The 72,089-nt window shown below is 35.2% G+C and overlaps 2 protein-coding genes across 7 annotated transcripts; both read right to left on the bottom strand.

The window, feature by feature from the left end:
* Positions 1-14,289: 14,289 nt before the first annotated feature.
* On the bottom strand, positions 14,290-30,352 carry LOC141725006 (protein PHYLLO, chloroplastic). 6 transcript variants are annotated; one of them, XM_074527353.1, is made up of 28 exons: positions 30,125-30,352; positions 29,838-30,029; positions 29,441-29,658; positions 28,215-28,320; positions 27,974-28,090; positions 27,171-27,272; positions 26,334-26,393; positions 26,121-26,186; positions 25,439-25,549; positions 25,175-25,369; positions 24,960-25,058; positions 23,100-23,666; positions 22,474-22,698; positions 21,406-21,705; positions 21,233-21,300; positions 20,548-20,706; positions 19,847-19,972; positions 19,632-19,763; positions 19,414-19,531; positions 19,160-19,315; positions 18,825-19,070; positions 18,521-18,688; positions 18,158-18,301; positions 15,872-16,333; positions 15,192-15,491; positions 14,944-15,101; positions 14,743-14,850; positions 14,290-14,628 (listed from the first exon to the last, which is right to left on the bottom strand). In XM_074527353.1, exons 1-28 carry the CDS (start codon positions 30,293-30,295, stop codon positions 14,379-14,381), a joined length of 5,124 nt encoding a protein of 1,707 aa, XP_074383454.1. In that variant the 5' UTR covers positions 30,296-30,352; the 3' UTR covers positions 14,290-14,378. The 6 variants fall into 6 exon arrangements, with proteins under 6 accessions (XP_074383454.1, XP_074383457.1, XP_074383456.1 ...); XM_074527356.1 differs by lacking the exons at positions 29,441-29,658; positions 29,838-30,029; positions 30,125-30,352 and having other exon boundaries at positions 27,964-28,053; positions 28,215-28,322; XM_074527355.1 differs by lacking the exons at positions 29,441-29,658; positions 29,838-30,029; positions 30,125-30,352 and having other exon boundaries at positions 27,964-28,090.
* Positions 30,353-46,752: 16,400 nt separating this feature from the next.
* On the bottom strand, positions 46,753-50,697 carry LOC141725005 (proteasome subunit beta type-1-like). The gene is made up of 7 exons (XM_074527352.1): positions 50,530-50,697; positions 50,217-50,324; positions 49,583-49,664; positions 48,653-48,782; positions 48,434-48,576; positions 48,237-48,323; positions 46,753-47,031 (listed from the first exon to the last, which is right to left on the bottom strand). The coding sequence occupies exons 1-7, from the start codon at positions 50,574-50,576 to the stop codon at positions 46,957-46,959; spliced, it is 672 nt and encodes a 223-aa protein (XP_074383453.1). The 5' UTR covers positions 50,577-50,697; the 3' UTR covers positions 46,753-46,956.
* Between the last annotated feature and the right edge of the window lie 21,392 nt (positions 50,698-72,089).

The following is a 72,089-nucleotide window of genomic DNA, read 5'->3' as shown; positions in this document are numbered from 1 at the left end:
TATTCAGACCCTAGAAGATATGCTACGAGTGTGTGCCATTGATTTTGAAGGAAATTGGGATGATCATTTACCCCTGATCGAATTTGCTTACAATAATAGCTATCACACTAGCATAGGAATGCCTCCATATGAAGCTCTTTACAGAAGGAGATGTCGTTCTCCCCTATGTTGGGATGAAATTGGAGAACACAAGATATTAGGACCAGAGTTAGTCCAACAGACCAGGGAAATGGTGGGACTCATCAGGAAAAGACTGGTAGCAGCCCAGGACAGACAAAAGAAGTACGCCGACCAGACCAGGAAGGATAGGGAATACGAAGTAGGAGATTCTGTACTATTGAAGGTATCTCCATGGAAAGGAGTGATGAGGTTTGGGAAGAAAGGGAAGCTGAGTCCCAGATTCATAAGACCCTTTGAAATTTTGAGGAGAATAGGACCTCTAGCTTACGAGCTCACCTTGCCTCCTAATCTGCAACAAGTGCACAACGTGTTCCACGTGTCCATGTTAAGGAAGTACCATGCAGATGCACGACATGTAATAGAATACGAGCAGGTAGATTTACAACCAGACCTGACCTACATCGAGCAGCCAGTAAGGATAATGGACCAAAAAGAACAAGTGCTGAGAAACAAGACTGTGAAGCTGGTTAAAATCTTATGGAAAAATCAAAATGTTGATGAATCAACTTGGGAACTTGAAGATGCAATGAGGAATAGATATCTCCACTTATTTTCTAATTGATTCCAGGACGGAATCCTTGTTAGAGAGGAAGACTGTAATAACTCGAATTTTTTAGACCTTGTAAAACGTTAATCAATAGTAATCCTGACGGACGGGGAAAAACTTTTGAGCCCACACTATGTAGTGCATGAGAAAATGAGTTTCGGAGTTGATATTATGATTATACGTACCAAATGAGTGTATGTAAACGCTATTAGTTTTCGAAGAAAATGAACTTTGAAAAACAACCGTATTTACGACTCATCGAGGATTACGGGAATCACAATATAATTACAAGATTAAAACCCTACGGATTTATATCCAAGTACGATAATTTAAAATATAAGGAATAAATACGAAAGGAATTACGTCGCGAACCATTTACGAGTAAGTATTATGAAAACGCTTAAGCGACCGAGCGAACGCGTAAACGATTAAATAAACGTAACACACTAACTAACCATGGTAAGAAAGTAACCATGGTTACTTTATCAAATAGTGAGCTAAACTTAGGATGATCAAGCAAGCTAGCCAAATAGTGTGCTAAGGAAGCTACTTGAATTTGTCCCCAAGATTTGCAACAAGAATAAAATCCTAGGATACAAACTAGGAGAATATCAAATCAATATAAGATATCACCAATCCCATTTCCTAGAAACAACCAAGGAAGCAAGCATAAAAACCCTCCTTCTCTCCCCACTTGTTCCATTCGGCTATTTCAAGAAATGGGAGGAATTCAAAATCAAAATCTCAAAATATAGCCATGGTAAAATCATCCCATTAATTCTCAAGCTTCCTAACAACAAAACTAAGGTAATAAAATTCTTTCATCTCTTTTTATCAAGGTTTGATGGGTGAAATAAAATCAAGAAAGTTACTAGTGAATAGTATGAATAGTAACTCTTCTTTGGTTTCTTGATTTCAATGGTGGTTTTAGGTTCCAAAAATCATACCAACCACTTCCAAGACTCCACCATCCTCAATAACACATCTCAAGCTTTCAAGAAAGGTAAAATTCTTTGGCCCAACTTTATTTAAGATTCATTTTCAAGATCCATTTAGTATGTAGATGTAAACCTAGTTTTAGAAGTGGTATTGTTGAAATCTTGATGTTTAGTTAAGTAGATGTGAGGTTGATGGTTGTTGCCTCAAGAACATGATGTTCTTGAGAGGAGTTTGTGTGTTGATGATGATATGATGATTGTTGGTGGTTGTCTTAAGAGTTAGGGCGTAAACGAAACCCCGATCGTAAACGTAATTCCGTTAAAACGAACAAATCGTAACTTTAAGTTTCTGCAGAAAGTCCGGAAGATGTAAACTGTAGTTTCTTAAAAAATAACCCTTTATTATGATATAAAATGTTATGAGGATCGTTTAGGCGCTTGAATCGCTTGATTCCGATTTACGGATCAAAAGTTATGGCCGTTTTACTAAAAGTAATTTACGTGACAAAAACTGCTACGAATTATGAACTTTGAAAATATAAAGGATCGACTTAAAAGTGTTCATAAATTATCAAATTTTTACAGAGAGTAAAATATTGAGTTTCCTAACTTCCATAAAAATTTCAAGTGAAAATAATGAATTTTCAATTTTATAAAAATATCGGAGACGAGACCGCGCGAGTAGAAACCGTAGAATTCATAAGCGGAGCCGACGGTGATAATGAAAATGAACCTAAGATACTTAGAGAAATGAAGCGACCATGATGTGAATAAGGACTTAAAGAAATAATAAGGGTAGTACAAGTTGAGAGGGTGCATAATAAGTAGCGCATGAATGCGAGTCGCCGTAAATTAGAACGGGACCTAACGAATTGTGTTTATGATTAATAGATTTCCGAGCGGAACCTAGAGCATCCTCCACCTCGAGATACCCAGGAAAGTTTACAAACCCAACTTCATTTACTGTTGTGTTGTGAAAGGATTATTTTATTATCATTGCATAAGTACCATATTTTCCATGATACGTAGTTATTGAATTTTGCATGATATCGCAATGTTTTACGATAAGTATATATCGTGAAATGTTTAATTCCGCTATAAGCATAAAGTATTATAATAAGACCGAGAATCGGTCGGGATTTCAAGATAAGAACCCGGGAATCATTTTGGTGATATTATAGGACGATTACAAGTCCATAATAGTACGTTTTAAAGGGACTCAATGTCCACTTACGAAACATTAAAATACCTCAAACTTTTATTAAAACGATTTCCCAACGTTCATATTCCCTCAACTATATTTTATTATTCGAATAATAAATATTATTACCTATTCCTTTATTATAGGAGAAGTATACTCCAACGATTATTTATTTCAAACCCGATTAAACATAAAAGATTATTAATTTCATAGACATAAACTAGTTGAGGAATATTATTTTAAATATTCTTTTACAAGAGTAAACTCATTCGAGGTTTAATTATTTATCGATTATCATTTAATTAATCATTATTTATTAAAGGGTTTATTTATAATTTAAAAATCATAGAACCGGATTTAAATTACTTTCTAATTTCGAAAATCATTCAAATAATTTCAGATCGTCGGAGAATATTATCCCGAGTTATTTAATATTTTGAATATAGTTTCAAGGAGAAACTTTCCCCCTTATTTAATTATCTGTTGACAACGGTCAACTCACATCCTTAGTACTTCCTCCGAAAACTTTCGGAAGTACATATATATATATATATAGTAAAGTTATGCCTATCAACAAGCAAAACACTTGGGGGAACTTCAATGTGGTTCGAGTTCTCGAGATATGATAGGATCTCCTAAAGGACAAGGGAGGGGTAGGATCCAAGTACTTCGTGTATTGGATAGTGCAATCGTAGTCCTTTAAGAGTTTGATCCACCGTCTTTGTCTCATATTTAAATCCTTCTGACTCATTAAATACTTCAAACCCTTATGATTAGTAAAAATCTGAAATGTTTCACCGTATAAGTAGTTCCTCCATATTTTTAAAGCAAATACCACTGCTGCTAACTCTAAATCATGAATCAGATATGAAATTTTATGTGGCCTTTGTCGTCTTGAAGCATATGCAATAACCCTTCCATGTTGCATAAGAACACATCCTAATCCTTGGTAAGATGCATCACTGTAAATAACAAAACCTCATTGACCTAATGGGGTAGCCAAGATAGGAGTTGTGGTCAATCGATGCTTCAATTCCTCAAAGCTTTATTGTGCTGCTTCATTCCATTGAAAAGGTACATTCTTTCGAAGTAACTTAGTCATTGGTCCTGCAATCTTCGAAAATCCTTCTACAAAACGTCTATAATAACCAGCCATACCCAGAAAACTTTTTACTTTTGTGACACTTTTTTGTGCTTCCCAATTAAGTACCGCCTCTATTTTTTTGGATCAACTTATATCCCTCTTCTAGAAACAACTTCCTAGAAATACCACATGGTCTAACCAGAATTCATATTTGCTCAACTTAGCATAAAACTGTTTCTCTTTTAATGTTTGTAAAACCATCCTCAAGTGTTGTTCGTGATCTTGTGCACTTTTGGAATAAATGAGTATGTCGTCAATGAATACTATAACAAACCTATCAAAAAAAGTTGGAATACCTTATTCATCAACACCATAAACATAGCTGGTGCATTAGTTAATCCAAAAGGCATAACTAGAAATTTAAAATGACCATATCGTGTGCAAAAAGTAGTCTTGAGAATATCCTCATTTACAATATTTAACTAATGGTAACCTGATCTCAAGTCAATCTTTGAGAAAACACATGCACCTTGTAGTTGGTCAAAAAAATCATCTACTCTTGGTAGTGGGTATTGTTCTTTATTGTAACCTGATTCAGCTTGCGGTAATCTATACATATTCTCATGGTACCATCTTTCTTTTTAAAAATAGTAGTAGCGCACCCCAAGGTGAAACACTTGGACTAATATAACCTTTCTCCAGCAACTCTATCAATTGTTTCTTTAGCTCTTTTATTTCTACAGGTGCCATTCGATACGGAGAATTGGAAATTGGTGTTGTACCTAGAAGAAGCTCAATAAAAAAATTTATATCTCTATCTGGTGGCATTCCTGGAAATTCTTCTATAAATACCTCTAAAAATTCCTTAACCACATAAATATCTTCAAGTTTTTTTGTAGCGGCATTAGTCTCAACCACATGTGCTAAATAAGCATCACACCCATTCCTAATTATCTTAAAAGATTTCAAAGAGGAAACTTAACAACTTGGTATGATTTGACGATCACCACAAAATAATACTCTGTTCAGACTAGGTGAATCAATCATAACTTCCTTGGTATAACAATCTACTTTTTCCCGAGGTCTAGATAACCAGTCCATGCCTAATATTATATCAAACTCACGGAAAGGCAAGACTATTAAATCTGTATATAGCATTTCCTCACTGATCTGAATAAGACAATCCCTATATATTTTATTTACAACTATTATCTCACCCAGTGAAGTGTGTACATTCACCTTAGACTCTAAAGTGTCAGGACTCTTTTGCATATGTGATGTCATATTAGATGATATGAATGAATGTGTAGATCCAGGATCAATAAGACCACAAACTTCTAAGTTATTGAAAAGAACTTTACCAGTAATTACTTCAGGTGCTGCCGCGGCTTCATCTCTGGTTAACTCAAAAACTCGTGCATTTGTAGGTGCCCTAAAGCTTTGTGCTTCAGACTGGCCAATACCACCACCCGTGCTGGAAACTTTTCCTCGATCTTTACCAAAAGATGTTCCAGTTCCCTTGGCTCCCATGTTCTGCACAGTTGTCTCTGACGCAGCTTGCCCACTGTTTACTCTTCTAGGGAATTCTCTCACAAAATGTCCTTGCTCACCACAAAAATAGCACCCTTCAGAAATTCCTCGACATTCCCCAAGATGTTTTCTACCACAGTGTGGACATGTAGCTTTTTCTTGCATTGTTGATGGTTGATTCCTATTAGCATTCCCATAAGTAAAGGACCTTCCACCCCTAGGTACCAAAGCACTCCCTCTTGTAAATGACTGTGCAGGGGAACTAAAGTTTTGACATTTTCCTGGTCTTTCACCAAATCCACATGAAAATCTGGATCCTTCTCTTTTGGGCCTTTGAAAGAAATTTGGTTTTTCCTTGATTAAACATTCAGCCTTGATGGCTGTAGCTCGCAAATCAGTGTAACTACGAAGATCTCCAAGGGTAATCTTGCTTCGAATATCATATTTGAGACCTTCTTCAAAACGCCTACATAGATCCCTTTCAGTTGAGACCATAGCCATCGCATAATGAGATAACTGTGTAAACTTTACCTCATATTCAGCCACACTTGTAATCCCTTGTTTCAAAGTCAAGAACTCTTTTTTCTTCTCATCTATGTATACCTCAGGCATATACTTGTCTCTGAACTCACTTAGAAAGTCATCCCAAGTTAATATTGGTGGTTGCACAGCTGAATCCGGAATGGTCTCCCGCCAATCATATGCATCTTCTTGTAATAGTGACACTGCATAATCAAACTTCACCTCTGGAGTGCAACGCATCATAATGAATACCCTTTCAGTTCTCTTCAACCATTTTTCTACTTCAGCAGAATCTATAGTTCCATACAAGTCAATTACCCCTAACTTCCTGAGTGCTTTATAGTCGCGTTTTATATGTTCATCTCCAAGAACAATCCTAGGTCTTTCCACTTCTTGTGCTATATCTATATAGTATACATGCAAGTGTTCTTGTGGAGCATATGACCCACTTCTAGACTGTTGTCCAAATACTCCTCCACTCCCTTGTGCAATAGGAACATGAATATCTTTATTCATATCCATAGACCTGTGACTTATATGTATATAGGTTAAACTATATAATTATAGCTTATCATATGTGTATGAATAAATATATGTCCTAAGAATCATATCCCTGATATGATACCAACTAAATGTGACACCCCTTGTACCTCATTGTATTTATATAATTTAATCTAATGAAATAAATATACTTAAAAAAACACTAAATTGATTCAAGCGTTCAAATTCTTAAATTCACAAAAACATATGCATTATTATTACAAACCCACATTCTTCTTTAAGTTATACAAACGGAGTTTGACATAAAAGTTTCAAAAAACTTCCTAGAAGACTTAGCTATATATAGCCATATATATATATATATATATATATACAAGTGCTGAAGAGAAGGGAGTCTTGAGAATTAGCTGGCTGACCTATGACTTAAGCCAATATTTACTACATCAAACTTGATATCACGCAAGAGGCTGGTTTTTAGGATAATCTCTAAAGTATCTGCACTTGATATGAGTCGCAACTTAAATAAGCATAAAACACTATAACTTTTACTCTAACAAACTTAACACATATTAAATAATAATAAAATATGTGAGTCCGGTACATGAATACACACTCTTCAACATTTATTATTGTGACCGATCAATCTTCTAGTATCATTCGGAAATTCACATTAGTTCACATTATTTGCCTCAAGCCCATAGTTCACGTTGATAGCCAAAAGGCTAGAACATTGATAGCCACAAAGGCTATGGTTTCACGTTTACAGGCTAGCTAGGCCTATTTTAGAGCTCATAGTTCACAATGATAGCCAAAAAGACTAGAGAGTCACATTGATAACCACAAAGGCTATTGATTCAGGTTTTTCAGGCTAGCTAGGCCTATCTCAGAGCTCTTAGTTCACGTTGATAGTCAAAGACTAGAAATTCACATTAATAGCCACAAAGGCGATTGATTCACGTTTGCAGGCTGGCTAGGCCTATCTGGGATACTATAGTATTGAAGGTCACAACGTCTCTAGTTAATTTAATCGTTTTATGACTTTTTATCACATGCACAACAAAGATCCGAATAGCAAGTTATACGATTATAATTACCGATAAATCAAAAGTCACAATCCAACTACACAATTACGACTTACCTATGTATAGACGACTAACTTCTATTATGATCATAATATTCTGTAATTGGTATTCCCGATAATTACAGGATGCATTCCCCATCTTTCCGAATGAATTTCACGGAAATTGAGCAGTGTTCCTCTATTATTGAACTACCAGTCGATATCATATCGAAACAACAAAGCACAATAATACCATTCCAATCATCAAATAAAATTCTAATAATTAAACCTGACTAATTTACGTAATAATTCATAGGACTCAGCGAAACATCATAGTCCACCGTCAGCTCATCGCGGCTCATCGCTGATGGTGGAAAAACCCGAAGGTACCCGAATCATATTTCCAATCGCGGATTTCACCGATAAAAATTTCTCACTAAATAATTAAAATTTATATTTTGACTAATTAGAAAATTCTTTCGAATTTTCACCGAAATATCTATACAATAATTCGAATTTCCCCAAAATTAAAAGAACCAAATTATACATAAATCAACCCATAAGTAGTGTACATGCAACGTATACATATATACACGCAACTGAAAAGACAAGAACTGAATAAACAGGATACCGGGAAAAGCACAACCGCGGAACTCACCGGAAAGCAGCAGCGGGAAAAGCTCGAAACAGGGAAGAGACGGGGAGGAAATAGGGAAAAAAAGGAGGAATAGAAAAAGGAAAGAAAAAAAGAGTGAGGAACAGGGGAGAGTTGAGCATGAGAAAAAGAGAGTGAGAGATTGAGAGCCGGGATAGAAATTCCCCGAATGAGAGGGATGATTGTCCTATTTATCTCCTATTTTTCTTTTTTATTTATTTTCTTTTAACATTTTCTTGCTCTGCCACGTAGCATCAGAATAACAGCCTTGTGCCACGTATCTTCTTTTTAAGACACGTAACCTCGGGCAGCCCGATTCTGTTCCATCTTTCGCGATTTAATGAATAAACTTGCGGGTAAATATAACCCGTAAAATTACCAAAATAACTTTAAAATTCTCAAAATATTCAAATACTAATAAAGTATAAATTTCGTAATTTTTAAAATATTTTTGAATTTAATCTCAAACCCCATTTTGCGATTTAACGAACAAATGCGGGTAAATAATAACCGAAAATTTTCCGAAATAATTTTAAAATTTATGGAATAATTAAAAACTAGTAAAATAAGAATTTTATAATTTTTGAAACATTCTTGAATTAAATTTTAAATTTATACTTAAATACAATCAAAAAATTATTTAGGATTAAATAATTGATGAAATATTATTTTCTAAAATTTTTAAATTCCTATAAATATTTATTGAAATTATAAAATCATAAAAATAATTTTAGAAATATATCAGTATTTATGAAAATTAATCTTCAATAAAACCCATTTTAAAAGCAGGAACAAAATAGCACTACTCAACAATTAAAAAGATAAATAATTTTCAATCCAAAAGAGTCACACAGTTAAAGTCTTTAAGAAAATATAAATGGTTTATTATTAAATGTTAAATGCATGCTCGTGTGTGCTTCTTGGACAGAGATGTGACAATCCAGTTCGGCATCAGAAGCGCCGAAGCATTGACCTCTCTCCACACTGAAAGCTCGGCCAGCTTCGGCCCACTAATGAAGCACCAGTGGGTGTGGGTAGATTTTTTGCTGGAGTTCGTGGCCGTCCAGTCAGCTTGGTCGGCCCGACGAGCAATGTTATAGAATCCCGAGCTCTTCGGGTTCTTCCGGAAATCATAATGATACCAGAAGAGCCGGTTGAGCGGCTGAACCCCGGCTTGAAGGCACCGGTTGTGGAAGCAGTTGATGAGGATGAATCCATTCAGATTCATCTGCCCCAAAGCGATTCCCATTTGGCTAAAGAGCCGTTTGAGAATCTTCAGCAACTGCACCCTGAAGCCATATTTAAAGGCCACTTCGAAGATACCAATGGCACAATCCCCATAGCTCTTCAGCACTCCCGGGTGTCGTGGATCCTTTCATCTCCCTTGGCGACATATGGCCAGAAGAAGCCTCGCGGGACAGAGTAATCAAAGTTTATTTATCCCACTCATTCCTTCGACAGCTCTGAACGGTTGTTAGCCGCAGGGTACGCCACCACGGAGCTGAAAAGAGCCCTTCCCGTTCTCTCGGGTTGGCTTGAAGAAGTCACTGTGAGAGTGTTCACCCTGGCAGTAGAAGTCTCGGCGGGAGGGTACGCTCAGTTCATGTCCTTGTATTTGAAAATAAAGAGACAAGATAGTCCATGTACTCGGATAATTGAAAAAAAATAAAAGGACAAGGGACCGAGTACATGTCCGGGAACCGAGCGAACAAGGAAATGTCCGGAGTCGGTTCTCGAAGGATATTCTACGGACAAGTTTCCCGAAGGAAGTTCTTGCCCCCAGAACCATTCGCATGCTATCTTTAAACTCAACAGACAAAGAAGAAGGAAGAAGTAAGCACCCCGGGTCGGCTCCCGAAGGTTGTTCTACAACCAAAAACTCCTGGAAGTGAGTTCTTGACTGGGAACAACTCGCATGCCATCTTTAAACCTATTGGGTGCCCCTAAAAAAGCAAACAACCCAGAAAAAAGACATACCACCTACCCAGAAAAATACCCCATATAAAAAATAACAGAGACCCCAAAGAAAAATCCTAGAAAACACATCCTAAAGAAACAAACTTGCATGCAAAAAAGACCACAAAAAAATTTGCATGAAAACATAAAGATGTACAAGAAATACTTACTGATTTGAAGATGTTGTTCGATTGAGATGGGATGATTGGGAAATGTGGGGTTGTTGTTGCCCGTGATTGAAAGACTTGAAGGAATTGTTGTTGTTTGCGTTTAGTTGCTAAAAAAAGATAAAAGAAACACAAGGATACACTGTGGCTCTATATATAGGCGCCTAAATGTGTTTGGGTGCCAAAAAGGCGACGTTTGGGGCCCTTTTGAAATAGACAGCCCTGATGAAAATGGTTGAAATTCAACGGTTGAGATTGAGTTATGGAACGACGTGACAGATAGCTGTCCCATTAATGCACCCATGGCGTTGCCGCATGTACGAACGAAAATTAAGATAAGACCAAAGTGATTGTCCTAGGGTTTCTTCACCCAAGATGGGCCGAGATCGATGTTCGTCGGCCCGACCGAAGGTCCAGCCGAAGGACAGGGACATGTTAGCTATGGGCCCAATAAGACCCAAAGAATGAAGGCCCATTAGACAACCATACTACTGGGCCGAAGGCCCAATATGACTACGAACCGAAGCCCGCAGAGCTCCACAAGCCGAGGCCCATCATTCCTCCAATCGTTGGGATTGTGCAATCATAACGCCCCATTTTCACTCTTCTCCATTACTGAGATGTAACGGATGGGCCTTCATGGCAGGTTTGGGTATAAAAACCCTGGGAAAGTGAGACATAGACATTACACATTCATTCTCTCACACTCTCTACTTTCTTGTATTCCCAAAACCCACTTTGCATCCATATTCTTATTCTAACACCGGAGGTGAATTGGGGAGACAATCCCTCGCATTCTCTTCCTTTTCAGGTAGAAGCCGAATGTAGTTTATCGGAGGTTGAAGGCCGTTCTTGCGGTACAAAGAAGATCCGGGTATAACATGAAGATTTTCATACAGTGTTCAACGATATTATCTCTCTTGAAGTTGTTTATAAAAATCTACGAGACGTAATAATGTGATAGATGTATGTGAGTGAAATTTAATATATGCTCTTGGGAATAAGAACTTGTATTGGGACGACGGAAAACATTCGATATTTCTTGAAAAGGACAAAGTTACACTGGTGGTGGGCCTAAGTCCATTCTCTTGAGGATCATACTATATGATGGATATAATTTATCGAGATATTCGAAATGGTGTAGACTTTTACTAATACACTACATCAAGTGGGATGGTTGCGGTTGAATGGCTCCCTATAGTGTATTCGTAAATATTGTGTAATAAAAAAACTATATTATGAAACTAAGAATGATTACTTAATATGGAGTTTTTTCGGTGGATTAAAAATTAGGTTGATTAGATCGGTTTCAGTTGATAATTTTTGATATCGACAATGATATGATATATATATATATATATATCGATACGAATATCTCAAAAATTAATATTATGTTGCTACAAGTAAACTTAAATTACCGGTTATCTAAGTTTTACATCACATGCAATATTAAGATAGCCTTTGTATATAAACGCATACCACCAACTATTAAGTTACATTTTATTATAAAGTAATATAAGCACGCAGTTTCTCTCTCCACTTTGTATTGTACTTCTATTTAATAAAGATATTTTAATATTAAATATTATAATTTTAAGAGTGGATATAAAATGTATTGTTTAAGGTGAATGTATATTAAGTTGCTAAGAGTAAATTTTTTTATAGTATATTTAAAGAGTGACTATAAGGACTATCGAAGAAATTCTTAAATGTAAATCATAAATATTAATAGTTTATAAACTATTAGCTATACTTGAAATACTACTATATAATCTATACTATATTATAATAGACGAAACATTAAAAGTTTGGTAGGCGACTGGTCGGTACTTGGTTAAATTAATTAATTACCCTTACGTAATTATTTGATCAATCAATTCTATTTCTAATTGATATTGAAGTCAACTTCCTCTATTACTTTACCAATTTCAATTCTATTTTATATCAAACTCTATATCATTATAATTTATATTAAATTCAACTTCTTCTATCAATTTATATTTTAATTCATATTGAATTCTATATTATTCTAATTTGTTATTTCGGGTTAAATTAATAAGAAAACTAAATATAATTATTAAGATTTAGTTGATATGTCATGTGAATCGGGTTAACATAAAATAATAATACTATCAGTCCTCCTAGAAAAATTATACGAATGAATTTGGATAAACAAAACAATATTTATTTATCCAGGATAAAAAAATTCATTATACAATTGATTCAGACTAACACAAAACTAAAATAAAAATACAATTCGACCAACAAAAATAAAATAATATATACTAATTATTCAGTCTAAAATAAAATTATCTTATTGATCCACACTTAAAAAAACTTAAAATTAAATTTTAAAAAAATTAGTTTGATTTGGTCGGTGTATTAGGCATCGGGCTAAAATAAAATTATATAAACCATTGATCCGAGATAAATCAAATAAATATTAGACTAAGTATAATTCGTATACTATTGATGTGAACTAACAATCAAATTTTAATTAAAACATAAATATTATTTTTTTAAAAATACATATAAAATTATCAATAAAACTATATCGTTCAATCAGTAATATTGTCTTTTTCAAATATCTTTTATAGAATTACTGTTAATCGATTAAGCAATCAACATGCTAAAATAATATTTTTTTAAGGTCCCAACATAATGAAGACATTATTTTTACCCTCAATAAAATAATAATTTCGTTATAATAACATTTCTCTCCTTACCAATGTTATTACTTTAAATAAGTTTAAATATTCTAAAAAGTTATGAACATATACATCTACTAATATAATTGTTATGAAGTCATATCATTTAAAGTTTTAAATGAAAAAAGTAAAAATTGAATTCAATTTTTTTAATAAAATTATATAATATTAAAAAAAATATGTGCGATCCATGCATCGCACGGGTTTTAAGTTAGTTTTACTAATAAACCAATAATTAAGAACAATATAATTATATGTTGTCAAAAAAAATTCTAGAAGACCGTGCCTTACACAAATAATCATGCTAGTTAATCATTTATGCACTATCAAAATTTTATTTATATTTTAGTTATGAGGTAGTGATTGCGCACTATTCCTCAAAATGTATTCATGGAGACCTTAAAACTTCAATCGATAGCAGTTACATTTTTTTCCTTTTACTATGATTTTAATTATATCAACCGAAAATGTAACTGAAAAAATTAAATGCTCAAACATAATCTACACTGTTAGCAAGCAACACGCCATTACAATTTAAAAAATACGAAAATGAACTAGTATCTCATAATTTACAGTATATCGTTGGCTATATAAATGTAGTTATGTAGTGATGTTGAGGATCCCAATTTTTGCGCCAAGGCAATAGTGCACTACAAACGCCTTCAGCTCAGATTTTAAACCATTCTATAACTCTCTTCAGAGCCATGAAGATGTATTCTACTGCATTCAAGCTCTTCTTCTTGATAGCTTTCTTGGCCATTCTGTCGCATGGTCAGTATGCAACCGCACAGGATATGTTTGATTTGGTTTGCTTTGAGTGACATATTATGTTGAATAAATTTTATGAAATGCAGGGCCAGAAAGACTGAGAGGAACATATGCAAGGGAAACATTTCATTGCCCAAGAATGATCAATTGCACACAAGTTTGTCAAGGTTATGCAAATTGCTGTGTGAATGGGGAGTGTATTTGTGACAAGTGTCCATCTGAGAATCATGTTGCCCACAGCCCCGGTGTTGATCTTCGTTACAACTACTAGCTGCTTCAGCTCATACAACTTGTGAATGTAGTTATTGCTGCCCACACTATATTTATGCCTGCCGGTTATAAATCAGATTGAACTTTGCAGCTATAGCCTCTGCAATATGTACACAATACTCGAGTTCTGTTTCTGTTATTGTGCATGTTTATGAACAAAAATTAATTTGATTCCTAAAAATAAATGGTATCCTTTTAGTCATGAACTAAACTGTTCTCCTTTTATAACATTTGGTATAACAACTCCAGTTACAAGTGACTCGAATATCTGTTCCTTTTTGTTATCGGAGATCAAACTCTTTTACTCATTAGAAAACTTCTTATTGTATTAATAACGGGAAGAGGATTTTCTAAATGAACGGCATGCCCAGAGTCTGGGATTGTTACTACTGTTTCCCACATTTCGGACTTTCTGTTGCTCCTTGCTTCTTGACTGATTGTAGAACACATCTCGCGAGCAAGTCGCTTAAATTTCTCATCTTTTTCACCGACAATAAACAGGAGGGGTGATTTGCAGTGCTTCAAATCTTCCCACAATGGTCTATCATGCCATACATAAGAAATAAAGTTTAAATTAGTTTCTTTTATATCGATGTACCTTTCAAAAATGCAATAAATGGAAATGTTCATATAAGAAAAGGCTGAATAAACTTACGGTTGTCTTCCGACACTTAAATCAGAGAGCACTTTTGCAAGAGCATGAATATCATAATGTTTCATGCGGCTGGTAACTATCTCCTTAAACTTTGGATGGCGTCTTAAGCTGCAAATTGCAACGAAGTACAAAAGCAATTAGACAAGTAGATTCAGATATAGTAAATGTAAAAAGAAAGTCCATGGAGAAGTCCAACAATACCTATTCCAGAGGCCTCCCGCATACCAAGTGTCCAGAAAGCATTTTAACCCATATGCAACAAGTGAACAAGCCCTGGAATCATCTTTGATCCTACGAATTTTTGTAGCAGGCTCATTTTTCAACCCAGGGCTTCCAGATATTATTACAGCTCCTTCAACCTTACATAAAAGAAAAAGAAAATATATTAAACATGAGTTCGGAAAACTTGACTTTTTAGTTTAAATAAATTCTAATTCGAAACCATGTACCATATCACTGCATTTCAGGGCCATGTATAGAGCAACCCTTGCCCCCATTGAGTAACCAACTAATGTTACTTTGTGTGCTTTGATAGAAGAAAGCAACTTGCAAATAATATTTGACACCGCCTCGATTGAGAAAGTATGTTCTTTTGCTGGCTTATTAACGGTCCCAACTTCAGTCTTTGATTTTCCATGTCCAGGGAGGTCAAATGCAATGCATCTTGAAAATCCTGAGATGGACTCCATGATAGGAATCCATTCCTCACTAGTTCCAAGGAAGCCATGAAGAAACACGACAACATTTTCCTGCTTAAAAATAATAGGGGAAGTAAGGAGGCAGATACTTTGTATAGATTTCTTAAGTATATTTCAACAACTACAAATTGGGACATAGGTATGAAATTAGTAATAGTGAAGTAACACATTATGTAAGTACACATCTTTAACTGGGATCCCATTAAAGCATATAAATAAATTTCATGTGTACAAATATTTGGGTAAAACCTTCTCCATATCCAGATAACATGTACCCATATCTTACAGGGTGGTCAGTAGAGCACGTGATGATTGTCAAAGTAAACAGGGTTTTTCAAAAGCAGATACCAACAGGGCGTACGATGGGATAGTTGCTCTAAACAAAAAAATAACCGAGATTATATTACATGAAAACTATATCAGATACTTACATCAGCAAATTGTCCAATCTCATGCACATTAATGGAGATGGAGAAACACTCTAAATCAACTGCTAACTGGTAAGTACGACCTTCCTTGTCAGGGTTCCTACTGACGATATGATTCTGATTGATTTGAAGATTTCGCAAGAGTCGACCAGCATCTGCAGCAGAGGCTTCCATGAAGCCATTATATGGATTACGGGCAATACTCAGACGCTCTTTAATCACATCGTCTCTTAACCAGCGATAAGTTCCAAGACCATGTGCTACAGGTACTGCTGGTTCCTTGTTCATCAATTTATAAATTTCTGCATTTTGCAACTCAAGATAACAAGAAAATTGTATATAAGCCGACAAACCAAGACCACTTTCAAATGCAGCGCTCACAACAGTCATCTTCCCCTGCTGCTGAGCCCATCGTGCAATCAATGCTGCATTTTCAAATCCCCCAACAACACTTGGTTTTATAACCTAGAAATAGGGTGATTATAAACAAAGTCAGGAACCTGACAGATTTTTCAACAACCCAGTAAACTTGTGCAACCAAAATTGAGATGACATACCATGGCGACAAAAGAACTTCAATAATAGTTGTTGAGCTATACAATTTTCTAAATCCCATCTTTCTTTAGGTAGTGACTGTTAGGGATGGAAATGGGTCGGATCGGGTTTCGTAAGATCCAAATCCGATCCGTTATGTTTCGGTTCGGTTCGGTTGGATTCGGGTTCGGGTCCGGATATTGAAAATAAAGATCCAGATCCGATCCTTCGGGTTTTTTCGGGTTTCGGGTCGGTTTCGGGTTTAATTCGGATATTTTAAAAGTAATTAATTAAAAATAAATAAATTTATATTATTGTACAAATATGTTACATAACACATTTTCATTGAACGGAAAGAATACAAAAGTAGTACTTTATATATTGTCAATAAAGAATTGAGGTCTTACTTACCTAAACCTAGGTTAAAGGTTCGACTCAATTATGTGTGTTCGTTTATTTAACTAAAAAATAGTTTCTGCATATTTATGTAATTCAATATTAACGTCAAATATAATAAATTAAATTATCAACAATTATCCAACATATCGGTTATAAACATTAAATTTGATTATTCAATATATATAAACCATGTATTATTGTACTAAAATTATGTAAGATATGAATATGTTATCGGATTTTTTTTCGATTTTCGGGTTCGGATCGGGTTTGGAATGGATTTCGGGTTTCGTGTCGGTATCGGTTCGGTACAACGAAGATCCAAATCCAGATCCAAACTCTTTCAGGTCTAAAAATAAGATCCAGATCAGAATCCAAATCCAAAAAATCGGGTTCGGATATATCCAAACTAGGGTGCATGTCACAGCGGCACGGGCATGCCAAGATGGGCATGTCATGACGTCAATTAGCTTGGCATGCCTTTTCATGATTTGGCATGCCTTTTTACTATTTTTTTTATTTTTTAATAATTATTTTAATATTAGAAATATCCAGAAATAACAAATATAATTATAAAATATTTACATATATTTGAGTATCTAAAAAATTACTAATGTAAATGAGTACTATGATGGTATTCGGTTGTTACTATTAACTAATTTTAATTTTACATTCAAGTTCACTGTATATTAGTATAATAAATATGTTTTAAATTTTATTATATTTAATTGATAAATGGCATGCAATATTGGGCATGCCTTTTGGCAAAAAACATGCCTATAGGCATGCCTTCGCGGAGTCTCGTGACAGGTACCCTAATCTAAACGGATCGGAACGGGTCGGGTATCCGCCGGTCGGGTAAAATTGCCATCCCTGGTGACTGTTTCATGTAAGTAAGGCACCAGAACTTAATCTCATTCATCTAGGAAATCTACTTTTACCTTAAAATAAAAAGCTTAACTTGATAAATGTGGAATTGCTAAACACTAAACAGTCCGGTATAAAGGTCTATCTTAATGCTTAAGAAATTCCACCAATACTAAAATTTCTGCATTGCCAGTTCTAATATTAAGAAGTAATGCTTACATTTCTACACCCGAATGAGCAAGTTTCCCACGTTTTGAAGTTTTAACTTTTATATGGCTTTATAAAGACAAAATATTGGAGTTTGGGCAGAAAGAATGATATTTATGTGATCATCCTACATTTTATCAGATTCTTTTTATAAATCTACTAGAATCTTTTTACTTGAAGGCACAACATTTTATGGTATGTAATAAAATAAATGATCATATATTCAAATATATGATCACCCCATTGAGTTAATAGAAAAATTTATTGAAATTTATGTATACTTACAATGGCAACTATTCCTGTGTGACTGAACTTTTCAAGAGTTTTGAGAGGATTTCCGTAAATGCCGTCAATGGTTTCATCAAGTGCTACAGGTAAGCCAGTCTCTTCACAAAATTTAACTATATCATCTTCATCCTTAACAGGCTCCTGAACAAAGTGGAATATTAGCATATTATCAAATAATGAACACAGACTATGATTCCAACATGAATAGATGACATGGTAATATATTATTGCTAATTCATCACGTTGTTCAAATGCATGTATGTAAGGATTGTGACTAATGGAACACACTAACAGATGTTTACAGATTTATGTAATAGAAGGTAGACCAAACATTAGGGTCAGAAACAAGCTGCAGAGAACCTCAATATATTGCAGGCCACAGTCCTTTACAGAAGAACCAAACCGTATTGCATCTTCATAGATCCACTTTCGATTTGCATCAGCACGCAGTTGAATTTGACTTCCAACTATCTTTCTTACTTCTTTTATGACATCAGCATCTTCAGTAGGATCTGCTCTACGTGCAACCTGTGGATAAACCCAGATTCAATTCTTCAACATATCTGGCCTAATAAATGGAATGAAACAAGCTACACTAAAAAAAGGATCATTAAATTATTATAGATAAAATTTGTAAGCACCGATGTTCGCAAACAATGCTCACTTTTAGCTTTATTGCAGTAAATCCTTCTTTGACAAGTGTACCAGCAACATAAGCCACTTCTGAGGGAGTTCCTTTCGCGTCAAGAAGAGCACATATTCGCACATTTAGTGGTCTTGCAGATGTTTGTTCTTCACTCTCTGTTAGTGGCTTGAGTATATTTAATAAACTAGAACCTTCTGCAGCTGCCATGGCATTGAGTATCGCCATCTCCAGACCACATCGAACACTTGGAAAAATAGAGTCTGGCTATATGTCAAGTAACAAACCCTAACTTGAGAAATAAACCTATCCCGATGACATGTATATTACTGAAACTGGATGAAGCTAATGCCTACCGGAATTCCCAAGTTGCTCCATATCCAAGAAGCAAATGAGCCATTTAGAAGGGGAAGCATAAATTCAATATTAGCTCCTTCGATGACATGCACAAGAAATCGAAGCTGCTCTTCCACATCTAGAAGATTTTCTTTGTGAATTTCAAGAGGTGCGACCTGTTAAAGAGAAATTAAATTGCAAAGAAATAATAATTATTCTGTGTTCCGAAATACTAACAGATAGAGAGACCCCTCCAAAAAAATGAGGAACTTGCCTCACCAAAACCAACATTTCCATCTGTAAGAAATAAAGCTACAACAAATCCTTCTCTGTAAAATGTATTAGTATCAGAACTAACACGAGCTGAAGTCGGTGGAGCACATAGCCTAATTCTGCCATAGGAAAATGTAAAAGAATGTAGTTAGCATCTTGACGTTAGATAGTTATGCTCAAAAACTTTTATTTACTCTATGCTAATCATTTTAAACTCACCTATACAAGGAATACTCCATCTTATGAATTGTACAACACGTGGATCCTTTATAGACAGAATCACGGAGTGAAAGCTTTGATAGGACATTGAAAGAGTTTTCTGCTGCTTGAGATGCAAAGTTTTTCAAACAGCTGAACAGATGATAAAGTTGCGTTAAAATAGCAGATATATGAAATGCTAACTTTCAACAGTGAAGCTAGAAGATGTAGAGTACCTGTGAAAATTCGTGTTCCCTTCTATACAACTTTCAACTTCTATTACAGTATCAAGGGCTTCGTGTTGAGAAGTGGTTAGAGCATCTTGCAGATCTATTTTTGTATGAATATGCACATGTTTTATGCTGCACATAGAAAATTGTGTCAAAAAGAACCAAATCATTATAATTTAGTGTGTATACATTATCTTGAGGAAAAACCTTTACAATAATTGTATAACATATTCACCTATAGCAGCTTCCAATACAACAATTACCGTCCCGATCATATAAAAAATACAAAGAATCAGTTGAGAATCGCCATCACAAATATTTTAGTACTAGATAATGATATTAGCGTGGGGATATGATTTTGAAATTCCATAGGGTCATGTAAAGAAAAATAAATATAGCTTTTGCATTTTCATTGTGAAGAATTAAAACAAGTAACTTGATTTTCCATAATCTCGAGCAAATTTCAGGTGTATGCATGCCAAAGTCCAATATTGGATAGTAATTCATAAGGTTCATTGGTTCGGTGTCATCGTGTTAATGTGAGCCTACAATCATGATTAAGCTTGAAGATCAATTGGTCTTGGACTATGCCTAGCAGATTTTTTCAGAGAACACAATTGTCAAATGATCATCAATGAAAATCGGGTTGAAAACAAAGGCATACTACAAAAGTAACAACTGTTATCGGCTTCTAAGTTTTTACTTACCCATGTGCCAAGCACAAGTTCTGAATCGACACATCATGGGAAGTGTAGAAAAACTGCTCTAGTACTCTTTGCTCTGCTGTAGCTGCAACAGGAAGGAAACTGAAAATTGCACCACCATGGTTGTTTATCACAAGTATCGTAATTGGTTTCCGGGGTATCCTATAACATAGGGAATTAGATAAATGAGCTATGACGATTATTTACTATAACGTCAGAACTATGAAACAAGGACATACAGCCAACTTATACAATATTAACCCCCTGCACCTGGGAGCAGGGACGCACTCACACGATGTAAAGATACTGCCTTAATTTTTCACCAGGATGTAGAACAAGGTAAAAATGTAAAACATAGAACTCTTTTGGCACTGAATTCTGAAATACCTAGATTTCTCTGCTAGCTACAGGTTAAAGGTTGTCCGGAAATCATAACTCATAAAAGTATGATGTATCTCCTTCACGCATAAGATACAACAGAACTTGAAAAAGTAAAGTAAAGAACCAACGGTCATGCATGTCATTTCTGAAAAGGAAGGATAGGGAGGAAGGAGGGGAGGGAGGAGGAGGGGGGAGAGAGAGAGAGAGAGAGGGGGGGGGTTATGCTGTCATTTCTGAAAAGGAAGGAAAGCTAAAGAGAGGGTGGGAGAGAGAGAGAGAGAGAGAGAGAGAGAAAGAGAGAGATTACCTTTGTTTTAATAGTGCTAGTCCATTTGTATCATGCAAAAAAGAAACATCTCCAACAACACAAAGCACCTTAATAAATTGAGAAGTAAGAACCAAGGTACTGTGTGACTAATATATATATTAATCAACTTGAGACAGGTTACCAAATATGTTAAACAAAGTGGAAGTACTCACTCGTTTACTGCATCCCGCGGCATATCCAACAGCAGTGCTAAGCAGACCATCAATACCACTAGCTCCCCGATTTCCAGACACTAGTATCCCATGACATGGTAATCCTGAGCTTAAAAGAATGTCATTATTATGTGTGCAATTTGTCCGGTTAGATCCATACATGTCTGCGTCACGTATAGGCATGCTGTTTCCAACGAACACTGCTGATCCACAATTAAGAGCTTCAAGAATAATATGGGCAATAAAGGGTTCAGTCAACGACTGCTCCTGATGAATTAGAAAAGAAATTTCCCGAGAAACCTATGAAACAAGAAAAATTATTATCTAGAATTAATGTAGAAAAACCTTAGAGTAGAGCCTGAGACAGCCAAGTAATGAGCACCAAACTCATTTTTGGTTTAACTGTACTATATTATAAAAAAAACAACATATAGAGTCAATTTTTAAAAAGTTCTGCACAGTTTGCAGTCTACACAAAGTGATATCAAGTAAATAATGATAAACAAAATGTTTGATAATGTTGCAAGGATGTATAATGAATGGGTTGTAATGATATTGTAGATAAAGGAAGACGACTGTATTGACTTTGCACTGGACTTTCTAATAATATATGAAGATATACATGCACATATGTTTTTCACATCATCCCCGGTGAATTATCAAACCAGTGAAGTATGAGCTGTACCACTTTGTTTGAACATTCGAAATCTACCAACGACCGGATTCACGAATAAGAAGGAAAGCGAGCTTATACTATAACTGGCTTGTAACTTCTGGACCTATAGTTTGTATAAAGAATCTTCTAAATCTATAATCTGTATACCATCTTCAGAATACTTTAAAACCAGTTCACTACAGCATCCTCCTTAGGCAGTGGAAGAGACAAGAAAACAAACCAAATCTGGCATAAATCGAATGTAAATAGAATTTTACATGTAGTTTAAAATTGGATGCCAAACAATGTGACATACATCTCTCAACTGACCCAGTTCACAATATACCGAATGTTTTCAAAGTTGATTCAATCAAAATACTAGAATAAAAAAAACTGGTCTAGAAAATTTATACCATTGTGTCTAATGCTCGGAGAAAACCGGTCCAATTACTGCTGAGCCCATTTATTGATGTTTTAATCACATAATCAGCAAACTGACCAGCAGAACATTGAACCCTATGTGTTACAATGTGTGAAGGATCATGACGATTTGGATGTTTGTCGACTAGTATATATGAGCATGGGAAGCAATCTTCTAGCATTTGGGAAATGCGCTTGCTAGTAATCCTGCTTCCAATCTGTTATACATTTGTGTGAGTGTGAATTGTTGAGCAAGATGGACTCACAGTAACCAACTAATAATACTGACTTTGAATAATAGATTTATAAAAAATCTAGACATTTGCTTAGAATTATAGGGAGCACTATGTTAGTAAGAAAATATAAATTTGGTTACCAGAAGTCAAAAATCTAGACATTTGAATATTCAACTCCAGAAAGTCTTTCTATTATAGTTCTAAAAATTTAATGGTTCGAGATTATAGCAAAAGAGGTAAACAGAAACCATATATACATTGTGTGCCTTCATGCCACAAAGTTCTATATAGCTACTGCAGTTTCACTGGAGGGGTAACAATATCTTTTTACGAACTGTTTTCAACTAAACACTGACTCATCCATATTTCAGAGTATTGTATACCTGAACAATAACATCAGCCTGCGCCCAATCCCGGACTGCATTTGCTAGTAGGGTATGATCAAGATGATCAACAAAAACAAAATTCTCACTGATTTCAGAAAATGAAGTTGCATACATTCTCATTCGTAAACCTGACAGGATGTCAGCTACAACTGGCCATCGAAGGTGATTGGCCAGAAGAAGTGCAGCCCATATGTCATCCTCTGTATGAATTGCCCCTAATATTAAAATTCCTCGTTTGGCTCCTTTGATAACATTTAGAACCTTTGTCAAAGAGCCATGTGTTTCACTCCATGCAAAAGAATTTTGTATTTTAATATAGTTAGTATATGGTTCAGCAATCATCATCCAAGAATCCAATCCTTTCAAACAACTCAGCATCCAGTTTTTTGGACTATTTTCCAGAGGTTCCCTAAAAGGACAATTGATATGAACTGGACCACGTGGAGAGGAAGTTGCCCAATGTACTGCAGAGTCAACCGAGGTAAGCACCATCCTTGCAGGTATAATATCTGTAGGTACTGGAAGACCATAGAAGTGCCTCACAAATGGACTGAAATGGTTGACCTAGCAGTTGAATAATAAACAAATGTGAGATGAAGCAAAACATAATTGATACGAGGATTTTAACTGCAGAAGCTGGCTGTCTACTACCATGATGTGTATATATATATACATAAATCTTTGTTCTCGGGTACACAGAGAGCTAGAACAACAAAACATGTTTATAAAGTAGTTGTACAATTTTAATCGTAACATAAATTGTTAACTCACACACTTCACATGAATTTTAAACACTTTACCTCACACTGAGATTGGTGAAGCCTTTGAGGCTTCCTTCCCTTGAAAGTACTGTTACGCTTAAGTAATAAAAAATGCTAAGAGCATTATATATCAATGAAATTTAATATAGCCTGATCTTTGCTGGACTGTAGTATTCAAATCAGTAAGTTATGACCTTTAGAACACTAAACTTGTAGTAACATGATAATAATGTCATAACAGAGAAAATTTTCATTGCAGATGTATTATGCCTATGATACATATCCATAATTCATAACAGCCATTAGAAAACATCTTCGGTAAAACTTCATCCACTCCTTCAAGTGGACGATAGCAGAGAACATTCTGTAGTCCTATGCTAAAAATATTATAACCTTTTTTTATAATTTTTTGTAATAAGTTGCAGTTCCTTTTGGTTACATTTGAGATTGTATTTTGGTGGCATTTGGTTGCAATTAGTTGCAAAGTCGTATTTTTGCAAAAAGTTTATAAAAAATCATCTTAGCAAAAAAAAATCGAATAAAAAAATATATATATTTGCAAAGATAAAAAAAATTATATTTAAGAAAACCTCTAATATTAAAGCCGAAACACAAAAAAATAGATCGGTCGGTCAGTAATTGGGCCGATTTACGAGTCTATTTATTTCAAACCTGTTTTGGGGGACCTAATTATTTTTAACAAACATTTAATAAATTCTAATTAAACATATCTCTAGGGCCTAATCATTTTAAAATCCGATTTTAAAGGACCAGATTAATATAAACCTATTTTAACGAGCCTAATTGTACGAAATTCATATTCTAATTAACACACACATAGCTATAATATTATAAACAGTTTTTTATATATAAAAAAGAAATATAAACAAAACATGAAAGATTAAAATATAAACAATAAAACTACACAACTACACTGGATCTAAGCTAGTATATGTTACAAGCATAAGTATGAACTTGAGAGTGGGAAGAAACGAAGCTAGAAAGGGTTTCTTTCAGCAAGAGATTATTTCTTAAATTTTAAAAATGTAAACTCAAAAATACAGTAAAAATTACAAAAATCACTTATATCAACTACCTGATTAATTGATTGATTTGCCCCTGCATCTTGAAGCTCTGGAGGACGGTCAGCTGTGAGTAACAACAGTGGCACATAATCCTGACTAGCCTCCACAACCTGCAAACTTCCTCACAAGCAAGATCAGATAAATGACAGAAAGAAGTTAATAGGGACATGAAATGTGACCGTAGAAAATAGGAAAAGATATTTAATAAGGCCTAAATAGAACTCACAGCAGGAAGGAGATTAGAAACTGCCGTCCCTGATGATGTTATTACTACTGCTGGCATCTGGGAACCTTTAGCATAACCAATAGCGTGAAATGCGAGTGATCGCTCATCATAGCATGCAATACAATTTGTCAGGGGGTGAGCAGAAGCAGCAAGTGCCAGAGGAGATGATCGTGACCCAGGAGCTACACAAAAGTACTAGAAGACAAATAAATTAGACAACTGTACTCTTATGATTTGGCATTTATTTCCATCATGTAACCTCACCGTTAAACCAAGTCGAGTACATTCTTCAACAATAAGGGAGGCCCACAAGGTATTGATGTTCGCATAGTCTTGGTAAGCATCACTCGTTACAGCAACATAATTTGACGGATACTGAAAAGGAATACCACGTCGAGAATCAATTACAGAAACTCATTTCAGTCATGGTCTTAAAATAGTAATAGGTTATCAGGTAATGTAAAGGAACTGAATTATCTTCCCCTGTACCAGGTACAAGCAATTGCATATCAGTGGAGTACCACCCCACCCAGATTATGTCCTCAAGCATTTTACTCATACTCAATTTCTGGTCATTGGAGTGCCTTAACAAGTGCCTCTCATGAAATAGTTTGCTATCACCAAACTAACTATAATTTCATGCAGTGGGGTGACTGCTATCCTTGATATTGATATTGAAATTACAATGGAACACATTCACAAATTATTGATATTTAATAGCAGTACAGCTTGGTTCTCACGATATTCACTTAGCTCTCCCCTCAATTATTGAAGGCTGTCAGTATTATGTCAAGAAGTTATTGCATTATGATATTGCATAAAGTGACAATCGTATATTGACTCCATCTGCATGATATTTTATATCATAAGGTTTTCATAGAGTTGAGCGGAAAGAAAGAGAGTACATATTGTACATCATTAACATATCAAATCAGTTGTGGCGTACCATGTTGCAAGAAATAGTTGTAGGTGAAAGTCTGACAGAGAATTGACGGGAGCAGGCAGCATTTATCTGCAAAAGATGTTAGGACATTGAACTTGTATCATTCAAATAATTTCTATCCAAAAATAATAAATGACGTAAACCAAGTAGCACCTTCATGCATGTACGATCTTAAAATCTACAGAAGGTAGAAAATTACCAGGATAAAGGGAATACCAGTTCGGTGGGATTATGCAAAATATCCCTTTCACAAATAGACAAAGCATTTAGGCACACCTACAAATTGAAGTTGCTTAATATTAGTAAATTTAAACGAGTTGGCTAAATTAATTAGTAAAGGGTAATATGTTATGTGTAAGCATAACTTTCTAACTCAAATGTGCATTATAGTTGTATCCAAATCCTCAATTTTATAGTGTTAGAAGTAGCATGCTTTAGATGTGGGAATGCAGGATTGCTACATAACTAACAAAGAAAATAATAAGATACAAATAGAGACAATAATTTGTCATACCACAGCTAAAGAGTGGGTAGAGAAATCTAATCTATTGAGAAATTTTGGTAATAAGATAGAGCATATTCACAGTATGTAGCCCAAATCCAATCTACGTGAACTCCACAACAATTCAGGCTAAAGAATCGTATACACGTCTTACTGTGTTGTTTGATTTAATAATATAACTGTCACATCCAAAATGCTAATAGGAAGTTTTAAACTTCAAACTTTAAACATACTATTAATATATAACAAACGCAATAATGCTTAACACTTTTAAAGTATAGTAAATTAAAAGATCCATGTATAGGAGATTCTTCCGACGGTTTATATATGGCACCCTCGATCTATAAGAACTAGCATACTGATAAGTTTTTAAAAAATCTCTAAATATACTATATTGTAAATATAACTAGCACACATAATTGCAGCATAATGGAAAGATATATTATGCAACGTACAACAAAGAAAGATGAACAAGTAAACAGTTAGAATTCAAAATGAATTTTTTGAAAGTTATCTACTTTACTGTACATATTAAAAGCCAGGCAGTTCACCATTTGTGCATTGTTCTTTATCAGCACTGTGGAACCTGTAAGAGAAGAGCTGATGTATTTCTTGTGGCTTTCCTCTGTGATGGGCCATAAATGATGTCTGGCCTAAATTGAAGAAAAATATCAATTGTTTTATACACAAATATGAATAAATCTAGTAAATTGATTATATATAAAATATTAAATGGAAGTTATATTGGTCAAAACAGATATGTATCACAAGTCAAATTATTTCTGATTGCTGATCAATCCTTTAACTTCTAAATCTTATGGCACTTGCCTCCGATTTTACAGTTTGATTATTATTCAAAATCAACTAAAATGGTTAGTTATAGGATTCTCTCACAAATTTTTAACCCCCCTCCCCCAAAATTATTTTATTACTTCTAATAGAGCGTCGAGAACTTAAAAACTTATTCATCTGCAATTGTTCAACACTGTTGCCCTTCAAAAACCCACAATTAATCCATTCTCATATACAAAGATCCCTTTTGGGAGTTACAAAGTAGAACATCAATTACCAAATATCTAAGCTTTATTTTTGTCTGGGTGGATATCTTACAACCGTGGAGTATGTGAACTTAAATCATAATAGCAAATTCAGGGGGAAAATCAAAACATATCTTATCTTTATGATTATCTTCAGAAGATATAAACCTTGACTTGAAATTAAAATATTTTTAAGTGCATTTCTGTTCAAATTTAGACAGGTCCCCAGTCCACATCATACATTATTATAGAAAAATTATAGATCGTAGAACTGCACGAAAAAACATAGATGGGAAAAGATGACAACCTCAGGATACCTGGTACAATGATAAGTCGATGGTTTCAGCAGCCTCCTTGAACTTACAAAGCGAAAAGTCATTCCATGCGAGTGTCATAGCTAAAATAGAAATCCCATCGAGCTCAATTAATTCAAGCTGTCAGAATAAGGCATATCATATAACCTCAGCAAAACCTTAGGTCATCCATGCTTTAAAAATATAGAGAGAGTGAGAGTGAGATGCAATCGAAAGATATCTCCTTTAAAATAGGTATGCTTACCTGAGGAATAAAGAGGTGAGATAAACCTGTCCCATAGATTGCGGGATCAGAACTTATATCCAGATAACCATAAGCCGTAACGAGTGTTGAATGAACGGAAAAATATCTGCAGAAAGACCACATAAACATTCTTTAGCTGATTTTTACCCTCTCTAGGATTTGTTCCACTTGCACTCTACAAGCTACACAGCCATACATTATATAGATATGTACATAGGGAGCCATTAAGAAGCAAGGAGATGGGCGCGGGGGTGCAGGTGCTTAGTGCCAGAATACACAGAGGTGCCCGGGATATGTCAGATATATATATATACAAATGAGATATAAATATATATATATATACATCAAACAAATATGATGGATATACACATTTTCATGAATTATTACCTTCTATAAAAATGCAATTCATAATCATAATAACTTAATAATTCTAAGCCTTTAAAAAAGTACCATAAAAGAATCTTAATATCTAATTCATCATGTTATAATATTACATGATACATTCATTTAATAAGTTCATGATACATTCATTTAAAATACTATATATGTTCATGATATATATGTTCATGATACATCATATGAAATATTATATATACCTAATATTTTTGGCTTTATTACACAGAGACATACATGCATAATCTTCCAAGTACGATATGGTAGCATTTTCATTTGTTACATAGACACACTAATACGATCACTAAGAGCAAGTCCAATGCATAGCTATATTTAGTCTTATAGCTATAATATAGGACTAAAATCATAAAACACAACTCCAATGCATAGCTATACATTGATGGATAAATGCATAAATGGATACTTGATCCTATATTTAAGACCAAGAATGGCTATAACCATCATTGTCACATCATCAAATAACCAATAATGGAGTGCAAGGAGGTCCACTTTAAATTGAAGCGAATGAGTTGGATAAAATGTTAGGTAAATATGGAATTATTTGGTTGTAAAAGAGAACTACCATTGGAGTGCAAGTGCTATTTTAGCACCAAAATCCACTTTTTGGTGCCATATTATAGCAATGGCTATAGACATTTTGCATCTAGCACTGGACTTGCTCTAACTACCTCAAAAAATGTTGTGAAAAGAAATCCCAAACTTGCTATATAAGACCTGTAACTAAGTTTTTACTCTGTACAAAATCTCACACTGGACTCATCTCACCTCCAAATTCTAAACACAAAAGGAGACTTGTTTAGAATAGAACTTACCTTTTAAAAGAAGCACAATCAGCTGTGGCAGAAGAATAAGATCCCTTAAAGAGTACCGCAGCACCTATTCCAAAAACCCCTCGAATGGTATCCAAACGAAATGACATACTTGTCGAGTTATCAATCTCATTAGACATAAAAAATTGAGGAAATATTGTTGATGATTGAGGTTGAGAGCAAAACCAACTCAAAGCTCTTGTACTAGGAGACACCATAACCTACATTTTCAAATGCAATTCTATTAAAGGACCAAAATCAAACCAAATTTCATACAGTATTTTGAATTGCTCTAATCAAACTAACCAAATTTCGACTAACAATTAAATAAAAAAGGTCAAAAAAATATCAGTCTGAATAAATAAGGGAGCATATATTATGAATGGAGCATTTTATATACCTGAAACCTATACATTCCAGCAGTAGCAAAAGGAGGATTGGACTTCAAATGGTGAAGAGCTTTTTCGATTTCATCGAGACCGTACTCAAGCGTCAACGCAGGGGAAAGAGTACGAGTAATGCAAGTAGCCATGAGTTCTTCAACCTCATTACCATTTAACACTTTACTTTGATCCATTAAATTAGCCATCGGCTAGGCATATCAACAAACACACACATTATCAAAAAGTGGTAGCTTAAATTAGAGCATGTGGATTATTTATTAGCATATATGGTAAATAAATGTACCTTGAAATTGGCAGAGTGAGAGCGGTGAGGAGGAAGGAAAGGAGAGGAAATGTTATGGGGAAACGTGACATTCACTCTTCGTTTGCATCGTTGTTGAAAATGGGAAGGGAAGTGAAATGGAAATGAAAGTGAAGGAGTTTGAATAAGATGAAGAAGAAGAGGAAGATTCATTTTGGATGAGGAGAGTATTACAACAGCATGGAAGATAAGGCAACGCAAAACACAATGTACTTTCTCTACACTTCTTTCACTTTCCTATGTTTTCACTTACGATAAGTGTTAAAAATGATTAACTCATTTTAGCTCCTTTAATTTTAATTTTTTACTACAAAGTTTAACATGTTTTGGTATTATTAGATTTACTATTTTTAAAAAATATAGTGAACGAATGAAAATCTATAATTAATATTTTACTTTTAAAAAGTAAGTTTAATTATAGAATTAAAACTAAACATTAAAATTTGTCTAAGGCACGGTCATTCTCTAACACTCATTAAAGAATCTATATAATTATATTTATAACTTTAACTTATAATGTACAAAATTGTAGAATGATATTTTTGATATAACGTCTAAGTATTTTTATGATATTCTCAACAGATTCAATGTTTAACTTGTCACTAAAATGTAGATTGTATATTATTTTGTTCAATAATCTCAATGGGTTACCAATTGAATCACTTATTGTTATGAAAGACATGTATTAATGTAACAAGACTAAGGGTCCATTTGTTTGGCCCTGAATACTTGTGAATGAACATTCATATGGCGAATCTTACTGTCAGTTCATTTCTTAAAAACAATTCTGCACTTGAACGATTTATATAGCACTCAGTCATTCATATAAAAAACTAAAAACTATGTTTGAATGGTTCATGTGTGCATTCTGGCCGTGCAGGTATCCACCGTCTTTATTCCCCATTTTCTATTTCAATTTTTATACTTTATTATTCATTTTTATTTTATCGCATAGCCTATATCGTCTTGCACTCAAATTCAAATAAAATAACACGATTAATATTGGGTATTGATAACAGTTATAGTTATTTATTTCTTGGTATATTTATAATACATATTTTCTTAATTGTTAAAAATTTAGTACATCCAACATTCAGTAGCATGTAGATTCTTAAATTTTGTAATTTATTAGACATAGTTTTTTAATAGTTAATCACAAAATTTATTCATTCATATATCATAAAAAAAAGGTGTATACCAAACAATCGTATTCATTCAACATTCAGATTTTTAATTCATTCACATCATTCAGAAATATTAATGAATCAAATATAAATGATTCAGATTTTCCAAATGACCGCTAAGGGGTGTACTAATTTGAGATTTTGTAGAATTTTTATTGATTTTCAAAATTATTTAATAAGGATTTTAAATAATCTTTTAAAATTTGGAGGTATTCGAATCAGATTTCAAATAATACTTATAAATATGTGGGTATTTAATTGAGATTTAAAAAAAATCTTATAAAATTTGTAGCTATTCAGTTTGGATTATAAAAAATCAAACAAAATCTCTATGTATTCAAAGTTTAACATATATGCAAGAGTCGTGGATTTTGAAGTATCTGCTTCACATTTTATATATAAATTCATGAACCTGAATCTTTTACTTTGAGTAATGATTTTGATAAATTTTCAAATCATAACAATTTTTTATCAGAAAATAGATAATAATGAGTGAAAAAGATATTACTTGTAAGTATTTATACCATGAGTGTATACTTATATGTTCTTGCTTGCCCTGGTGCTCCAGGGTTGTCTTCTTCTTTCTTTAGATTTGTCTTTTTTTTCTTTTCGTTCTTGTACATAATATATATGGTATGTATAGTTATATCTATAATTTTGCATATAATGCATATTTTCTATATAGTTAAATTTTATATAAACATGTGTAAATATGTCAAAAAAAATTGTTACATATCATAATATATTATCAATTGTCAATTTTTATGCATTGTTATGTGATACATATGTTCTAAAAATTTAAAAACTTAAGTTCTATTGTGACTGATTCGCAAAGTGCCAAAAAAAGAGCTGGTTATGATCAATGGCCGATAGATGAGAGTAATGCATTGTTAGAGTTTATGGTTGATGTCGCGAGTCGAAGATGGCAGGATAATAGTGGTATCTTTACTAAACAAAGAGTAATCGACAGAATTGTTCCCCAACTTGATGAAAAATTTAAATGTAATAAGACTTATAACAATTATCAAAGTCGACTAAAATGATTTAAAAATCGGTATCTCTCCTATTCGACTCTATTTCTAAGAGATTCACCGCTCCAAATGAAATCTCGCAAGAGTACATAAAGATAAATCCAAATTTTAATGATATTATTCATATGAACGCATAAATATTTTATTTGTCAATTGGCAAAAAAAATGTTTAATTTGTTAGAATTGTTATGCTAACAATATTTTTTGTATCAGACTCACACAAATGATGTCCACTTGCGCTATGAGACATTTGATGATTACGAGTACTTAAAAATTGCTATTGGGAATGGGTTTGTGAATGGGTTTGCGATTGGAAAAAACATCATTGTGGATTGGGTAGTCTAGGGAAGCAAAAATACTAGAAGTTGATGAAGCGAAGGACTTGCCCATTGACAACTTGAATTTTGATGTGGATAGCTGTTATTCCTAATGAACTAACAATGAGATTTACAGAAGGGGGGTTGAATGTAAATCTCAAAACTTTTTCAAGTTTTGAGCAGTTTCAAAGGCTATGTGTTTAAGATAAACAAGTGTATGAATTGCTTTAAGCTAATACTGACAGATATATATTCAAACACTAATGTAAAGAACACAACAGACCTTAAAAACTTTTCTGGTGGATTGTTGTTCCACCAGAGATGGTATTTCAGAAAATATGTGATTCAAGAAGTTAATCACAGCTGCATCCTAGTACAAACTAGATAATTTTTCTCTCAAGATTTTTCTAAACAGCTCTGGAAAAATTCTCTTCTAATTACTAGCTGCTACTTGGTTTATATATCACCAAGTTTACAAGTGAAGACAAAGATAAAAAGTACAATAATAAAATAAGTTTTCCACTTGTTTCTTCTCCATTTTTACTCCAGTGCATTGTTGACTATTGCCTCTTTATACTAGAGTAGAACGGCTGCTTTTTCTGATGTTCCTGAAATAGGCTACCACATCTCAGTTGTCTCTGTCAACCCATGTGCCTCTGTTTGTAGGTACAACTACCACTTGTCAACTGCTATTTAACAGAACATCCGTTGAAGCCTTCATCCGTTGATGGCTTTATCCGTTGATGTGTTAGCAGTTGAAGCTCTATCCGTTGATGCACTCATCCGTTGAAGGATGTTATCCGTTGAAGCTTTAGAGACATCCGTTGAAGCTTTGTTTCTCATCCGTTGAAGGTCTTTAAGTTATCCGTTGACACCATTTCATTTATACAAAATTACAAGGCATGAAATACTTACAATTGGCCTTCCTATCTGCATATCCTCTAGTAGTCAACATGACTTATAATTTCCCTCAACATTTAAGAATTTATATCTCAAATTCAGAGACTGAAATGTGCTACAACACTAGACTTATTTCTAAGTAAAGCTACACCATCAACGGATAGCCAAAATGGTCTTATCCGTTGAGGCTACAAACACTAGATTTCTACTTAAGTGTTTTGTTAAACACATCATCAAACTAATGCACATATATTCCTAACAATCTCCCCCTATTTATGTCTATAAGAATTGTAGACATAAATTCAAGGTTAACTTGATGATAACAAAATACTTAACAAATATATGAACTGAAACTAAGTAGAAATTCAAAAGTGCTGCAAAAGTGTATGTACTAGAAGGTAATTGAAGATTTACAGTATTTCCAAGGATGCTCCTCTAGCCTGAGCAAATCATCTTTTTCTTCTTTGATCCCTGGTTTTCTTTCCTAGCCCTTTGTCATTTTCCTCAATTTGAAGTTGGAGTTGTCTGAAGAATTCAGCTTCATCTTCATCACTGATATCCAACTTAGATTGCATTTCTTTGAGAGTTTCATTGCTGGCAATCTTGAGTTGGTCTTCAAGTCTGAAAAATCTTCTGACTCCTTTATCATCTCTGAATTCCATCAACCAATGAGGTGATTTGTGAATTGTAGTTCCCATTTCTTGAATGAGTAAGGTTCTGGGCAAGGCATTGGGCTCCCTCCAAATTTTCCTTATGTTGGCAATCTTGTTGAAAATTTCAGTCTTGGCAGTCCTGGTAAAGCCATAATCCTTTTGTATGGCTGAAAAGACTCTGATCAAGGTAGAGTAGCCTTCATTCAGAATCCTGTAGAGAGGCCATGTTCTTTCCCCAGCTCCTTTGTATCTGAACACCAATCTCTCTGGTAGCTGTCTGTAAGCAGCAATTCCCCTTACATCCTCCAGCTCATCCAGATAGAGTTCAATGTCTGAAATTTTTTTTCTGTCACAGATGTGAACATAATCATCTTTAGAAATGGGTGGCTTAGGGTTAGGTTTATGTTTTTGAGTGAATTTCTTAGAGTTTAGGGGAGGTGTAGATTTGGATTTTCTTTTCTGTTTCTTTGGTAGTGGAAGAGTGGTTAAAAAGGTAGGCAAATTGATGGTGTCCCAATCAATAGGTTCCTCTTTTGGGATGATTGGTTCACCATGGATGTTTATAGTGGGATCAGCAACAAAGGGTTCAGGTATGAAAGGTAGAGATTTAGTTTCTTCAGTGTTGCCTTCACTCCTTCTATGTGCCTTGGCCTTTCTTCTGTTTCCCTTCTGCCATTCCTCTTTTTCCTCCATACTTTCACCAAATATACTCCCAAAAACCTCATCTAAGTTTGCAATCTTGTCTTCACCCCTGACTTCAATTCCTTTCTCATTTTTAACTAGACTTGACTTTAGCTTTTGTTCAAGCTTTGCTTGTGCTCTTTTGTCAGCCTTGAGTTTTTCAGCTTCTTTCTTTAACCTTTTGGTTTCTTCCCTCTTGGCTATTGAGAATTTGGGATGTCCTTGCATCACATATGCTCTTTCCCTCTCTAAAGATAATAGCCATGTTTCTCCTTACTGCCTCATCCATGGTCTCCTTGTGTTTTATGATGCTAGTACCCAAAACTTTGTCTTCATCAGGCTTTGGAAGAAGAAAGTCCACTTCTTTCATCTGAGCAAAGTCTAGAGGGTTCTTTGTGGAGTCCTTGCTGGATCTGGTGTTGGGCTTGAGAACCATAGGTTTTAGATTCTTGAAAGAAGTCTCTCCAACCTTATTTCTCCTTTCTGGCTTGTGCTCCATATTGATTGGTTCAACCTTTGTGCTATGTTTCACAGATATTGATTTATCTTGTGTTGAGCCAAACAGCTGTTGCATCCTTTCATCAATTCTCCTCCTTTGCTCTTTCACTTGAATTTCAGCTGCTGCTAGCTGGATTAAATCAATTCCATCAGGCTTTCCTTTGATTTGAATGATTGGAGAAGTAGTGATGGCAGGAACTAGCACTTTAGATATTTGGATTTTTGTAGATGGCTCTCCTTCTCCTTCCCTTTTACTCTCCCCCTTTTTGTTATCATCAAGGAGAGGGGTCAAGCCCTGTACTTTTGCCAGCTGCATAAGTAGATTTGTTTGAGATTGTTGGTTGTGAAGAATGGTGGCCACAGAATCTTCAATAACTTGAACTCTGTCTTCCAATTTGGCCAGCCTCTTTTCAGTATGTGATTCCTTTTTCAATCTCAACAAAATGTCCTGCATTGTACCATAGGGCATGACTGAATCCAATTTTTCAGAATTGTAGGATTTCAAGTCAGCAATATCCTTTCCGAGTTCATCCACACTCAGATTCTGTCTTACTTGCTGCAATTTCATGAGATGCAGTGAGTCCAAGTGAGCTGTAAGGATAGCCTTTGTACCAGCATGAGAAGTTTTCTGAATGGCATGTTTGATAGTACTGATTTGTTTGACTAAGGAGACATTGAATTGCCCTGTTGTAGACTCCTTTGTGAAGGCCCATTCAGGTAGATTTGGAATAGAACTAGGGCCTTCATCTCCCCCTAAGTTCATGCTTCCATCAGAAGAAACAAAGTCATCATCATCAGAATTTACTCCAAATTCTTCAAATGACTCACCAGCTGTTGAAGGCATCTTGTTAATAGCAGCTTTGTCCCTTTGAAGAGATGCTGTTGTATGTACTAGATGTAGTGTCTTTTCTGCCTCCACATTGCCCTGTGCAGCTAATAATTGATAGGCTGAAACAGGATGAGTAAAAGTGTCAGCATCCAAGGAAATGTTATCAATAACAGCTTTGTAATGTTGCTGAAATTGTCTTTCCTTTTCAGCATCATTCACAATCATTGACTCACTAGCAATGGCTGGATCCATCCTTATTTCTGTTGTACCTGCCTTTCTCTCATTTTCTCTATGTTCTTGCATCAGGGGCTCCCCCTGGCTCACACAACTCACTCCCTCACCTTCACCTACTAAGGTGGTACTCCTCTCACTTACTTTTGCCATGCTGGAAAAAATAGCATGCATGTTTGAGCTCTCAATCTCTCCTTTTGCCTGGGAGCAACCCAGCCTCTCACTCAAATTATCACTCACTTCCCTCAGTCCTAGAAGTGATTGTACAGTAATCAAGTCTTCTACACTTGGAATTGTTTCAGTTGTGTGTGTAGAGACTATCAACGGATGAGGAATAGCCGTTGAAGGTGAAACTGATGATATCAACGGATAACTGCTGTTAAGCTTATCCGTTGAAGAACAACCACTTGTCAACGGATGAGTGATATCCGTTGAAGAAGGAAAAGAAGTAAAAATTGAAAGTGATATAACTGTTGAATCTGTATAGATTGATATGAGTTTTGGTGACACAGATCCTTCAATTACATCTGAAAGAATTTGCGGGTGATCCAACAAATCATCTAAAAGATGATGATCACCTGTATTTGAGTGGGGCTCCTCCCTGAGTTGTAAAGAGAGAGAATCAGGAATTGATGGGAATAACATATCCATATCTAGAGATGGTGAAGAAGTGTGTGGTGATTGATGTGTGTTAATTGTGAGAGAATGGGGCTGTGACTCCACATTTGTTGGAGCCACATCAAACTGAGTTTGAGAAGGCATAGATACAGATGGATGTATCTGTGCAGTGTGTGCACCCTGTGTAGAAGATTGGGTTCTTGCTCTCTTTCTTCTAATAAAGGCTTTTGTTGATGAGTGTTTGGCTTTAGTGTCCCTCCCTCGTTTGTTCTGTGTTCCTGGTTGGGAAATATTTTCAATAGTTACATCCTTTTGGGAGGATGCAGCTAGGGATATGCTAGTAACCCTTTCAACCATCACAGCTTTTTGAGAAACTGTGGCTTGGCTAGCTTGGGAAGCACTTATCTCTCCTTCCTTATCCTGGGGGTTTCTTTGATGTTCACCCCTCCCCTCACCACTCACACCCTGTTCACTCCCTTCAAGGTTAATGGTAGATGTTACAACTGTTGTCTTTTGAGAAACAACAGAGGTAGTTTTCTTTGTCTTTGATTTTGAAAGTTTAGTTTTGGTGACCTTGGTAGGAATCTGTTGGGGCATTGTCACAGATTCCATGGCCACACTAGAAGATAAAGAAATAGAGGGGTTGGAAGAAGTAGGAGTTGTAGAAGCAATTACCTCACTTACCTGAGGTGCATTCATGATTGGTAAATATACCAATGGCACACTGCTGTTGAGATCCATTCTCAATAAATCTGCAAGAACTCTTTTCTCTTGTGCCCAGCACTTGAGTTTATTATTCTCATTGGTTATGACCAAACCTTCAGCAACATGGTTAGCCAATAACATAAAGAATCTAGCATAATAGATGTTATTAGATCTATTAGCTTTATTACCTAATCTAGTACCCAATTCTAGCATAACATAGTTGCTAAAATTAAAATACCTATCAGAAACAAGCATATAGAGCATATTAACAAGAGATGAAGTTATGGCATCGTTCTCAGGTAATTTAAAACATGCTAGTAAATCATCACAGTTAACACAGTGATTTTTACCTTTGAGAGTGAAGGAGATAGTCATATCTATTGAGTTGAACTCAGCAGTTGTCCAAATCTCCTCAACTACTTCACAATAAATCGTTGGGGCTTCCAGCATTGCATAGCTAAGTTTACAGTTTTTGATGAAGTCCATCATTTTGTGATAATCGGAGTGGGCTTCATTCTTTTCTACCAAAGCTATGAAATTGTTCTTCTCATAGATGAATCCGGATTGAGACATAATCTTTACTACTGGTGCCATTGTTGTGAGTAGAATTTGCAGAGAATAACTTGAAGGTTTTGCAGAGAGAAAATGGTAAAAGCTTTGAAATTTCAAGAAAGCGTAAAGTAAAAAATGAAAAATCAGAAGGGCTTATATACTTTCTCAAATTAAAAAAGCATAAATAAGAGATTAAACAATAAATATATGTAAGTGAATTTCAGCCATTTAAGAATAAACTGTAAGTATTCTAAAAACTACCTTTAAAACAAATACATACAGCTGTATGTATGAGTATCAACGGTTAAGACAATAGAATCAACGGCTATGAAACACCTGAATCGACTGATGTGATATTTCAACGGATAAGGTAAACTATCATCCGTTGAAGAGCACTTCAGTTTTATCCGTTGACGGATAAAAATTCCAGAAATGTATATGACTTTCAACGGATAATGAACATCCGTTGACAGAACAATTTTGACTTTCAACGGATAGGGAATATCCGTTGATGGAATAATCTGTGTTAAAAATCAAATTTGTTCTTGCAGCTAATACATTTCAGGCTTCAATTCAAATTGCAATAAGGATATGAATTTTAAGAGTAATTAAGCATACCTAGCTCACTTACCAATCTTGTGAATGTTGATTCATCAAGTGGCTTGGTAAATATGTCTGCAATTTGTTGTTCACTTGGAACAAAATGAAGTTCCACTGTATCTTTCATCACATGTTCCCTAATGAAGTGGTACTTGATATCAATGTGCTTGGTTCTTGAGTGCTGCACTGGATTTTCAGTAATGGCAATGGCACTTGTGTTGTCACAAAATATTGGAATTTTGTCAACAGTCATACCATAGTCAAATAACTGGTTCCTCATCCATAGTATTTGTGCACAGCAACTACCAGCTGCAATGTACTCAGCTTCAGCTGTTGATGTGGAAACAGAATTCTGCTTCTTGCTGAACCATGATACAAGCTTGTTCCCTAGAAATTGACAGGTGCCTGTTGTGCTTTTCCTGTCTATTTTGCAACCTGCATAATCTGCATCTGAGTTGCCAATTAGATCAAAACCAGACTCTCTAGGGTACCAAATTCCTAGATTTGGAGTCCCCTTGAGATATCTGAAAATTCTTTTAATGGCCACTAAGTGAGATTCTTTAGGGTCAGCTTGAAATCTAGCACAGAGACATGTAGAAAACATTATATCAGGTCTACTAGCAGTTAAATATAAAAGTGAGCCAACCATGCCTCTATAACTTGTAATATCCACAGACTTTTCAGCCTTGTTTAATTCAAGCTTAGTGGCAGTGGCCATGGGAGTTTTTGCAGGTGAACAATCCATTAAGTCAAACTTCTTTAAAAGATCATAAATATATTTAGTTTGACTAATGAAAATTCCACTACTAACTTATTTTACTTGTAACCCAAGAAAGTAAGTTAGATATCCCATCATGCTCATTTCATATTTACTTTGCATTAATTTAGCAAACTTTTTACAAAGCTTATCATCTGTAGATCCAAATATAATATCATCTACATAAATTTGTACAAGTATCTTAGAGCCATTAACATTTCTAAAGAAGAGAGTTTTGTCAACAGTACCTCTTGTGAAATGATTATCTAGAAGGAACTTTGACAAAGTCTCATACCAGGCTCTAGGTGCTTGCTTTAGTCCATAGAGTGCTTTCAACAGATAATACACATGGTCTGGAAAATTTTGATCTTCAAAACCTGGAGGTTGGCTTACATAAACTTCTTCCTCCAATTCCCCATTTAGAAATGCACTCTTGACATCCATCTGATAGACTTTGAAATTGGCATTAGCTGCATAGGCTAGAAAGATTCTGATGGCTTCAAGTCTTGCAACTGGAGCAAATGTTTCATCAAAATATATTCCTTCTTGTTGAGAATAGCCTTTAGCAACCAATCTGGCTTTATTTCTTATGACAATGCCATTTTCATCCATCTTGTTTCTGAATACCCATTTTGTGTCAATGGAACTCTTGTTCTTTGGCTTGGGTACCAGCTTCCAAACTTTGTTTCTCTCAAATTGGTTCAGCTCTTCCTGCATAGCTAATATCCAATCTGGATCCATTAAGGCTTCTTCCACTTTCTTAGGTTCCTCCTGAGATAGAAAACTACTATACAGACATTCATTTTGAGTAGCTTTTCTTGTTTGCACTTTAGATGATGCATCACCAATGATCAGTTCAAAGGGATGATTCTTGGTCCATTTCCTTTGAGGTGGAAGATGTGCTCTAGATGAGGTGGCCTCAGTATTGTCGTGATGTGAGACAGAGTGTTGATCAGTTGAAACTCCCCCTGAGTTGTTGGTCCTTTGCAGGAAACTTGGAGTTCTATCAATTGATGATGTAAATCAATTATCCGTTGATGAACTATGATCAACGGATGCTTCATTATGTACTTCAACGGATGATGTACTATGTCTTTCAACGGATACTGCATTGCCTCTTTCAACGGATGCAGAATTCTGTGCATTATCCAAGGGCATATCTTGAATCCCTTTTGAAGTGTCATCTCCAGCAATCTCCTCTTCACTATCATCACAATATATCTCAATGTTGTCAAATTTGAGTCTTTCATGGTGTCCCTCATCTGTTAGTCCATCAATCTTTTTATCATCAAACACAACATGCACAGATTCCATAACAATGTTGGTTCTTAGATTGTAGACCCTATAAGATTTTCCAGCTGAGTAACCAACAAACATCCCTTCATCAGCCTTTGCATCAAACTTCCCTTTATGGTCAGATTGATTTCTCAATATAAAGCATTTACATCCAAAGACATGAAGAAAGTTTATAGTTGGTTTTCTTCTCTTGAACAACTGATAAGGAGTCATGCCTTTAGCTTGATTGATCAAAGAAATATTCTGAGTGTAGCAGGCACAATTAACAGCTTCAGCCCAGAAATATGTTGGTAACTTTGATTCTTCAAGCATTGTTCTAGCAGCCTCAATTAAAGATCTGTTCTTTCTTTCAACTACCCCATTTTGCTGAGGTGTTCTTGGAGCTGAGAACTCATGCATGATTCCATTTTCTTCACAGAACAGCCTCATTGTCAAATTCTTGAACTCAGTTCCATTGTCACTACTGATATTCCTAACCTTCAAGTCAGGATAATTATTGACTTGCCTGATATGATTGATAATGATTTCACTTGCTTCATCCTTTGATCCAAGAAAATAGACCCATGAAAACTTTGAGAAATCATCTACAATCACCAAGCAATATCTTTTTCTTGCAATTGACAATACATTGACTGGTCCAAACAAATCCATATGTAGCAGCTGTAATGGTTCATCAATTGTTGTTTCAAGCTTCTTTTTGAATGATGCTTTCCTTTGTTTGCCCAACTGACAAGCATCACACAAACCATCCCTTGAGAATTCAACAAGAGGAATTCCTCTAACTAAGTCCTTTTTGACTAGATCATTCATTGTCTTGAAATTCAAATGGGATAGCTTCTTGTGCCATAGCCAACTTTCAGCTGAACTTGCTTTGCTGAAGAGACAAGTAATAGATTCTGCATCTGTAGAGTTGAAGTCAGCTAAGTACACATTTCCTTTTCTAACTCCAGTTAGAACCACTTTGTTGTCTTTCTTACTGGTGACAACACAGGCTTCTGAATTGAAGGAAATTGTATTCCCTCTATCACATAGTTGACTGATGCTCAGTAAGTTGTGCTTGAGACCATCAACTAATGCAACTTCATCAATTATGACATTCCTTGTTGAAATCAAGCCATATCCCATAGTAAACCCTTTGCTGTCATCTCCAAAGGTTATGCTAGGGCCAGCTCTCTCCTTAAACTCTGTGAGCAGGGAGAAATCTCCTGTCATGTGTCTTGAACAGCCACTGTCCAAGTACCATAGATTTCTTCTTTTTCCCTGCACACCATAAAATCAATCAAGTTGATTTTGGTACCCAAGTTTCCTTGGGTCCATTCTTGTTAGCCTTTCTCCTAGACTTCATTCCTCCTGCATCTTTAGACTTAGGTAACTTTGAGTCAACCTTGATCTTAGATGTAGTTGGTTGAGGAGTAGGGTTAGTCACAGAATCATTTAGCATATTTGGAATTTGATAAGGCATGGATTGTGCAAGCATGTTATTCCATATTGGCATATTGTATGGCAATTGAGGCATACTAAATGCAGCAAGATAAGGATTGTTAAAATATGGCATGTTTGCAAAATGTGCATAAGGATTCTGTTGAGACATAACAGGCATAGCATGCAGAGGTGATGCAGACATATTAGGCATGGAAGAGGGCACAAGTATGGGAGTTTTCTTAATAGATTTGCAATTAGCAGATAGATGATTAACACTACTACAATGCACACAGCTTTTTCTAGGAGCATACTTATCAGGTGTGTAATTGTTATGTTTGTTAACCCCTACCTTCCCATTTCTATTAGATTTCCTTTTAGTTTCCTTTTTATCCTCAACCACTTTGAGCCTATTCTTTAACTGTTCTAAGGTCATGTGTCCTATATTCACCTTACTGAAATCTTTGGATGTGCTTGCTTCTTCTTTGACAAAGTTCTTGGAAGTTGAACCAAACTTTTTGTTGAGTTTCTTTAGATTTTCACTTTTAGAAACATCTGCCTGTTTTAATTGAGGAACCTTCAACGGATGCTCCTTTTCTTCCTTCAACGGATAATTTTCATCATCCGTTGATTCCATATCCGTTGACAGCCCATCAATTAATTCCATTTTCTTTTTGTTTTTATCCCAGGCAGTCTCACAAAATGATTCAATTCCTTGGACCTTGACAATTTGAGCACTAACATCCCTAGATGTCTTCCAGGCTTTAATCACCTCTTGCTCTCTCTCTAATTGATTAGAAAGTATTTCTACTTTCTTAACAGATTCAGCTAGTTCATTTTCAACAGATATACAATGTAGCTTAGTTTTCTCTAGGTCAATCAACTTATCTTCTAACACAGCATTTCTATTACTTAAAAACAAATTGTTCTCTTTAATCCTACTATTTTCTTTAGCAAGAGATTTAAGAGACACACGCAAATGATACAGTTCAGTAGACATGTCATTAAAAGCATCATTGCACTCTTCTTTAGTAAGCTGTGTTAAATCAGTAGTGATTACCTGGTTGCTTGATGAACTAACTTCATTTTCCTCAGAATCAGCCATTAGAGCCAAGTTGACATATTCCACATCTTCATCATCTTCTTCTCCATCAGCTGCCCAGTCTTTTTCTTGAGTAATGAAAGCCCTCTCCTTTTGCTTGAGCAGATCAAAATATTTCTTTTTGTAATCTACTTGGTCAAATTTCTTCTTTTCAGAAGTTGGCTTTCTGCACTCACTTGTAAAGTGTCCACTTATACCACAATTGAAACACTTGAACTTGGATTTGTCCACCATGTTCTTATGAGGTTTAGTGGCTCTAGTGTTTTTCCTAAATTTCATCTTTGCAAATCTTCTGGACAGAAATGCAAGATGCTCATCAATACCATCAGAGTCATCTTGGCTGGAGTTGTCTTCATTCTCAGCAACTTGCTCCTTACCCTTGCTTGATTCTGATTTGCTTGTGCCATCTTTGGAGTTTAATGTTGATCTCACAGTTTCTTGTCTGTATTCTTTCTCATTTTCAGCTACCAAGGCAACTGAACCTCCTTTCTTTCTTCCCTTCTCCAATACCTCATCCTGTTCCAGCTCTAGTTCATAAGTCTTCAAGATTCCATATAATCTTTCAAGAGTGAAGTCCTTATAATCTTGAGAGTTTCTCAAGGAGACAGTCATGGGTTTCCATTCCTTTGGCAAGGATCTTAAAAATTTAAGATTTGAATCATTCACCTGGTACACTCTACCATACAGCTTCAGTCCATTCAACAGCTTTTGGAATCTATTGAATGTGTCATTTAAAGATTTATTTTCTTCAAAATGAAAATACTCATACTGTTGAATGAGAAGCTGCATTTTGTTTTCTTTTACTTGTTCTGTACCTTCACACAGTAGCTGAACTGTGTCCCAAACCTCTTTGGCAGTTGTGCAATTTATCACATTATCAAACATATCCTTGTCAAGACCATTAAACAAAATGTTCATAGCCTTCTTATCCTTGTGGACTTCTTCTGTGTCTTCCATTGTCCATTCTGCTCTAGGTTTTGGAATGGATTGACCAACAGCAATTGTGGTCGTAGCAACTGTGGCTACTTTGTGGGGAATGTGAGGACCATTCTCAATGCAGTTTACATAACCTTCATCTTGGGAGAGTAGATGAAGGTGCATTTTCACCTTCCAATGGTGATAACTGTCTTTGTCAAGAACTGGGATTTTTACTCCAATATCCTTCTTACTCATCTTTGTTAGTTTCCAAGATCTTTAAACTCTTTGTGTGTCAAGAGCCTGCTCTGATACCAATTGTTATTCCTAATGAACTAACAATGAGATTTACAGAAGGGGGGTTGAATGTAAATCTCAAAACTTTTTCAAGTTTTGAGCAGTTTCAAAGGCTATGTGTTTAAGATAAACAAGTGTATGAATTGCTTTAAGCTAATACTGACAGATATATATTCAAACACTAATGTAAAGAACACAACAGACCTTAAAAACTTTTCTGGTGGATTGTTATTCCACCAGAGATGGTATTTCAGAAAATCTGTGATTCAAGAAGTTGATCATAGCTGCGTCCTAGTACAAACTAGATAATTTTTCTCTCAAGATTTTTCTAAACAGTTCTGGAAAAATTCTCTTCTAATTACTAGCTGCTACTTGGTTTATATATCACCAAGTTTACAAGTGAAGACAAAGATAAAAAGTAAAATAATAAAATAAGTTCTCCACTTGTTTCTTCTCCATTTTTACTCCAGTGCATTGTTGACTATTGCCTCTTTATACTAGAGTAGAACGGCTGCTTTTTCTGATGTTCCTGAAATAGGCTACCACATCTCAGTTGTCTCTGTCAACCCATGTGCCTCTGTTTGTAGGTACAACTACCACTTGTCAACTGCTATTTAACAGAACATCCGTTGAAGCCTTCATCCCTTAATGGCTTTATCCGTTGATGTGTTAGCAGTTGAAACTCTATCCGTTGATGCACTCATCCGTTGAAGGATGTTATCCGTTGAAGCTTTAGAGACATCCGTTGAAACTTTGTTTCTCATCCGTTGAAGGTCTTTAAGTTATCCGTTGACACCATTTCATTTATACAAAATTACAAGGCATGAAATACTTACAATTGGCCTTCCTATCTGCATATCCTCTAGTAGTCAACATGACTTATAATTTCCCTCAACATTTAAGAATTTATATCTCAAATTCAGAGACTGAAATGTGCTACAACACTAGACTTATTTCTAAGTAAAGCTACACCATCAACGGATAGCCAAAATGGTCTTATCCGTTGAGACTACAAACACTAGATTTCTACTTAAGTGTTTTGTTAAACATATCATCAAACTAATGCACATATATTCCTAACAATAGCAAGGAGTTTGTGCTTGAACAAAACAACTCATCACCAATGGGTTCTCCTCGAGTTTTTGAGATGCCAAAAAAAAGCTCCCAATTAATAAAAAGAGGCAGAGTCAAATACGAGAGAGTTCTAACTCAAGTAAAACCCTCCTACTGATCTTTTAGTGTAACTTGAAAAACTTGCAACTTTTGAACAAGCATCAATGTTTTTTTTTGAAAATCGAAATGAATTTTGATTTTCTAGTAACTGAATACAATTAAGTAGTTAAATTTAACCCAGCCACAGCCAGCAGTTGGAGGTTGGTTAACTATCCACTTACAATTTGTGGACTCTGGCGAGGTGCAGTTGGAGGTTGGTTGGGCAAGACAGAGAGAAGAGGTCTTTCTTCACGAGAAACATTGAAGGGAATGAGACGGGCTTCTGGTTGTGACGCTGAACCTGCTACCACTATGGCTGAAGTTTTGCAGGGACCTTCGCCTTAAATAAACATTGCGGAATATGGATTTTCCATATACGAAGCCACTTTCTAACTTTTTGGCAACACCTGGATAGCCGTTATGACTTAAAATTAATAATTGGTTTAAAGATGATAAGTATATATAATACTTATAAGTTAGTGAATTTTACTTATAAGTCAGAATTTTTTTAACTTAAATGAACTAAAATAAATATTTTTTAAATATTATTATCTTAATTCATGACTTTTAAATTAACTTAACATTTAAAAACATAAATTTAAAAACTAAAATTAATAAAAAAAATTAAAAATCAAAATAAGTTGAGAAAAAATATGTCGTTACTAACATTCAACTTATCAGCTTATAAGTTGTAAATTCAACTTATAAGTTGGGTCGACAAACACTCATTGATAAGTACTTACGGGCTTATAAGCCAATAAGCAACTTATTCAGTGGTGACCAAACAGGCCCTATATTTAAGTAACCCCAAAGTAAATTAAACACTCCATTTAATAGAATTTTAAATTGCAAAATCCCAAGTCTAAGACAGGCTATTAAGTCGGAATTATGTCATGTCCAACCCCCGATCATCTAAAAGTACAAGAACAAAGAGGAAACCAGGTACATAGGATCCATCTCCCGGGATTTGAAATCCCAATTCAACCAGACCCTAACAGGCAAACAGGGCAAATGCATTTAATCTTTCCGCAGCTCCATGTACTCGCGTCGAAGGCCATTAGCATTCAAGATGACCACTTCCAGCCTGTCTCCCTGCACAATAAATATAAATAAGATTAAAGAGTTTATAAAATAATTAATTGATATCTTAAAGTTCTCCAACTAGATCTCTCTCTCATACAAATATCAAGGAACTCAATTAAAAATAAGTAGGGTTAAAATTTTCAATTAGGAAATAGATGTTTCCCATTAGGAAATATATATTTCCGTGAACAAACACAAGCGGGAATTTTTTATAAAGTTTCATACATTAACTGCTTTAATAATAACTGTTTCATAAAAACACCGGTTCAACAATATTATTACTCTTAAACGTTAAATGTTTTATTCCTGTTGAAACTTTATACAAAGAATTTGTACCGGAGCACCCATCCAACTAGTTACAGAAAATAGCAAGAAAACATTTTCAACACCCTGCAGATAATCCAGAGACTAGCAAGAACATCTTGGCACTCCTCACACCAATGATCTGAAACTAGAAAAATGGCAGCATGGCTGGCATTAAAGAAAATCTATTTATTTTTTACCAAAGAATCTCCCACTCTAAAAATAGAACATCATGCAAAAGAAATCTCTGTCTTGTGACGTGAACTGACTCAAACGCACTTCATATAGTCAAGGTGCTGAATCATTTTACCAATAAACGGAAACACATCCGTTCACAAGTGAAGACCAGTTGCCTGGCATGTTCATTATGGGTGACAGAGCATGACATAATTTATTAAAGGATGCTGGAGAGTGATAATAATTACAAACCCAACGCAATTACACATTTAAGATTAAGCTTTAGCATATAACCTACAAGTTAAAAACAACTTAGAGATTGCCCTTTAAGACTTTTCATTTCTAAATATTATAATTATCCTAGCAACCGAATCATAGCATGAAAGGTAGAGCTTTTTATTACTGACTTGGGTGTTCAGGTAACCGTCTGATTGTAATTTGTAACAAACTGAATTATTTTAAGGGTTTTAATATTCATGTTTAACCTATTCTTACAAGAAGTTGTAACAAAGTCATCGAAATGCCTTGGATCACTTTATTCAGTAAAAAAAAAGTAGAATCCAATGGTTCATAATGACCACCTTACGAGCTCTAATAACAAGTATCAAGAAACACAACATTTCTCTATGCATAGCATGTACATTTGTTTCACGAATTGTGTTTCCAGCCTACCTCGTCATTTCTGAACTTGTACGGAACCATGAGGAATTAAAGATGGAAGTAGAGAGACTTACAGTATATATATCCCTCTCGGTTGCTGATGCAAAACAAGTCTTTACCAAATCAATAGCTTCTATTTCAGAAAGAGGGGTAACAGCATCCTGCATAGAAAAATGGGGGACTTAGGCTTCCTAATTATATTAAAAATTAAATTAATATTCAGAGATCCAAAAAGAATATTGGTATGCTAAAGGCATGAGAAATGATGAACCTTAGCTGGTAATAAGAGAGGGCTTGGTGATTTCAGCTGATTGTCCAGAAAAGGTGTAATGAGTGTAGCACCAGATCCTTGGGAACTATATCCAACTCGTTCATAGGATCCAACAGCATCATAAGTGTAAACACATCCTTTACCTTTAATGATTTAATATAAAGTGTAAGTATATATATAGAGGACTCAAAATTTTCACCTACGACTTGTGCATCTTACCTTCATTGTCAAGACCACCTAGAACGTTAAAAGCGTAGTAAGGAAAGAATCTTTTGTAGTAAAGGGTGTTAGAGAGCAGCTGCGCCATTGCGGGGCAGCTCATCTGTTTGTTGTGCTGATGCTGATAAGTCTGTTCCAAGAGAAAGGCAGCTATATAAGTAAGAATACAACTTAATTTCAATTCATGCAGCGATATACAGATAAATTAAGGTCAGACCCAAGATTAGGTCTGTCCTAAGAATATTATTACAGAACAGGAATAGCATATTCGATCTTGGTCACGTATTTCAGGTCAGATATCAACAAGAAATATCAGGTTAAACATGTATCCAGGACATCAGAATTGTAGCTATAAATCTATGCACATTAGTGCAACACAACATATAGGAGTTTACTGAACATTTGCTCATTGTCCTCCTCAAACTGCAATTACAGCCCAAGAACAGGAAAGTATTTTTTAGTCATAATTTACATCTGCACTCCTCATATTGGTGTCAGAATTTTATACAAAATCTCGGGCAAAACATGTACTCAAAATATCAATTTAAAACAACATATATGGGCGATATAAATTTGATGCAGTTGATGTCACAAGAAAGTTTATGGGTTTAATGCACATTAATGTACTCAGACCATCATTGTCATTAACTCGTTGACCTTATCATTCTTTAAAAACACATTATTAACCTCATTAAAATTAACAAACAGTGCATATTATTAGCTAAGGCAGAAAACATGTACAAAATATAAATGGCACATATATAAATGCCCATCTGGTCCTCATGTACACCCATAATATTTATTGAAGCAAAAATAGAATATAGCACCTTCAGTGATGCCTTAGTAACAAGTAAATGCTCGTGGGTCAACTGTAACTCGGTATAGATACAATAAGCAAATATGCATTACGAAACTAGTTCAAAACCTCACCAGATGCCTAGCAGCCAAGACCTTCTGTAAAGCACGTACATCAGCTTGGAATCCAGAAGATGCCATCACAGATTTGTCCGCTCTGGAATGTCAAATATAAAACATGATCTTGCAATATGACATGTTTATACACATATTCTGAACGCACATCCATTTGTGAATAATAAAAAGGAGATATGTATCCTGACTTTGTACTATTCCCCTCAATCTAGCTTTTGCTATATTTTCTTTAAAAAAATTAAAATTCTTTCACAAGGTTTGAACGAATTTATACAAAGAAAATGCAGACCTCAAAAATGCTAATATGGTGATTAAAAAAAATCTGTGCCATTCATTTGAACATCTTAAATGGAAGTGTGTGTGATTTGCGATCAACGACATAAAAGTATAGTTTTGTACGAAGAAAGAGATCTTTAAAACCAAAGCTCTTATGGCTACATAAATTCCGACACTGAAAAAAATGAGCTACACCGGTAAGTAGTGTTTTATTTCTAGTTTCGCCAAATAGTTTTCGTAATTCTACCTCAAATTGTAAAATTCATCTGACAATACAATTCGAAACACACAAACAAACAAAATGGTAAACACAAATGAACGAAAGCCGATAAATTATTAGGAGAAAAGGGGGGCATACAATGGGCAGATTTTGGAGTAATCACGAGTAAGAATACTGTAACCGGTTGACATTCGAGTATCCGATGCAATCACACAGTAATCAGCTCCCGCTATTGCAACCACAGTCCTGCCAATTCAAACTAATTATTGAAACACAATCAACAATTCTAGTACCCTACACATATACAGAGAAAGAGAGAGAGAGAGAGAGAGAGAGAGAGGGAGGGAGGGAGGGAGGGAGAGAGAGAGAGAGAGAGAGAGACGGAGAGGGATAGGGAGAGGGAGAGGGAGAGGGAGAGGGAGAGGGAGAGGGAGAGGGAGAGGGAGAGTACCCTCCATTGTTATCGTAGGGAGACCAATTAGCTTGTTCTTTCACCATTGTATCCTGTTTTGGATTGAGAGTTGCAGAGATTGAGAGAGACAGAGACGCGAAATAGACACAGAGAGATGGTTTGAGATCTTTCCTCTTTTTAATTTTCTTTCCTTACAAGAAAACTTTGATTGAACGACGAACAGTTTTAAATAAAATATAAATATTTTCACGCTTATAATTTTGTCACTATTACGGTAAAATTTGCACAATTTTTATTACTTTGTAAAAAGTGCAAATCCGCTTTGTGATTTTTTTATGACAAAAGATATTACTCAAATAAATCAGCCATCAAGCAGATTCCACCACATCAATAGAAACAGAAACAGACTTCTTATCGAATATATGACCCGATATTCCGATATTTTTTCTTACTCTCTCCCCCTCTACGTCTTCAACAGTGACCAACTAACGAGCAAGTGACTAAACTAGAGCATAAATAATTGTTTCAGTACCTCTATTACAGATTGGACAAGCTTCTATCACTGAAACTTGCTTTGCAACCAAGTTTGTTTTCGGTGATAAACATTGAGTTAAGGCATGCCAAATCATATTTAACACCTTAGAGCAACACCAAGAGTGAGTTTCTCTCCTCAGGTTTGGCTTTTTGATTAAATTCGGAGGAGGGTATAAAATGTCTCCAACACACTCCTTAGTCATCCTCCAATTGTTAGAAGCTCCATATCTCTCCTCAATAGTGAGTAGCATATGTTCCTTCCTCATTCAATTTAATAATAATAAATACTGATTTCTCTCATTCTTCTCCATTATTTTCTTTCAATTTTATATGACAAAGCAGATGTTTTTATCTTCTCTCTTATGATTTTCATATAGACTTAATTGTATGAAGATGGCCTCAATTATAATATTTTTGCACAGAACTGACTCACGTTTAATAATATGCAGCCGCATTGTTAGGTCACACACTGTAGAAGGGGGTTGAATACAGTGTATACTACAATCAAACCAAATTAAGAACACAAGTATGAAACACAGAATAATCTTATTAATAAAACAGTATTACAATGGAACCGTTCTCTCTCAGTGATGAACAAATATCACGAGAGCTGCCAGTGTTACTATGAATAATATTCTAGATTAAGATAACACATATAGTGTAAACCCTATGTTGTGATTATATAGACACACAGTTACAAGATAATCTTCTAATTGATATCGAATATGATTCTGTATCCTAAAATATATTAACTATTTATCTTTTCCTCCAAGTCTTCTATTCTTCATAGAATTCTTCTCCATACATATCTCTTCTTGTTTTAGTCTTGATCTTCTTTCCTTTCAATCAGTCGCCTTCCTTATCTGAATGTCTTATTAAGTCCTGATATTATCTCCTGATAAATATCTTCTGATATCTTAAGTTCTGATAACTTAAGTTCTGATATCTTAAGTTCTGACTTCAGTATAAATACTGATTTCCAGTTAAGTCCTGATTTGTCCTGTTAGTTAAGATCTGAAAACTAAACACAAATCATTATTAGACATGACATCACAAATATATCTAACAATCTCCCCCAACTTGTATATACAAGTTCAATAGATATTTGATGATGTCAAAAACATTAAGTACAAATGCATATAAGAATTTGACTAGATAACTACAACTCACAGTCCTTGTAGCTTTTACCATCCTTAAAGTCTGATATCAGCTTTAGCCTGTATATACTTCAAAATTTATCAGCTGTAGTTCTTGACTTGGCTTCAGTGTGTGATCTCTTTAATGTCAGGAGTTGTTCTGAGATAGTTCTTCAACAGAGTTTTCTCAGCATATTCAAGTTCATTCTGCATCCTCCTTTTTGTATCTTTAAGTTCAACTGTATCTTCTCCTGTCTGAAAGATAACAGCCCTGAGATCATTTATTTTTACTTTCCTTATCTCCTGATCCAGTCTGATGACATAGGCTTTATCAGACTCTAGATTGAATTCAAGACCCTTAATACCAAGAAATGTAGTGATTTTGGCGGTATTAGGCTTCATCTCAACTATATCACCATTGTGAGCTCTATACTTAGGATAATATGGCATGTCAGACTTTACAGAGTATAATTTCTTCTGTCTTTCAATATTAGACCTTATGTATCTGGCAGCACCATCTGTTGATCTGTTCTTCACTTGAAGTAGAAATAGCACATGTTGTAATTCTTCAAAGTATTTCAAACGAATAGCATCATTTCTTATATGGAATACCCTCCCATCTGTCATGAAATATAACATGATATCTTCTTTTAGCACAGAGTGGTAGACCATTTGTACAGACTCCAGTTGATTCAATCTTTCAAGAGTTGTTCCCACTCCTGGTTCACTCAAAGAGGTTGGATCAGAGGTAGTATTATTTACTCTCTTTTCTTTAGAACTACCCAATCCTGATTTGTCTCTAGCTTCCTTTCCTCGAATAACTCTTGCTTCAAAACCACTTGATGTAGTCTTCAAAGGTTGAGTAGATTGTTGAGCTTTAGTAAACCCACGTAGTAGAATTTTTGAAGGTCTAACATGAGCAATGTCAGAGGTTTCCTTTCCTTTATCTTCTGATATCAAGACAACTTTAGCTCTGTCAGAGGTTGCTTGCTTCATTGTCATATCAGAATTTACTAATTCCTAATCTTGAACAACATGAGCTATGTCAGAGGTTGTTTGAATATTCTTCTTCTTCTTCTTCTTCTTCAAAATCAGACTAGTATCTTCATCATCCTTTGCTTCCAGATCCATAATTGGCAGATAAATTTTTACAGAGTCATCAACTTTAGCTTTGCCCTTGAATCTTGGATCTACCTCTACTTATGATTTGGCTTTAGATTCAGATTTGGTTGCATCAGAGTTTGTCTTCGCTTTAATCACAATGCCCTTAGGCTTTGGAGGTTTCTTTGCAATAATAGAAGCTTTAGACTTGGATTTGACATTTTCTGCTTTAAGTCTGGCTTCTTCTTTCTTCAGACTTTCAAAGTCTATTCCTGGATTGTCTTTGAGAAATAGTCTTTTTGAAATTTCTTCATCCAGCTTCTATAACTTGGGGTCTTGATAGTAGACTGTTGTTTCCTTCACCTTAAGCTTCAGTGTCTGCATAAACTTCTGTGATTCTTGACTTTCACCCTGTATCAGAACATCAGGCTTAGTCAGAACTTGCTTATAAGAACTTATTCTTTTATCAGCATCAGAACTTGATCTCTATGTAGAAGTTTCTATTTTCCTAGATGAAGAGCCTTTGCCTTGACCATGACCTCTACCCTTATCAGAGTTTCCCTGGTCTTCATTATCATCATCCTTACTCTTCAGTGGTTGATCAATTTTGCATTTGGACTTAATCACTTTCACCCTCTTTTTGGCATCATCTGGTAGAAGGAGAGAGACAAGCAATTCCACAGAGTTTTGGATTTCATTGAGTTGATCTTGTTAAGCAGCTTGATTCTTTAAAATATCAGATATTTGAGCTTGCTGCTTTTCTTGAGTCTTTTCTATATACCCAATGCGGTCAAAGGCTGGCTTAAAAAACCTGTTCTTTTCCAATTTGACATTCATTTCTTGCTGAATCAGTGTTTCTTGAATTTTGTTCATCTTGGCTTGAGTTATTGAGTATTGACCTTGAAGGTGTCTGGTACTCAATGCAGTAACTCTAGGCTGTGCTTTGAAGTCATCATTCACCAGCATCTCATCAGCTTTAGCCAGGTATTCAGCAAGAATATTTGCAGTAGGAACAAAATCAACTTTGTTCCACTCCTTGATCCATTCTTTTCCTCTTGGGGTTTCACTCCAAGGTACTGGTGCATCCTCTCTAACAAAGTTCTTGATTAAATCAGCTTTGCCTAGAACTTGTTGAGGTGCATGTCCTGAAGGACCAGCTGCATCATCTTTTACATTTATAGCAGCTTCACCAGTATTTTCAGCATTTGCAGCATCAGAACTTACAGAGCCTGCAGAGTCAGCTTTCTCTGATAAAATGATAGTGTGTGAGGCTATAGAGGTTTCAAAATCATCCTCTAAGTTCTGATCAACATCCAAATTCTGATGCTCACCTAATATCTGATCTTCATCATCTAGATTCAGAAGAGGTGTTGTTGGAATATCTGTATTGAAGTCAGCATCTAAAATTGGTGTTGTTGGTGAAGTATGTTGAAGAATGGTTGGAGCTTCCAAGTACATAACCTCAGGCACAACCAAGTTGTGAATATCTATTTCAGCACTTGTACCTGGTGCATCTGTATATACTTGTTCAATGATAGGAAACACAGGATGTGTAGGCACTCTGTCTTGAGCAGTTTCTTCAGCTTGAATTGGTGACAGTGGAGGTGTAGATTCAGTGGTTTCAGCAAATTCTGTTTGTGTAGATGGAAGGGATTCAATCACAATTGGCTCATTTGGGATCAGAGATTCCTGATCCCCTTCCTTAACTGCTGCTTCCACATTCTCTGAATCTGACTCAACTATGTCCCTGTTAGCTCTTTGTTTCTTCCATCTCTTCAAGAGTGGAGAGACTTTGGGAGCTTTGTCATCAGAATTTATCTTTCTAAGCCTTTGAGGGGCCTAGAACTCCCAGTTTCCTTTGTTTTCTGAGGAGACACTTCCTTAACTGCTTCCACAACAGGTTCTGATGGTTGAACCTGTGCCTCATCATCAGATTCATCTCTCAGAATCATCTTCCTTCTCTTTTGTTGTGTCTGAGGTACAGTCTTTGTCCTTTTTGCTCTAGAATAAGAAGGCTTCACTGGAGTATGTGCGGATGGTTGATTGGCATGATCGGATGTGAGTGGTTGTTGAGTGACAGGAGTAGGTGCTGATGGCTGTTGTATGTTGGTGGGTTGGACATCAGGATATAAAGTTGTATAAGTTTCTGGATCAGCATTTACCAAGACTTGTTTTACTGATTGAGGGATTTGTAAAGGTCTCAAAACTCTCTTCTTGATATCAGAGTTTAACAAGTCATTAAAGGCCCTTTTTGCAAGCTTAAAGGGTGAAATTAAGTCACTAAATAGTTGGGGTTCATCAGCACAACAGTAACTATATATAAGCTGACAGAATCTAGTAAAATATACCACATTCTTATCTTCTGTCATCCTATCCCCTATAAAACCTAGCACAGCACTTGCATAATCAAAATGAGTTTGATTTATAAGAGCATACCCGATTTGCTGACTCAGAATGGGAATAACATCAAAGTTGGAGCATTTATTTGCGAATGCCGTGGTGATGCAGTCAAAGAAATACCTCATTTCCTTTCTGATATGTGATCTTTTTAATTGACCCAGCTTTCCCAAGCTTTGCTCATAGCCCAAATTGGCCATAAGCTGCTGTAAAACAGGCTCCTCCATTGTTAAGAATGTACAGTCTTCAGGTAAATGGAGAGCTTTACGAACAGTCGATTTAGTAACCACATACTCGACATCTCCTGATGTGATAATTATGCTTGGAGAACCAGCAGCACCACCATCATCATATAACCCAGTTCGCCAGAACGTCTGCACTTGTTTGCCAGAAATAGATTCAGGTTGAGTCAGAGCATACCTAATCTCACTATGAGTTCAGAAATCTTGTACAAAATGAAGTTCCGAATGAGCTTCACTCCTAGTGAAAATGGCAGCATAGTTGTTGGGGACGAACTTTTTTCCATTAAAGATTATATCTTTGGGTGCCACTTAAAATAGGTGAGAAGTTAGAATGCCTGAAAAGTGTTTGATAAAATGTCTGTATAGTAAACTGTCAGAAAATATGAGAGTATAAGAAAAAGAGAGAGAGTGAATAGAATAGAAATGTAAATAAAAGATTTGAAAATCTTTTATCTCTTTTACTTAGACACCCCACGTGACAACAGTTATTGAGAAGTGGAACAGACGTTACACCTGTCAGGCATGCAGTAGTTAAGACAAAAGTTAATGGGCATGGAAAATAAGTAATGATTACTATGTACATGCAGTTTTTTAAAAAAAATTGTTCCCACTAAACAAATGATTATTTTTGTCTTTATCTCGCATAAACCAATATTCTGATAAAATATAATCGTTCAAGTATTGACCTAAAAATAAATCAAGGAAATAAATACTGCCACGTCAGCATCAGAACTTGAATATTATCATAATTTAAAAGTCATCAGAATATGGCTTCTTTACTCAAAAAGTGAATGTTTATTTCTGTAATTCTTCACACAAATACTGATATGGTTTCCTCAGAACTTAATCATCAGAACTTCCATCAGAACTTGTCCTCAGAATTTATGCAACTAACACTTAAACTGTTCATCTAAAACAACATTGATCACCACAGTAATTTTCATTATTCATATGGAGTGTAAGTGTGTGCTTTAAGCTAAATATCAGACAAAGAGTAAAGTCTGATTCACTTCAGTACATCTTAGAAATAAGGCATAACTAAGAACTTTGCTTAAATTCTGTCATTAGTCTGAAGTCTACTATAGAATGAGTTCATGCATTAGTCCACCTCAACTGTTTTGTGCTCATTTTATGCATCTTTTGAAATTCCTTTTTACAGTGGTTCTCAGTGTAAGTGAGTCACGACTGCTTATCAGAATTTATGCTATTATCAGAGTATTTCTCCAGTAATCAGAGAATGTGAAAAGTCACCAAAAAAATTTTATTTTGCTTTTCTAATGCATATTACTTAATACCAGCAATGCACTTGGGTCTTCCCTTCCACATATATTTTTCTATAGATCTAAAAGGAGTACCTGATATTTATTTTTTCTTTTATTTTTCTTTTGATAAGTGAGGTTTATCAGCACTTAGTACATCCATAAGATTTACCAATATCAGAACTTAACAGATAAGAAGCACTATTCTAGTTTTTGACTTAGTAATAAGATACAAAAACTAAACCTAACCAAGCTCGATATCAGAATTTGCTTGTGTTAAAGATTTCCACATAAACAATTACTTCAAACATAGGATCTTTAGTATATTAAAGACTACTAGGTCAGCATCTAGCACAGTTATCCTCATTGGATTGAATAGTCAAAAAAACATTCATCTCACTATCAGAGTTTAGAAATACACATCAGACAACAATCAGCACTTAAGTAAATTTCAATTTAAGCACAGATTTCATAAAGATAGTAGTATCTGTAAATACTGATCATAAAGTCTGATGTATCAGAACATAAACTAAGCAGATTTAGAGAAAGAACCTAAAACCATTCCAAGTTCATTTACCAGTCTTGTAAAAGTAGCTTCACATAATGGTTTTGTGAAGATATCTGCTAGTTGTTGATCTGTTGGAACAAAATGCAATTCCACTGTACCTTCCATCACATGTTCCCTTATGAAGTGGTACCTAATGCTGATGTGCTTTGTCATTGAGTGGTGAACTGGATTGCCTGTCATAGAAATAGCACTTTGATTATCACAGTAAATAGGGATTTTAGAAAATTCTAACCCATAATCCAGTAGCTGATTCTTCATCCAAAGAATCTGTGCACAACAGCTTCCTGCAGCAATGTACTATGCCTCTGCAGTTGATGTGGAAATTGACTTTTATTTCTTGCTAAACCAAGAAACTAATTTGCCTCCTAGAAATTGGCAGCTTTCACTTGTGCTTTTCCTGTCAATTTTGCAACCTGCAAAATCTGCATCTGAGTAACCTATTAGCTTAAAGTCTGATTCCCTAGGATACCACAATCCCTGATCAGCTGTACCCTTAAGGTACTTGAAAATTCCTTTCTCAGCTATTAAGTGAGGCTCTCTTGGATCTGCTTGAAATCTTGCACAAAGACAGGTAGCATACATGATATCAGGTCTACTTGCAGTTAGATAGAGTAATGAGCCAATCATACCTCTGTAATCAGTAATATCTACTGATGTACCAGTATCCTTATCCAATTTTGTTGCAGTGGCCGTAGGAGTGGATGCACTTGAACAGTCTTGCATTCCAAATTTCTTCAACAAATTTCTGGTGTACTTAGATTGACAGATAAAAGTTCCTTCTTCATTCTACTTGACTTGAAGGCCCAGAAAATAGCTAAGTTCTCCCATCATACTCATTTGATATCTTGACTGCATTAGCTTGGCAAACCTTTTACAAAGTCTGTCATTTGTAGAACCAAAAATGATATCATCAACATATATCTGTACCAAAAGTAAGTCCTTTCCATAGTTGAGATAGAATAAAGTTTTGTCAATAGTCCCTCTGTTAAATCTACTTTCCAGAAGAAACATAGCTAATGTCTTATACCATGCTCTTGGAGCTCGCTTAAGGCCATAAAGTGCTTTATCAAGTCTGTAGACATGATTAGGAAATTTTGACTCTACAAAACTTGGAGGTTGTTCAACATATACTTCTTCTTCCAATTCTCCTTTAAGAAAAGCACTTTTTACATCCATTTGAAAGACTGTAAACTTTTTGTGAGCAGCATAAGCCAAAAATATCCTTATGGCTTCCAATCTAGCAACTGGTGCAAATATTTCATCATAATCAATTCCCTCCTGTTGAGAATATCCTTTTGCAACCAGCCTTGCTTTATTCCTTGTAATTATGCCATCACTATCAGTTTTGTTTCTGAACACCCATTTTGTACCAACAACTGATCTGTTCTTTGGTCTTGACACTAGGGTCCAGACTTTATTTCTTTCAAATTCATTTAACTCTTCCTGCATTGCTTACACCCAATCAGTATCTTGAAGAGCTTCTTCCACTTTCTTTGGTTCAGCCTGAGAAAGAAAATAATGATAGAGACATTCATTTGATGTTGTTGTTCTAGTTCTAATACCTGCTTCAAGATCTCCAATAATCAAGTCAGGTGTATGTGTTTTAGTCCACTTCCTTGCATATGGAAGGTTATCTCTAGAACTGGATGCTCCCCCATGATTCATGCTGTCTCCATCAACATTTTCTGATGCTCCCCCTGAAATTATGCTCTCTGAGTTGGATCCTTCAGAATTTGAGTTTCCAGAATTATCAGAACTTGGCCCATCAGAACTTGATGAATCAGAACTTGAAGAGCCTGTTCTAGATTCTGATGCTTCTTGAGATGTAGTTGGATCTTCAGTATGCTCCCCCTGTACAGGTGCATTTTTCTTTGGCATAGTCACCACAGTTTCAATAACATCAGAGTTTGCAGTATCAGGATTTAGACTGTCAGAATTTACAGAATCAGAATTTAAAACTTCATTCTCAAATCTCAGCTGATCATGATCATTAAAATCTTCAAGTTCAGTAATCTTCTTATCATCAAAAGAGACATTGATAGATTCCATGACAACCCTTGTTCTTAAATTGTAGAATCTGAAGGCTTTTGTGGAAAGTGGATATCCAACAAAATTCCTTCATCAGCTTTTAGATCAAATTTGGATAGCTGTTCAGGATGAGTCTTAAGAACAAAACACTTGCATCCAAATACATGAAAGTACTTCAGATTTGGCTTCTTTTTCTTCACCATCTCATATGGTGTCTTTCTTTGCTTGTTGATTAGTGTTGCATTCTGAGTAAAACAAGCAGTCTGCACAGTTTCAGCCCAAAAGTAGGTTGATAACTTTGCTTCATCAAGCATAGTTCGTGCAGCTTCAATAAGTGTTCTATTCTTTCTTTCAACAACTCCATTTTGTTGTGGAGTTCCAGGAGCAGAAAATTCCTGCTTTATTCCATGGTCTTTGCAGAACTCTTCCATAATCAAATTCTTGAACTCAGTATCATTATCACTTCTTATGATTTTCACAGAGTCTTTGACCAATTTATCGAGTTGTTTGACATGATCAATCAAGATATAGGTAGTTTCACTTTTTGTGTGCAAGAAATACACCCATGTGTATCCGGTAAACTCATCTACTATGACAATATTATATTTCTTCTTTGCAATAGACATGACATTCACTGGACCAAATAGATCAACATGTAGTAGGTGATAAGGCTCAAGAATTGAAGATTCAGTCTTGCTCTTGAATGAAGATTTTTTTTATTTTGCCTTTTGACATGAATCACAAAGGCCATCAGGATCAAATACTGATTTTGGCAGTCCTCTCACAAGATCTTTCTTGACTAGTTCATTTATATTGTTAAAATTTAAATGAGAGAGTTTCTTGTGCCAGTCCCAACTTTCTACAATTGATGCTCTGCTTAACAGACAGATTGCAGAACCATCAGAACTTGTTGAAAGCTTGGCTTCATAAATGTTACCATGCCTGAATCCCTTCAGAACAACTTTGCCTGTAGGTTTTCTTACAACTTCACAGTGTTCTTCAAAGAAATCCACATGATAACCTTTGTCACAGATTTGACTAACACTCAGCAGATTGTGTTTAAGTCCTGAGACTAGAGCTACTTTTTCAATGATTACATTCCCAAGGTTGATATTGCCATATCCCAGAGTTTTTCCCATGTTGCCATCTCCATAAGAAACTCCTGGGCCAGCTTTCTCCACAAAGTCTGATAGCAGGGCTTTATTTCTAGTCATATGTCCTGAACATCCACTATCAAGAACTAGGATGTTCTTCCTGTTGCCCTGCAATCACAAAGACCACTAATGATTAGTTTTAAGGACCCAGACTTGCTTGGATCCTTTGGCCTTATTAAGTTTGTTAACATTTGCAGCGGATTTAACAATAGAGTTTATGTCAACATTTTTCTTATCATAATTTACAGTATCAGACTTTGCATCAGAACTTACACTAGAAGGAATAATGCTAACTTTTTTTAAAGAAGGTTTTATTTGATAATAATCATAGTACAAACTATGATATTCCTTACAAGTGTAAATGGAATGCCATAAACTACCACAATGAAAACAAGGATTTTGTGGCTTAAACCTAACAGACTGACTCTTAACTCCTGACTTAAAAGGTAAGGAGTTTATATTCTTATTCTTCCTGCAAAAAGAAGCCAGATGGTTAGAATTTCCACAAGTATAACATTTCTTTCTAGGAGCATTAGGAACAGGCATATAATTATTGCTTTTATTCACACCTTCCTTTCCATTCCTATTTTTCCTAGGTGGCTTTACCTTGTTTACATTCTTAATCTCTTTCAGCTTATACTTAAGCTGCTTCTTTGTCATTAAGCCTATGTAAACTTCAGCTGGTTTATCCTGTTTTAACTTATCAGAAGTTGACTCTGCCTTAACTTCTGTCTCGGTATCTTTCATCTTTTCAGAATCAGACTTTACAGTTTTAGCTACAAACTTAACAGGATTTACCTTTGGCTTATTAGTCTGTTTAACAATAATTGGCTTAATTTGTTCAATTCCTGTTTCACTTTTATCATCTCCATAACCTAAGCCCTCTTTCCAGTTTCCACTACTTATTAAATTCTGAGTTGTTCTGCCAGAGTTAATCCAAGTCCTGATAATCTCTCTTTCCTTTTCTAATTCAGTTTTTAGAGATTGATTCAATTTTAACACTTCATCTCTAACATAAAAAGTATCATCTCTTTCTTTCTGAGTTTGATGGAACATAACTAACTCCTTTTCTAAATAGTCATTCCTTTTCTTAAAAGCCAGATTTTCAGAAGTTAACCTATCACATGTTAAAGTCTGATCTCCATAGCTAATGAATATGGTTTTAAGATAAGATCTCAACTCAGTAATATCATCAGTATGAAAAGCATAAGTTGTTTGAGGTACCTTTAACTCAGCAGCATCAGAACTGCTATCAGCATTTGCCATCAAGGCATAGTTCACCTCATTTTCAGAATCTGAAGTATCTGTCCAGCTTTTATTCTTTGTGACAAGTGCCTTGCCTTTGTCACTTTTTCCTTTCTTGCAATCAGGAGATATGTGGCCTTTCTCACCATAATTGTAGCATTTAACATTTGAGTAATCTCCTATGTCAGACTTTCCTGCTTCGCCTTCAGATTTTCTGAATCCCTTCTTATCAGAACTTCCACTTTTCCAGGAAAACTTCTTTCCCCTTCTGAATTTCCTGTAGGCTATCTTTGTGATACCCTTCACCATAAGAGCATACAATCTCATCATCTCTTCATCAACATCCATCTTAGATACACTTTCAGTTTCTGAATCCTCATCATCATCAGAACTTGATGAATCTGAATCAGACTTTGTGATGAGAGCCTTTCCTTTGCCTTTCTTTGAGACATCCACTTTGGGGGATTCCTCCTCAGCTTTAAGAGCAACTGTTCTTGACTTTCTCCCATGCCTCTTGCTTCTTTGATCCATCTCAAGTTCATGAGTTTTGAGCATACCATAAATTTCATCAAGAGTAGTTTCATCAAGAGCATAGTTGTCTCTTATAGTAGTTGCCTTCAAATCCCAACTTTCAGGAAGAGCTAAAAGGAATTTAAGATTAGTATCTTCAAGATCATATTCTTATCCACCAGTGACAGATCATTCAAGAGTTTGACAAATCTGTCACATAAATCAGTTAATGACTCATCAGGTTTTGAGTCAAAGTGCTCATACTCTTGAGTGAGTATAGTCCTCCTGTTCTTTTTAATTGCATCAGTTCCCTGGCATCTTGTCTACAAGGCATCCCATATCTCCTTTGCATTCTTGCAGTTAATTACCCTGCTTGACATGACATTATCAATGGCACTATGCAGCAAATGCCTTACCTTTGCATCCTTGGCAATAGATGAGATATCTTCAGCTGTATATTCACTTTTCTCCTTTGGTACAGTCATTGCTGGCTGATCTGCAACTACAACAGAGAGCTTGGTTGGCTTATGTGGTCCTTCATTAATTCTGTCAAGGTATTCTGGATTTGTAGCTTCCAGAAACATAGTCATCCTCACTTTTCATATGGGATACTTAGAAGGTTTAAGTATGGGAACCCTAATAGTCTCATATCGATTATGGATTTGAGTTTTTAGAGTTTCTTCAATTTTGGTGGGCTTGGTTGGAGTTTGTTCTTCTTCAGACATGATTGTTTTGGATCTTTACTGTATATATGTTAACAGATAGGCTCTGATACCACTTGTTAGGTCACACACACTGTAGAATGGGTTTGAATACAGTGTATACTACAATCAAATCGAATTAAGAACACAAGTATAAAACACGGAATAATCTTATTAATAAAACAATATTACAATGGAACCGTTCTCTCTCATTGATGAACAAATATCACGAGAGCTGCTAGGGTTACTATGAATAATATTCTCGATTAAGATAATACATATAGTGTAAACCCTATGCTGTGATTATATAGACACACAGTTACAAGATAATCTTCTAATTGATATCGAATATGATTCTGTATCCTAAAATATATCAACTATTTATCTTTTCCTCCAAGTTTTCTATTCTTCATAGAATTCTTCTTCATACATATCTCTTCTTGTTTTAGTCTTGATCTTCTTTCCTTTCAATCAACCGCCTTCCTTATCAGAATGTCTTCTTAAGTCCTGATATTATCTCTTGATAAATATCTTCTGATATCTTAAGTTCTGATAACTTAAGTTCTGATATCTTAAGTTCTGACTTCAGTATAAGTACTGATTTCCAGTTAAGTCCTGATTTGTCCTGTTAGTTAAGATCTGAAAACTAAACACAAATCATTATTAGACATGACATCACAAATATATCTAACAATCTCCCCCAACTTGTAAATTAGCATAATATACAAGTTCAATAGATATTTGATAATGTCAAAAACATTAAGTACAAATGCATATAAGAATTTGACTAGATAACTACAACTCACGGTCTTTGTAGCTTTTACCATCCTTAAAGTCTGATATCAGCTTTAGCCTGTATATACTTCAAAATTTATCAGCTATAGTTCTTGACTTGGCTTCAGTGTGTGATCTCTTTAATGTCAGAAGTTGTTCTGAGATAGTTCTTCAACAGAGTTTTCTCAGCATATTCAAGTTCATTCTGCATCCTCCTTTTTGTATCTTTAAGTTCAACTATATCTTCTCCTGTCTGAAAGATAGCAGCCCTGAGATCATTTATTTTTGCTTTCCTTATCTCCTGATCCAGTCTGATGACATAGGCTTTATCAGACTCTAGATTGAATTCAAGACCCTTAATACCAAGAAATGTAGTGATTTTGGCGGTATTAGGCTTCATCTCAACTATATCACCATAGTGAGCTCTGTACTTAGGATAGTATGGCATGTCAGACTTTACAGAGTATAATTTCTTCTGTCTTTCAATATTAGACCTTATGTATCTGGCAGCACAATCTGTTGATCTGTTCTTCACTTGAAGTAGAAATAGCACATGTTGCAATTCTTCAAAGTATTTCAAACGAATAGCATCATTTCTTATATGGAATACCTTCCCATCTGTCATGAAATATAACATGATATCTTCTTTTAGCACAGAGTGGTAGACCATTTGTACAGACTCCGGTTGATTCAATCTTTCAGGAGTTGTTCCCACTCCTGGTTCACTCAAAGAGGTTGGATCAAAGGTAGTATTATTTACTCTCTTTTCTTTAGAACTACCCAATCCTGATTTGTCTCTAGCTTCCTTTCCTCGAATAACTCTTGCTTCAAAACCACTTGATGTAGTATTCAAAGGTTGAGTAGATTGTTGAGATTTAGTAAACCCACGTAGTAGAATTTTTGAAGGTTTAACATGAGCAATGTCAGAGGTTTCCTTTCCTTTATCTTCTGATATCAAGACAACTTTAGCTCTGTCAGAGGTTGCTTGCTTCATTGTCATATCAGAATTTACTAATTCCTGATCTTGAACAACATGAGCTCTGTCAGAGGTTGTTTGAATATTCTTCTTCTTCTTCTTCTTCAAAATCAGACTAGTATCTTCATCATCCTTTACTTCCAGATCCATAATTGGCAGATAGATTTTTACAGAGTCATCAACTTTAGCTTTGCCCTTGAATTTTGGATCTACCTCTACTTATGATTTGGCTTTAGATTCAGATTTGGTTGCATCAGAGTTTGTCTTCGCTTTAATCACAATGCCCTTAGGCTTTTGAGGTTTCTTTGCAGTAATAGAAGCTTTAGACTTGGATTTGATATTTTCTGCTTTAAGTCTGGCTTCTTCTTTCTTCAGACTTTCAAAGTCCATTCCTGGATTGTCTTTGAGAAATAGTCTTTTTGAAATTTCTTCATCCAGCTTCGGTAACTTGGGGTCTTGATAGTAGACTGTTGTTTCCTTCCCCTTAAGCTTCAGTATCTGCATAAACTTCTGTGATTCTTGACTTTCACCATGTATCAGAACATCAGGCTTAGTCAGAACTTGCTTATCAGAACTTATTCTTTTATCAGCATCAGAGCTTGATCTCTATGTAGAAGTTCCTGCTTTCCTAGATGAAGAGCCTTTGTCTTGACCATGACCTCTACCCTTATCAGAGTTTCCCTGGTCTTCATTATAATCATCCTTACTCTTCAGTGGTTGATCAATTTTGCATTTGGACTTAATCACTTTCTCCTCATTTTTGGCATCATCTGGTAGAAGGAGAGAGATAAGCAATTCCACAGAGTTTTGGATTTCATTGAGTTGATCTTGTTGAGCAGCTTGATGCTTTAAAATATCAGATATTTGAGCTTGCTGCTTTTCTTGAGTCTTTTCTATATACCCAATGCAGTCAAATGCTGGCTTAAAAAACCTGTTCTTTTCCAATTTGACATTCATGTCTTGCTGAATCAGTGTTTCTTGAATTTTGTTCATCTTGGCTTGAGTTATTGAGTGTTGACCTTGAAGGTGCCTGGTACTCAATACAGTAACTCTGAGTTGTGCTTTGAAGTCATCATTCACCAGCATCTCATAAGCTTTAGCCAGGTGTTCAGCAAGAATATTTGCAGTAGGAACAAAATCAACTTTATTCCACTCCTTGATCCATTCTTTTCCTCTTGGAGTTTCACTCCAAGGTACTGGTGCATCCTCTCTAACAAAGTTCTTGATTAAATCAGCTTTGCCTAGAACTTGTTGAGGTGCATATCCTGAAGGACCAGATGCATCAGCATTTACATTTGTAGCAGCTTCACCAGTATTTTTAGCATTTGCAGCATCAGAACTTACAGAGCCTGCAGAGTCTGCTTCCTCTGATAAAATGATAGTGTGTGAGGCTATAGAGGTTTCAAAATCATCCTCTAAGTTCTGATCAACATCCAAATTCTGATGCTCACCTAATATCTGATCTTCATCATCTAGATTCAGAAGAGGTGTTGTTGGAATATCTGTATTGAAGTCAGCATCTAAAATTGGTGTTGTTGGTGAAGTATGTTGAAGAATGGCTGGAGCTTCCAAGTACAGAACCTCAGGCACAACCAAGTTGTGAATATCTATTTCAGCACTTGTACCTGGTGCATTTGTATGTACTTGTTCAATGATAGGAGACACAGGATGTGTAGGCACTCTGTCTTGAGCAGTTTCTTCAGCTTGAATTGGTGACAGTGGAGGTGTAGATTCATTGGCTTCAGCAAATTCTGGTTGTGTAGATGGAAGGGATTCAATCATAATTGGCTCATTTGGGATCAGAGATTCCTGATCCCCTTCCCTAGCTGCTGCTTTCACATCCTCTGAATCTGACTCAACTATGTCCCTGTTAGCTCTTTGTTTCTTCCAACTCTTTAAGGGTGGAGATACTTTGGGAGCTTTGTCATCAGAATTTATCTTTCTAAGCCTTTTGAGGGGCCTAAAACTCCCAGTTTCCTTTGTTTTCTGAGGAGACACTTCCTCAACTGCTTCTACAACAGGTTCTGATGGTTGAACCTGTGCCTCATCATCAGATTCATCTCTCAGAATCATCTTCCTTCTCTTTTGTTGTGTCTGAGGTACAGTCTTTGTCCTCTTTTCTCTAGAAGAAGAAGGCTTCACTGGAGTATGTGCGGATGGTTAATTGGCATGATCTGATGTGAGTGGTTGTTGAGTGACATGAGTAGGTGCTGATGGCTGTTGTGTGTTGGTGGGTTGGACATTAGGATATAAAGTTGTAGTATGCAGCCGCATTGTTAGATCACACACTGTAGAAGGGGGTTGAATACAGTGTATACTACAATCAAACCGAATTAAGAACACAAGTATGAAACACAAAATAATCTTATTAATAAAACATTATTACAATAGAACTGTTCTCTCTCAGTGATGAACAAATATCACGAGAGCTGCTAGGGTTATAATGAATAATATTCTCGATTAAGATAACACATATAGTATAAACCCTATGTTGTGTTTATATAGACACACAGTTACAAGATAATCTTCTAATTGATATCGAATATGATTCTGTATCCTAAATTATATCAACTAGTTATCTTTTCCTCCAAGTCTTCTATTCTTCATATAATTCTTCTTCATGCATATCTCTTCTTATTTTAGTCTTGATCTCCTTTCCTTTCAATCAGCCACCTTCCTTATCTGAATGTCTTTTTTAGTCCTGATATTATCTCCTGATAAATATCTTCTGATATCTTAAATTCTGATAACTTAAGTTCTGATATCTTAAGTTCTGACTTCAGTATAAGTACTGATTTCCAGTTAAGTCCTAATTTATCCTGTTAGTTAAGATTTGAAAACTAAACACAAATCATTATTAGACATGACATCACAAATATATCTAACACGCATGACACTTGTTTATTTTTATTAACGCCTGATTGCATTCCGTCTGTTTCATCTAATGTACGTTACATATTATCATTTTTAAAAATAAGCAGAGGCCTAAATTAGTAAAATCACAATTGAATGACACATAACCCCTGTATTATTGTCAAGTTGGTCATCTTATTTCCCTCCAAAAAAAGTCTCACAATTCTCCCCAACCCACTCACAAAGAACCCTAAATCTAACTGTAACTGGGACTTCAATCGGAGCAAAATGGCGTGGAGATTGAGGTATAAGGAAGATGAAGATGTCTTCAAATCTTACCACTGTCCAGAATATACCGGTAATTTCTATTATCCCTCTGTGCATGCATATTCAGGGATCATAAATTTGGGGGTTTACGAATTATTGTATGTTAAGTACTTGTTTGTACTGATTTGGTTATAGTATATTTCTTGGATAAGTGTATATTTGTACTAATTATTTGTTGTGTTCGATTGTGCATACAATGGTAATGTTAACTTATTTAGTTATTAGGGATCATAAATTTGGGTGTTTAGGGTTTCCTGAAGAAAAAATGTTAATGTCATATGGTTTATTGTGTGTTAATTACTTCTTTGTATTGATTTGGTTATTGTATATTTGTATGTTTCTTGAATAAGTGTAAATTTGTACTAATTATTTGTTGTGTTCGATTGTGCATACAATGGTAATGTTAACTTATTGATTGATTTTTGAGTGATTTATAATGTCAGATGATAATCTTTTCTCAATTAAACTGTACTATGATGGTGAACTACTAGATAACCCTAAGAGATATAGTGGTGGCTCTGTTGTGTATGTTGATTTTTGTGATAGTGATACAATTAGTCTATTAGAGATTAAATCTATGCTTGTTGAAAGTGGATCAAAGGTTGGGTATGATGTAATATACTATAAGATACCAAGGACAATAATGGAGAATGGGTTGTTTGAGTTAGAGACAGATGCTGATCTAATGTTAATGTATACATTGATATCTAACAAGGAAAGACCTAGGACTAATAGGTATTTGTAACTCAGCCTCTGGAGCCATTATATGTTATTTCGAGCCAATAAGAGATTAATATGGACAATCCCTTTGGATAATATATACAACAAGGAATAGATGAGGAACAACATATTAGGAAGTAGAGGGTATTTATAAAGATTTTTCAGATCCTGAGGATAGTGATGAGTATGAATTGAATGCGAGTGACAGCGATGATGAGTCTTGGCACTCAGATGCCTCTAACAAGGATGAGAGTGATGATGATCTGGTGTTTGAAAAAAATATTGATAAAATGGTGTTTGAAGATCATGACACCCCTGAAGAGCCTGTTAAGGATGACAATATGGGTACATATGAGGAGAATGTCTATCTTGGGAGCGATGATGAGAGGATGGCCCCTAATTCTACAGATGAAGATGACCCAAATTTTCCAGAATTCAACGAAAATGTGGATATGGAGAGACCTGTCTTTGAGCTGGGTATGTTGTTCAAAAGTTCTTGATTTTTAGAAAAGCTGTAAGGAATCATGCAATCATGGAGAGAAGACCAATTGAGCTTGTCAAAAATTATGAAAGAAAGATAAAATATGTGTGCAAAAAACCTTGTAAATGGACTGTTTATGCTTCTCCATTTAACATGTTAGGTCACACAATACTGTAGAAGGGGGTTGAATACAATATTTATACAATCAAATTGATTTAACACAAGTATGTAACAAAGATCAAGTATATTCAATAAACTCTGTTACAATATGAACTGTTGTTCTCTCTCAGTGCTGAACAAATATCACTAAGAGCTGCTAGGTTACAATGTATAATCTTCTCGATAATGATAACACATATAGTGTAAACCCTAAGCTGTGTTTATATAGTACACAGTTACAAGATATATTCTAATTGATATGGAATACAATTCTGTCTCCTAAAATATATCAAACAGATATCTTCTACAAGTCTTATAGTTCTCTAACTCTTTCCATGCATATCTTCTATTGTTTTAGTCTCGATCTTCTCCTGTAAATCAAGTTCATTCCTTAACTAAAAGTCTTTCCACACTTAAGTTCTGATATGACCTTAAGTTCTGATATTAAGCTCTGACTTCAGTAAGTCCTGATTTGTTCTGTTGTTAAGTTCTCAAAACTAAACACAAATCATATTACACATGACATCTCAAATATATCAAACATAACAAGACTCCTACTTTTCAGATTAGAACATTGGTCAGAAAACATACTTGCATGCCTACATTTAAACAAAAACAAATAATTTAGTTTGCCTTGCAAAGCATTATGAGAAGGAAATCAGGATGAACCTCGGCTGGCCTGTTAAGGCTTTTCATAAAAAAAATATTCAATAACTTGAAAGTGGAAGTGTCAAAGCATGTTGTTTATAGGGCTAAGACTAGAGCAATGCTAAAGATCAATGACACTCACAAAGAACAGTTTGCTCAGGTATGGGATTATGCATATGAAGTAAGGAGGGTTTTTCCTGAAAGCACTATCAAGATATTGTATGAAGATCCAGAGCCATGTGAATAAAGTGGGAGGTTTATGAGAATGTATATTTGCTTGGGGCCATTGATGAAGGCTTTTGTTCAGTTCTGCAGAAAATTAGTTGGCATGTGTTAGGAAATGAATAACACACAGAGGGGGGGGGGGTGAATGTGTTTTACTGTTTTTAGGCTTTTCTTGAATATTTTTGGCTTGGTTGAACAAAGTAAATTTAATCTTGTAGAAATGTGTTACTGCAGGAATTTAAACATGCAAGAATAAGAAACACAGATCTTTTCAAAACTCACTTAATTTTTTATTAAAATTAAGAATGTTTTGTTACAAAATTTCTAGGCTCTTTGATGTTAAAGAGCTTAGCTTCTTCTTGAGAGTGTTACAAGATTTCTATCTCAATTGTTACAACTAACTAAGGACCAATGTTAACTTTATAACTTAGTTAACTGCTGGTTTACACAGTGTGTGTAAGTCATATGTCATAGCCTATTTGTATATTCGAGGATTCAACTCAACTCAAATAAGAATGTAATAAGTAAATAGTGGATCGACCGTCAGAGAGATCTCGCAAAGTAATATCTGTCAAAGGATTCAGAAACAAGGTTCATCTACAGACTTGAGGAGTTAATTCACTGGAAAAAGTTCAAGAAGTTGATCATGCCTCAGTGATATAAATCAAGATCGTGGATTTAATCAAGTGACAGAGATCTCGTCAGAGTATCATTAATTATAAGGATTTAATCTGAAGAAAATCAGAGTATCAAAGTCAACACATGAAGAAACGTCACGGAAGTTAGTCACTCATGAACCAGACAGTACATCGAGTGTCAACGTTGAAGTGGTGGAATTGATTCATAATTTTCAGTGATTTTCAGAAGATTTGCAGAAGAATGGTTGCTGCTCAAGACTAGAATTAATTCTCTATTAATTAATTAAGTCATCTAATTTAATTAAGAAAATAAATTATATCTGCGAAGAATAATTTATTTATTAATTGAATTAATTGATTAATTAATTCTGAATTAATTTTAGGAATTTTCAGAAGTTTAATTGGTTTAAAAATAGTCTTAAATCAGCAAGATAATTGAAAATGAACTAGCATGACAATCTGGATTGTCATACCGATTGTCATGCCAAGTCATTTCAATTGTCATACCGAAAGTTACACTAGGAAGGAGATTGTCTTGCTAGTTCAACTGATTGTCATACCGATAGTCATTGTAGTTCAATCAGATTGTCTTGCTAGTACAATTGAAAGTCCTACTGAAAGTCTTGCTGAGCCAAAGAGATTGTCCTACCGATTGTCATTGTAGTTCAAGTAATTTTGTTGGATTGCATACAAAAAGAAAAAGAAGCAGTAGACATTCACTCACTGAAAAATACAAGAACACAGCAGCCGCCTAAGAAATATTTCATTGTTCTCTGCTGAAATTCAAAGATCAATTTCTAGATTGCAAAGTTAAATCCAATCAACTAGAAATCTTTATCTTGTTCTTGTGTAACAATCTAGCGGATCAAAATCCCTAGAACTTAATCTCAAATCGCGTTTAGCATTTGATTCTAATTATTGCA

The sequence above is a fragment of the Apium graveolens genome, chromosome 5 (genome assembly GCF_009905375.1).
Source record: "Apium graveolens cultivar Ventura chromosome 5, ASM990537v1, whole genome shotgun sequence".
Taxonomy (NCBI): domain Eukaryota; kingdom Viridiplantae; phylum Streptophyta; class Magnoliopsida; order Apiales; family Apiaceae; genus Apium; species Apium graveolens.
This window is presented reverse-complemented; position numbering and strand designations above follow the sequence as displayed.

Coding starts and splice junctions, on each gene's coding strand:
- LOC141725006 (XM_074527353.1), bottom strand. CDS start 30,295: ATGAATCTTCCTCTTCTTCTTCATCTTATTCAAACTCCTTCACTTTCA. Junction 27,273..27,973: donor TCGACTTATCATTGTACCAG/GTATCCTGAGGT, acceptor TCTTCAATTTAG/GCCAGACATCATTTATGGCC. Junction 19,071..19,159: donor GGAGCAACTTGGGAATTCCG/GTAGGCATTAGC, acceptor CTTGACATATAG/CCAGACTCTATTTTTCCAAG.
- LOC141725005 (XM_074527352.1), bottom strand. CDS start 50,576: ATGGTGAAAGAACAAGCTAATTGGTCTCCCTACGATAACAATGGAGG. Junction 48,577..48,652: donor AGGTGGTCTTGACAATGAAG/GTAAGATGCACA, acceptor AAATCATTAAAG/GTAAAGGATGTGTTTACACT. Junction 47,032..48,236: donor CCGAGAGGGATATATATACT/GTAAGTCTCTCT, acceptor TTTATTGTGCAG/GGAGACAGGCTGGAAGTGGT.